Below are 72,089 nucleotides of genomic sequence, written 5' to 3'. Positions count from 1 at the left end.
ATCCTTCTCTTTTGTCTTGTATGCTGCTCTCAATGAGGTCCTGTTGCTGGGAGAACATAGGTCTGTCTTCACTGTTGCGGGACCAGCACTGTAGCATCATACTGTACACCTGCACGACAAGTAAAAACACATCCTCCATTCACACTTCAGCCAGCAGAACTGGTTCTAATCTGGACTCCATAGCCCAGACACATAATTATGAAAATATCAGGAATACCAGAAAGGTCATTAAGAAACTCTTCTGGCCATAGGTTAATTTTCTCAGAGCCCCAACAATAAAAAGAATCCAGATCTTCCAGTTCGCTCTGTGTGAAATCCCATTAATTAACTGCATTTATGGATAATGACAGAAAATGACAGAAAAGCATTTTTCAAATTGCATTACACGCCCATTCATTTCAGTCTTAGAAATTGATACAATTTTGCTCAGTACAACTTTGCATTCACTTATGTAAGATCTAATGGAGACTCAGATGGTGAAGCTACAGATGTTGTGTTGGGTCTTACCTTTGGTGGGAGCAGTGGGAACAATGGCGCCCTCCAGAACAATGCAGAACACCAACAAAACTCCACACATCTGACTTATGGGGAAATAGCTACTATAGACTCTCCTGCGTACCTGGACAGGAAGAAGAGACAGATATAAACTTAAAACCCAAAAAGGAAAAATCAATTAATTTCATCCCACTTCAAAATGACATATTGAGATTGAATGACATTACTATCATTCAACCATTCTTACAGCTAAATCTTCAAGTGGTAGTTCATCTAATGCATGCTAAGCACTGTGACAAACTGTATCACATGGTTCAAGCATTTAGCTGACACTTTTATCCAATGTAGCATAGGATTTTGACTGAGTACAAGATGAGCAATTGAGGGTCAAGGGTCTTGCTCAGGGGCCCAACAGTGGCAACTTGGCAGTGCTGGGGCTTGAACCCACAAACTTCCAATTACAAGTCAAGTAATTGAACCACTGAGCAATGTACTGTCTGTGGAGGGTGTTTGTACATGGTGTATATATTCGTGCAGGGTGTTTGTGCAGGATGTTTGTATAGGCTGTTTGTGCAAGGTGTTTGTTTGTACAGGGTGCTTGTGCAGGGTATTTGTTTGTATAGGGTGTTGTTGGCTGAGTCTCTTTGCCAGCAAGGCTACACCGATCCCAGGATCACTGAGCTTGATGAAGGGGGAGGTGTCTGAGTTGGGGTCTCCCTCGTGGGCCAGAAGCAGGTTCTTTGTGCAGATTTGTTGGATACTTAAAATGATTTCATTTATTTATTCATTATTGATTGATTGATTTTTGCTGGTTTAATTTTAGCCACTGGGAGGCTTCAAAGGGGCAGATAAGGTGGCGCAAAACCTTAATTTAAAAAAAGCTTTTTTGAGCATTTAAACACAAATCAACAGTTCAATAGTCTGTTACATGCATTGCAAAACTACCCAAATGGACCAGTGCTAATGTGAACCAGCATTTATATGGACCAGCATGAATAGAAGGCTAGCATTCAAATGGACCAGTGTGAATGGGGGCCAGCATTCAAATGGACAAGTTTGAACCAGCATTTATATGGACCAGCATGAACGGCGGGCTAGCATTCAAATGGACCAGTGTGAATGGGGGCCACCATTCAGTAGAATGGTCTGTTTGCACCTGGATTTGATTCGGACTGGGTCTGAGCTACACTTTTCTAGAGCCTCCTCAGGCGCCAGAAGAGAAGCACAGCCAAGTGCTCAGTTTTGCTGCTCTCCACTGGAGGACATGGTTGCATGTTTCATGGCTTCTGGATTTTTCTCACCAGAAACAAACAGAACACCTTTTTACCCAGAACTTTAGACATGAAAGGGAGTTTTGAAATATGCCAGAAATTGCTGATCACTGTGGCATCTGAGTCACCAAGCCAGAGGAACATGCCCACCCAAAACAAACACACACACACACACACACACACACACACACACACACACACACACACACACACACCTACCTGCCCTGTGTCTTGTTTGTTCCATGTTTCTCCCTTTATTTTAGCCCACAGGAACACGAGTCCAGTCCAAACAGCTCATCGGTGACTTTGCGTTTCGAGTTCTTACTGCCATTGTGTTTACCTTTTTATTTTATTTACCTTTTTATCTATTTTGACAGGTCAGCACTGTGACCTTTCCTTCATGGAGAATAAAGACTCTCCGTAATCTTACTCTCACTTGTATCTCCCTCCCTCACCGCTGCTGTGCCAGCTGCTTGTTTTACATATCTAGGAACCATTCATTAATGATGAACTAATAAAGAAGACTATGGATCAGCACTTCAAATGCCTCTGTAGTGCGCTCAGCTGGGAGGAGACGTTCAGGGTCACAGTCCTTGTTCAATAACCACAGGGAAAGGTTTTTGCTCCTCCTATCTGTGTTGTTATATGTGTTGTAATCACGCAGCCTACTTTTGAAGATTTCTTTGTGACTCAGTATTTACAAACTGGGGTGTCAGCTTCCATTACAATCTAGGGTGTCAGCTTCCATTACAAACTTGGTGTCTTCTTCAATTATAAACTGGGTGTGTTCTTCCATTACAAACTGGAGTGTCTTCTTTCATCAATGTGGAGTCCTCACAAGGTTGTGGTGTTCCCAGCAGCTGATAAGCTCTGTCACTGGCATGGATCTCATCACAACAGAGGCTCTGACTCTGGACTGATGACATCAGCTTAGTCCTTGGCTGCTTGTGCCAATGCATTGTTACCAAGGCATCTCATAAAAGCACACATGCATTGTGGAATCACACACCTTGTGCTCCTGATCTTCAGTGGTGTTTTAAGTTATTAGTTAATTTCTACTCTTCATATCAACAGATGTTGCATGATGAACCACTGCTCTTAGTGCTTGTATCAGTAAATACGTGCGTGGATCTGGCAGGAGAACTTTTTAAAACAAGCTGGCCATGCTCCATTGTAACTTTGCCACTGGAAAGACACTGAACTGATCTCTAAACATCATATGTGTGGTAAACTCTGTTCAAGCCGTATAATCAGGTGGTTTGGGCTTGTCCAGCGAAGGTTTTCACTGAGTGATGTAACACACTGCGGAGTTCTGTCCCCAGTGGCTGCTTTAATGTACGAAGTACGAAACAGAAAAACAAAAATAAGTCCAGTTCTTCACGCATAATTCTGAGGGACATTTTTGACTTTTAAATTGCCATTTTTGCACACTAAAGCAGATAAAGTGTTGTTTACCATACAGTGTGGAAAGGAGATATTCGAGTAATGAAAGATTTTAATCCAAAGCAGCAAAAATTCATTAAACTGTCAAGATCGCCCCTCCCACTGGCATAGCTGTTTCCTTGGCAACGCTATTTGTTCCTCGTGCTTCCTTGTTCCGTTTCTGTGTTCTTTCCCCGCCTTTCTTGATAGCCGTGTGTCCACTTTAGTCTTGCTGGTGTGTCTGTTTAAACCCAGTTTAGAGTGTGTAGTTTTACGTTATTGTGGTTAATGTGCGACCTTCCTAGCATGTAACGTTATTTCGCCAGTTCTGTGTTTCCTGGCGTTGTCGCTTCTCTGGTGAAGTTCGCGGTTGTTTTGCGTTGTCTGGGTTCATGGATCGTGTTTGCTCTCGTTTGGACTTCTCGAGTCTCTAGTTTGTTTGGTTCGTTTTATTCAAACGTTTGTCTAGTAAATAACCCTTTGGTAAATCAAACACACTCCGTTAATCATATCTGCAAGCGTCTGGTTCTAACCCGGTACGTGACATAAACAATAAATACATACAATAATGGATAAACTTCGATTACAAAACGGGTTTCTTGTCAAAGGTTATAAAAAAAAGCATGACACGAATTTTAACATACAAAATTATCTCTTCAGATCAATAAAAACTAAATGTGCCCTCCCAACAAAAACGTGTCTATGCAGGTTATTTTTTCTTTCCTAAGGAAGCTAAGGCTTGTTTTACCTTCAGTGTTTGCGTACATCTGAACAGACAATTTTCCATTGTTTTGCCACTAAATTCCATTCATCTTTATTGCAACTTGTAAGTATTCAAAATACATTTAAAATGTGCAAAGCACTACGACAAAAAGCAAAGACTAGTTTTGCAATCTAACAAGGCTCTTGGGAAAAAGAAAAAAAAACCAAAAACCTGTTTTAGGCACACAGTGATATTTCTATAATTTAATTTTGCAACTGTAAAGTCTAGATTATGATATCAAATCTGGAAATCCAGATTACACAATTGCAGATGAGTTCTGACTGATGCCCCAGTGCAAAGCCTTCCTTGTGTACACATATGCCTTTCCCAGGCATGCTATGCTAATGTGGATCCACCTCTGAAACAGGACTGTTATATAATATGATAATAATCTCCCTGGGTTATGGTGAGTCTGGGTTATGGTTAGAGTTAGTTTAGGTTGACCTGAAGGTAACTAGAAAGTGAGCACAACTTCCACTCACCATCCTTATTCCAAGAATATCATATTATGGGTTATCATTTGTCATGCAGCTGCCCCCAATTCATGATTGCAACTCCCCAGCACATCCTCACCAGCTCCTCATCACCAGATTATTAATGTCACCTCTGATTTATCTTTGCTACACTGTATATTCTCTCCTGTTCCATTTCACCTCTGTGAAGTATTACCGCAGTTCTATAGTGTGTACCGAGTGCTTCCCCTGTGTACTGAGGTAATAAAAAGAGTATTAACAGGGAAAAGAGGCCCAACAGTGCATTAGACATATTAATAACATAAGACATAGGGGGTATGGCGGTTCTGTATCCTTTTAGAGTGATTTGTGTACAGGGCAGAGGCCTCTGTAGAGGATCCTGGGTAGGCTTTGGTGGCCCTCAGGGTGAGATATATGACCTCTCCACCAGGCTCAGGTGCGTGTAGAAAAACAATCTTCTTTAGGACAAGTTTAAGAGAAGTCTTCTCTTGAAATGTGGTGATAATGGGTTCCAACTGGTGTGGTACTCCTTCTATTGTCTTCTGGATTAGTACCCTGGATTGGTTCTTTTCCGTGATTCTGGTTGTCCCCCTTGTATTTGATCTCCTTTCTGCTCTGGCTTTCACCCTTGGCTGTTTCACTGTTACGACTGTTACGACTGTTCGCCGCTGTAAATTAAAACTATTTTATCTGCAAGCATTTGACCTGTTCAAACATGTCATATTATTATTATTATTATTATTATTATTATTATTATTATTATTATTATTATACCAATCCCAGCATGTTTCCCCATCTTAAAGAGCAGTGCTCCTGCTGGAGTAGAACATTACCATGGGGGAAAAAGTCTTTACCAAACACAAAATTCATAACTTGGCTTTTCCTCATATGCATTATAAAGTCCTCACTGTGTTTTTCATTCTTTGTCAAGGGTGTGTCAAAAGTCCACTCACCTCCACCCAAAGCAGGGTGGAGTCGAAAGAAACCAAAAGGAACATTAATAGCCAAGACACCGGTTAAAATGAAAAGCGGTATTAAAGGAAATAAATAAAGACATGACACAGGTGGCATGGCGTGTGAGAGGAGAACCTGAGGCGCCTGTGTGGAGTGTGGCACAAAATGAAAACAAAAGTGATAATGAAAAACAAAATAAACAAATGCCACCACCAGCAGACAGAGGCTGCTTTTGGTAGAAAGATAATATGTACAGAACAGAGGTATAAAACTGAATCATGAATATGTACATTTGAGCCTGGTGTGGAGATGCATTATCCTAAGCTGTAGTCTGTACGGTCTCAACAGTCTGCAAAGCATGAAGCGTTATGTGGTCAGAACTGAATATAGTAGAAGGAAGTTAAAAATTACAAGTCATATCAAATTCTCAGGGACTGATGAAGACACCCACCTGCTGATAACCTGCCACGGAAAGAGAGGGAGGAGACAGGGGAAAGAGGCTCCTCATACTTAAGACAAATTTGTTAAGTGAGATTAAAATAAAATGTAAGAACAATATAATTTTGGTTTAATTACAAGTTTGATTAATAATAATGATGGTAATATTAATAGTGTAACTGTTCATTCGAATTCCAACTTTTAAAATGACAACTAAAATACGAATATCCATTGTACAACCATTGATTATATTGGTAATTTGGACGGATCGTTCTCCAGTCCAGCGGCCTTTCATTCCGGTTTCGCCGTTTTCCTTAAAGGTTTAATTCCTTAAATGCGGGTTAATTCACAGAAAAAACAACTGTCTGAAAAGAAAACTGGAACCTACACGTAAAGTTAGTAAATAAAGCAGCACACATTTACGGGAGCGTCTTTGTCGTCGTAAAGCAGTGCGGTGAAAAGTATCGTTAATTTCCTTTTTTGATTCAAGAGGTCGTAGCTTCCAGTTACGTATGCTGGCATAGCAACACTTAACAATTTCCTGTTAGCACGAAACGAGGTAGTACGTTAATATTTTTTTACTAACCCGTTAAGATCAGTATATTTTGTAGTATTATAGTATTCGTGTGTAGTACGGACTGGGGCACAGCCATGGACAACACGCAAGGAGAGCATGACCGACGTTGCTATAGGAACTGCGACGTCATTGGAGGGCCAACCGTCACATACAGAAACACAGTACATGCATTTGTTTATAATGTACTAAACTAAAGTCCAAATGACTAAGTTTAAAAACGGTTTTACATCACAGGTCCAGCTGTGCTTATGGTTGAGGCCATGCCTGCTTGAAGTCATGCTAACAGTACAGAAATGGTTAATATAGAAAGGAATGTTGTATTAATTGTGAGGAGGATAAAGTGTAACGGAAAGGATTGATGACAGTATGAATAATAAATATTAGGGGCAACCAGTAAAACTAGTAATAGTAACATCATATATAATCAAGGATTACAACTGAACTTTTGAATTTGCCAAAGAATTTCCGGTTACTTTGGTTTCTAGTCTGACTGGATTCTCTACTGAAAAAAAGAAGATAATATCTGTTCTCAAAAGCGCATTCTGGTTTACACCCGAAGCACTGCTAATGGGCCATTTCTTTCTAAAAAAAAAAAAAAAAAAGCATTTGCAAAGAGATTGCAACCATTTTCATTTTTTAAAATCCACTATTACACATATTACACACTTTACACATATTGCACACATTACGCACAGTTTGATATGAGATAGATGCATCTGCATCTTTAGTGCACTTGAGAAGTGACGGATCTGAGAAGTGGGTTGGTCAGAATCAGTCCTAAAATGGCTCTGTTTGTAACTGTGAGGCAGGACACATTTGTCAAGATAGAAAATAAGGTTTCTGAAAGAGTGTCACTCTTATTAAACTTATACATGCTTCCTCTTGGCCAAATCATATAAGATTTTGGGCTGTCTTACCACAGCTATGCAGACGACATTCAGATGTCCTTAGACCTCTTCCCAAACAACTACGGTTGTAAGTGCCTTGAGCAAATCACTAAATGAATCTGCCAAAACTTTCTACAGTTGAATAAAAATAAAACAGAGATTATTATATTTGGTAGCAACCATGAGAGCCACAGACTAGCAGCCTTTTTGGACTTGAAAACAAAATCTAAAGAGTTAGCTCATAACTTTGGCATGCTATCAGACTCAGATCGCAATTTTACAGTCATACCAAATCAATTACTACATCAGCATTTTATCACCTTAAGAACATCAACAAGATCAGAGACTTCGAGTAAACCAGACCTAGAGAAACTCATCTGTGCTTTTATCTTTAGCAGGTTGATTACTGTAATGGCCACGAAACAACCAAACAGCTGCTAGAGTTCTCATTAGGAGCAAAGAAAAGGTCACATCCCCCCATTCTGAAGTCTTTACACTGGCTACTGGTTTACTACAGAGTTGACTTGAAGGTATTATTACTGGTGTTAATGGTGTAGGCTTTGGGCTCAGGTCAAACACACTTCCCCCAGACCCTGCAGTAGTGCCCTTTTAACTTTTAAGCACTACAGTGCATTTTTCTTTCTTTTAATTCTTATTCTTTATTTATTCTTAACTTAATCTTCATATATTTATTTGAAATTACAAATAAAATACATTTCAAAAAACAAAGTTGAGAAGATATGTATTCATGGTCATAGAATAAATGAAAATATGCAATAAAAATCCACTACTTCACCCTCTGAACTACATTGACACTGTTGTCAGAGTAAAACTAGGATCAGTTTAATGAGAAAGAGGAGACCATAGATCTACTGCTATGCAGCACTTATTTTTAAATATCATTTTCCTTTTTTGCATATAGAATATGCTATTTACTGAGAATATATCTGTCCAACAGAACAAGCTACATATCCAATAATATCAGTATCGTATAGGGTAACAGCAGATTCAAATAATTAATATTCTGAATTAAATAATTAAAATCAAGAATTAAAATCATTAATTCAGTACCAATTCAAATTATTCTTGACTAGTGTTTATTGTTTACATGATGATACAGTTTAAGCTCCGTTGGAGTGAGCAGAGAAACCATTTTTTTTTAAACACTGGCACATATAAGATAACATAACATAACATGCCCATACTGAGTACAGGGCATGTTTGCCTGAGGTGAATCTGGACAGAAAGTGTTGACTCAAAGCTCTCAGCAGGCAATGACAGTCAGCATCCAGGATGGTAAAGATAAACAGATAAAGAACTTTATTGAAACCAATAAGGTATACAATAAATGAGTAACCTCAAGAACATCTAAAACCTTATTCACCTGGTCATCTTTTATCCTTATTCTTATCTCCTGAAAAAGTTCCAACCTCCAATCATGGCCCTCTCTCTTATCTTTAACTGCCCCCCTTCAACTTTTTTAGCTTTAATGTATGTTTAGACATTTCAAACATGTTTTCACATGGTTTACAGAAACAGCACCTGATGCCCTGTGTACCGAGCTGTGCTTGCCTTCCAGACCTTATCTTCAGCCTATTCCTTGAATACCTCCTGGACTCAGCCTTACCGTTTTGACCCTGGATTGGAACGACCTCAGGAAAAGCCCCAAACACAATTTCTCTGCATCTAAACCATACCATCTAAAATGTGCTGTTATAAATATGTAATTAAGCTTTGCTATCGGTTATGTTTATTCTGTATTCAGAAGATTGGAAAGGGACACCAGCTCCCTATTCCCCATGTATGTTCTTTGCTAAAACCGTTCCAACAGAATGATAGTGTCACGGGAAGCTGTCCCCCCACCACACAAGTCACGTAGTACGGCCTGCCGCGTGCAGGGGGGGTTCACTCTTGTTTGTGGGCACACCCCCGTGAGGGTACGCACCTGTACGCGGTTAAGCATTAATGTTCGTTAGGCTATTTAAACCCCTGTCCGCGCGCCCCTCACTGTTGTTCATTGTTTGTTAGTTAGAAAATATGTTAGTGCCCGTATTTGTCTAGCCTGTGTTTGTTATATATTTATCATCAGTGTTAAGTGGGTCTATGTTCATTGCTGATGTTATGTGAGTACCACCATTATCTGTTACATGTTGTATCATTAAATGTTTCACAATGTCGAGGGAGTCTGTGCGTCCTGTTCAGCGCCCTGCAGCGTTACAAACGTTACAAAAAGGTTCATAAAATGGAGCGTGTGTGTGTGTGTGTGTGTGTGTGTGTGTGTGTGTGTGTGTGTACAAACATGAGTACAAGGAGTAACTGTAATTACAAAAAAATAAACAATTAACAAAAATATACAATATTTACTCTTTACTCTTAAATTCATCCCACCCTTTATGTTGCAGTAATACTTTAAGTCTTTCAACATTTCAAATCATCCTGATGGATTTCATGCCACATGAGAAAAGTCTCATAAGGGTGGAATCTGTGGACCAGGAGAATGTCACGATAGTGGCAGGGGTCAAGTGAGTCTATCTTCTGAGAGGGAACACTCAGGAGATAAGTCCTCACACCCATATGTGACTCAGGTTTGAGACCAGCCTTTTCCAGACACATGCCTATGTAAACATCATCAATGGGTATCATGGTGATGGACTGGGACATATTGTGGATAGCCCTGGCAGTGAATCGCGAGAGCAAAAATCCACATCCACCACAATAGGGAGGATAGCGGTCTGACTCATGCACTTGGACTGGGACGTAATATTTACTGCCTCTGGTTCGAATGGGACCCAAATAAAAGGCCAAGCTTCCAACAAAGAGGTGTTTGTTTCCATCCCCGTTGCTCTGCCCTTTCAGATACTCCACCATGTTATCTGTGTTAGCGAAAATGTCATCATCTCCGTTGAGGAGGAAGTGTGCATTGGGACACCATCTCTCCAGCCACTCCATGAACAGGACCTGTTTCAGGGTGAGGTTGTAGAAGGAATCCTTGAAGTCCCACTGCAGAATGTCTTGGTGTTCACGGTTCTCCAGCCACAGGAGTTTGTTCAGCCTCATCTTATGGTAGCCATCTCCACTGGTCCCAGACAAGAACACCGTGCGAATCTGTTTGCCATACTGCATCCTCTCTGCTGCCCACGTTTTACGCAGGACCTCCCGTCGCTCGTAGTTCGCCGGAGAGCTTTTGATGACCAGCAGAAGAAACACGTGTGCAGAATTCTGTGGACCACCACACTTATTGGGAACGTTCAGCAGCATTGGGAAATAACGGCAATGGCGGTAAAACAGGAAGTCTTGGATGTGAAGTGGCAGGCCGGAAAATCCTGTGACTTTGGAAGCAGAAAAATTTCTTTCACATTTGATAGGAGGTTCTGTTGTCTGAAGGGGCTCTGCTGACATAAATTCAGTTTCCTGATACAGTTCTCCAGTGTTTTCCTCATTGCTGTCCTGCAGATTTGGTCCCAGTATTATAACCAAACACAAAGCGCCCATGACAAACAGAACAGCTACTCCCACCTGTTGTCTCTTCTTCTTGTTCCCTGTTAAAAAGCAAACAATTTTCATCAGTGAGGCATCAAAACATGGTGCAAGAGCAGTAGAATTGGTATTAGGTGATCTGCACATGAGCACAGTAGAAACAATATGTAGGTGAGGCCAGGCAAGTTTATCGCTACGGCTGAGAGAACAGAGCACTAGTCTCCTGTATGCAAATTTAGAGGATTGTAATGGAAAACTACATTGTATTTGTGTTACAAGAACATAGAACAGACAGTTCCTTTTTCTCCAAACTCTGTGCACATTGCTAGAACATCAAAATAACTATACTTAGTATAATCTGCTAATTTGGTTTCTGAGAAAAACACTCTGTTGTGGGACATTAGGGACAAAAACAGCCCTTTTTGGTGTTGTTTCACTCATTTGAGAGGGCTGAGAGTAGTATAAAGAAGCACAGAGGAAAAGAGGTTCCTGCCTCTCCCATACAGACACCTGAGATGCCCTCAGGCTGAGACAAATAATAAATAAGATTTACTTTTGCTTTACCCATTGGTGTCAGACTCATCTCCAGTATAGGATAGGAGATTTGCACCACAGGATGCATACACTTTATCTGTACAATCTGCACTTGGAAGATCTGACAGCGAGCTGGCTGTACAGTCACTTACATACCTGCCTGTAGTTCAGAGACAGTCTACCATGAAAATACCACAACAGGGTGGCTACATGAAACAGAGGATTCTCTGTAGGTGTAATTTGAGACCACAAACTGGGAGGTGTGTGAATCAGCTGGGGGCCTTAAACACATAACATCATGCATCATGGATCATGGGTACAATGTTTTCCCAACAATAAACCCCACCTGAAGAAACCACTACAATCTCCACCCCATTACAACCACACATCCTTCATCAGCTCCTCCACTCTCCTCTCCACCCCTGTTATGACCAGCTTAAGTCGGCCCATAGCAGAAAGTATGGAAAATGGTAGCAAAGCCAACAATAAACAACAATGAATAGGTATATTGTTAAAGTGTAGGAATAACAAACACATCAGAAAGACTTTAGGAAGGTCACTGCTGAAATGGAAATTTTAACAAGCAAGCAAAAACCACTGTACAAGAGAAACCACTACCTACTACCACTACCTACTACCACTACCACTACCTACTACCACTACCTACTACCACTAACAATTACATACTACCTACTACCACTACATACTACCACTATGTACAACCAATACCTACTAACACTACCCACTACCAATACCTACTACCACTACCTACTACCACTACCTACAACCACTACCTACAACCACTACCTACAACCACTACCTACAACCACTACCTACTACCACTACCTACTACCTACTACCACTAACAATTACATACTACCTACTACCACTACATACTACCACTATCCTCTACCACTATGTACAACCAATACCTACTAACACTACCCACTACCAATACCTACTACCACTACTCACTACCAATGCCCACTACCATTACCCACTACCACTACCCACTACCACTACCTACTACCACTACCCACTACCCACTACCACTACCCACTACCACTACCCACTACCACTACCTACTACCACTACCCACTACCACTACCAACTACCACTACCCACTACCACTACCCACTACCACTACCCACTACCAACTACCACTACCCACTACCACTACCCACTACCACTACCAACTACCATTACCCACTACCACTACCCACTACCACTACCCACTACCACTACCCACTACCACTACCCACTACCACTACCAACTACCACTACCCACTACCACTACCCACTACCACTACCAACTACCATTACCCACTACCACTACCTACTACCACTACCCACTACCACTACCTACTACCACTACCCACTACCACTACCCACTACCACTACCCACTACCACTACCCACTACCACTACCCACTACCACTACCCACTACCACTACCAACTACCATTACCCACTACCACTACCCACTACCACTACCTACTACCACTACCCACTACCCACTACCACTACCTACTACCACTACTCACTACCACTACCCACTACCTACTACCACTACCTACTACCACTACTCACTACCACTACCCACTACCTACTACCACTACCCACTACCACTACCCACTACCACTACCCACTACCACTACTCACTACCACTACCTACTACCACTACCCACTACCACTACCAACTACCATTACCCACTACCACTACCCACTACCACTACCCACTACCACTACCCACTACCACTACCCACTACCACTACCAACTACCACTACCCACTACCACTACCCACTACCACTACCAACTACCACTACCCACTACCCACTACCTACTACCATTACCCACTACCACTACCCACTACCACTACCCACTACCACTACCCACTACCACTACCCACTACCACTACCAACTACCACTACCCACTACCACTACCCACTACCACTACCCACTACCACTACCTACTACCACTACCCACTACCACTACCCACTACCACTACCCACTACCACTACCTACTACCACTACCCACTACCCACTACCACTACCCACTACCACTACCCACTACCACTACCTACTACCACTACCCACTACCACTACCAACTACCACTACCCACTACCACTACCCACTACCACTACCCACTACCAACTACCACTACCCACTACCACTACCCACTACCACTACCAACTACCATTACCCACTACCACTACCCACTACCACTACCCACTACCACTACCCACTACCACTACCCACTACCACTACCAACTACCACTACCCACTACCACTACCCACTACCACTACCAACTACCATTACCCACTACCACTACCTACTACCACTACCCACTACCACTACCTACTACCACTACCCACTACCACTACCCACTACCACTACCAACTACCACTACCCACTACCACTACCCACTACCACTACCCACTACCACTACCTACTACCACTACCCACTACCACTACCCACTACCACTACCCACTACCACTACCTACTACCACTACCCACTACCCACTACCACTACCCACTACCACTACCCACTACCACTACCTACTACCACTACCCACTACCACTACCAACTACCACTACCCACTACCACTACCCACTACCACTACCCACTACCAACTACCACTACCCACTACCACTACCCACTACCACTACCAACTACCATTACCCACTACCACTACCCACTACCACTACCCACTACCACTACCCACTACCACTACCCACTACCACTACCAACTACCACTACCCACTACCACTACCCACTACCACTACCAACTACCATTACCCACTACCACTACCTACTACCACTACCCACTACCACTACCTACTACCACTACCCACTACCACTACCCACTACCACTACCCACTACCACTACCCACTACCACTACCCACTACCACTACCCACTACCACTACCAACTACCATTACCCACTACCACTACCCACTACCACTACCTACTACCACTACCCACTACCCACTACCACTACCTACTACCACTACTCACTACCACTACCCACTACCTACTACCACTACCTACTACCACTACTCACTACCACTACCCACTACCTACTACCACTACCCACTACCACTACCCACTACCACTACCCACTACCACTACTCACTACCACTACCCACTACCACTACCCACTACCACTACCTACTACCACTACCCACTACCACTACCACTACCTACTACCACTACCCACTACCATTACCCACTACCACTACTCACTACCACTACCTACTACCACTACCCACTACCACTACCCACTACCACTACCTACTACCACTACCCACTACCACTACCCACTACCTACTACCACTACCCACTACCACTACCCACTACCCACTACCACTACCCACTACCACTACCCACTACCTACTACCACTACCCACTACCACTACCCACTACCCACTACCCACTACCCACTACCTACTACCACTACCCACTACCACTACCCACTACCACTACCCACTACCTACTACCACTACCCACTACCACTACCCACTACCCACTACCCACTACCCACTACCTACTACCCACTACCTACTACCACTACCCACTACCACTACCTACTACCACTACCCACTACCACTACCCACTACCTACTACCACTACCCACTACCACTACCCACTACCTACTACCACTACCCACTACCACTACCCACTACCCACTACCACTACCCACTACCTACTACCACTACCTACTACCACTACCCACTACCACTACCCACTACCACTACCTACTACCACTACCCACTACCACTACCCACTACCTACTACCACTACCCACTACCACTACCCACTACCCACTACCACTACCCACTACCACTACCCACTACCTACTACCACTACCCACTACCACTACCCACTACCCACTACCCACTACCTACTACCCACTACCCACTACCACTACCCACTACCACTACCCACTACCACTACTCACTACCACTACCCACTACCACTACCTACTACCACTACCACTACCCACTACCACTACTCACTACCACTACCCACTACCACTACCCACTACCCACTTCCACTACCTACTACCAATACCTACTACCACTACCCACTTCCACTACCTACTGGCACTATCTACCCTAGTGAAGAAAAAACAACAAGCAGGAGTGAAACAGAAGTACTTAGTCTCATCTCTCTAACTACTGACAAAACATCAACATTAAACAAAACTAAACACAAACAGGGACCAGCCCTACCCCTGTTGTGATGAGTACAACAAACATCCAAAAAAGACTATATACGGAATAATACCAAGCTATATGCACTATACACAAAGTGACAGGCACAGGTACAAAAAGGGCAGGCGAAACTCAGAGTCAGTATTACAGAAAGAGCAGTCAGAACTCTAACTAACAAGTAGCAATATGGTATTCAAGCAAACATTAGGTGAGCTAAAAACACACACAGGTGTGCTCTGAGTCAAAACACCCACAGATGAGCTCTAAGAGCGTTTTCAAAGGCCCTTTGATAATCATCAGATTCCGGAGTCGGCGGTGCAACACAAATAATGTCATCTAATAGAGCAGAGGTGAGGTGCTGCAACAGAATACAACACACACACACTCACATACTCTCAACCACACAAACTGTGAAGCGTAACACCCCACTATAACCTCTCTCTCTCTCTCTCTCTCTCTCTCTCTCTGTCTCTCTCTGTCTCTCTCTACAGTCACAACCACCAAACTGTTAGCCAATGCTATGTGTTTCTGCTGTGTTTTTCCCCACAAACGCTTAGCTTTCATTACAGAGTGCTTGGAGGCATTTGCATGTCACAGCTAAATCAGATAAAATATATTATTAGAAAGCAACTGGAGAACGCCTCCCTCTTCCCCACTGATTCTGCCACCCCCAGAAATCCTGTGGAACAGGAGAAACAGAAGCTCAAACACACCTTCAACCAGATGTCTATCAAACTCACTTCACTGACTTTACATTCACCGTTCACATATTAAGTAGTTCAATTAATCTTCACTGTCTAAACACTCTTGCTTTATGTAAAAGCATGTACAGAGTGACACAGCAAAGATACAAATTATATGTTTCATAATGACATATATTTCATATATGTTTTATTACAAACAGTATTTGTTTTCATTTTAATAATACCTTCCTACATTCCAGTTTGGTTCCACAGATGAAAAGAAGTTCCCGACCTCCTGAAGGCAGATCAGAGCTAGAAGAACCAGGTAAGTTTGGTCTCGTGACCTGAATTTGAGGTATGAACGTATCTAACACCTTTTCAGAACAAACCGGAACCTGGTAATTGCTCTCTGATCCTCAAAACCCTTACGTCTAAAGCCTTAATCTGCCACCGAACACATGCGTTTTGATATGAGTGACGGAAGAGACTGTGATCCAGCGGACACTGCGTTTTTTTCTGATGGTTAACTGTTAATTTTCCATATCCTATAAAAAGTACTAAAGTTGGTAATACTGAAAATATCATAAAGTGACAGATATTTCTGAACATATAATAAGAATTATTATTAGTCTATTAAGCAGATCCTTGATAACGATGATTACGGAATGTGCATAATAAATCAAAACAAGAAACACGTTACTTACAAGAAGAAATCTGTCTGCGGATGTTCATGTTCGGTTGACGTCTCCTTGTACAATGTATTAAATGCGGTGGAAAAATATTGATTACTGTGGTGGAAATTCAATAAAAACGGGGAGTCAGATGTGGATAATAAGTAAAAAGGTTTTAATAGAAAAGAAAGATTCCACAGAGCTGATCAGAGCTTAGCTGTACGGGAGACGTGTGACGATATTTTCTTGAACCATCTTTATACTGTCAGAAAATGGCTGTGAAACATAAGGATGCTTTTCATAACAGGAGTGTCTCGTTCTTTTTCTCTCTTCTGACGGAAGTGACTGACTGAAAGCTCGGTCCTACATGTAGCAGAGCAGAGAGGAAACCACAGTTTCATGCTCCGTATATAGAGAAACTGTGGCCAACGTGCACGCACACACACACACACACACACACACACACACACACACACACACACACACACACACACAGACGCGTGCGCGCACACACACACTCACACAGGCGCACACGCACACACACAGGCGCACACGCACACACACATGCACACACACACGCACACACACTTCCTGTAAGGCTTATAAGACTTTTTTTGATTATACTACAGCCCGACGACGAAAACCGGCAGCACGCTCACCATCCCCGCGGGACACGTAACCGCCGAGAGCGTCTGCATGCTCGCGGCCAAAACCTGCAGTAACGACAGCTCCGCTTCTCGCTGCGTGACGTCACTTGTACGATACAAACATCGCTTCCTTAAATGCGGCAAACAAAAGTCTCCAGACAGACTTTTCAGTGACACCAGGGTGTCTTGTTTTTTTCGTGGTGTAATAGTCTTGTTTTCCATATTTTTGATCTCAAACTGACGAGAACATCATATTATACATTCACCAGTCAGAACATGATCACAAATACTTTATGCAAGCAGTACATGTTACAATCTCAAGAATTGTTGTTTGTGTAATATTGTGTTGTTGTTTGTGTGGTATTGTGTTGTTGTTTGTGTAATATTGTGTTGTTGTTTGTGTGGTATTGTGTTGTTGTTTGTGTAATATTGTGGTGGTGGTGTTGTTGTTTGCAGGTGTCCTTCCTGTATTCCACAGCCTCTTTGCTCTTGCATCAGAGGACCTTTCATACTGGTACCCACCAACCCATGTGTTCAAGAGTGAGGAGAGTGTTACTGTCCACTACAGAGTCCGGTTGGTACACACACACACACACACACACACACACACACACACACACACACACACACACACACACACACACACACACACACACACACACACACACACACACACACACACACAATACACAGACACAGCTAGATGCATGTGTCTTAAGACTTTTGCGTAGTACTATATGTGCAAATATACAGCAAGTTCAAAATAACAGTATAAATAGGAAAATTAATATTGAAAACATTAATTTAACATTAATTTCTAATTGAATGTGTTTGTGTGTGTGTGCGCGCGCGCGTAGGTTTTTCTTCTCTGGCTGGTTTGGTCAGGGTTCTAAGGCGACTTACCGCTACAGTCTTACCCCAGGGAGAATCTGTGCTGTGCTGGACTACTGTGTCATTGACTATCTCTTTGCTCAGGTACATGACACACACACACACACACACACACACACACACACACACACACACACACACACACACACACACACACACACGTGCTCTTCACAAATGGCACTGCCACTGCTGAACTCTGCTCACAACCCTTTAAACCTGCAAGTCCTGGATTTTCATAGGACCATCCTGAAAACAAAACCTTCTCAAAGAAAAGGCCTTGTGAACCCCACATACAGAGCACACACGAGCCTCACTGACACTCCTACACTGCCCACCCTGAACAGGTAACACAAAAACGTATGTCTCCACCTGGTCTGTTCTGATTTGCTGTGTCTTGATGCTGCAGTCCCGGAGCGATTTCATCTGCTGCCGTGGCGGTGTGTGTCCACCCCGCAGTGCAGTACAGGAGTGTTTGGGGATGGCTGTCTTGGATCTCTGGCAGCAGGCCAAGGAGATGAACCGCAGTCCACGAGAAGTGTGCAAAACTATCAGGTGCTGGAGGTGTTGGCATACTGCCTACACAAACAAAACCATGTTAATGACACCATTAAACTCTTTAGAAATGACTTGCTGTTGAACTGTGCATATATATGATCAGAGTTGAGAGTTAGGTATATAATACACACACACACACACACACACACACACACACACACATATATACATATATATGGGGGGGGGGTGTCATGCATATAGTTCATTTATGTGAAAAGTAATAAAAGGTGTCACCCTGGGGACAGTTTTTAGCAGTTATACTTCTTCTCTTGACTAATAAGAAACCCAATTAACTCACTCTTGCTACAAAGAAGTCCTGCCAAGCCTGCCTGAGTTTGGGTTGGAATAAACGCCCATCTGTCTTCCAGCTATAAGTCGTGCCTTCCAGAGACGCACCGCGAGGACATCGAGCGGATGAGCCGTTTGGTGCGCTACCAGATCCGCCGGATGCTGAAGCGCTTCCTGCAGAAGCTGAGCCGCTGTCCGGCCGGGGAACGCAGCCTCAAACTCAAGTACCTGATGGACCTGAGCGCCATGGAACCCAACTATGGCTCCGAGCAGTTTGCCGTGCGCCAATCCGGATGGCATCAGTGTGCCGACGCGCAGTCCGTCACTGTGGTGAGAGTCACTGGAGAAGGGGGTATCCAGACACGCGCGGACGACAGCCAGGTAACAGCCGCTACGGCACTATTAGTTTAACCCGTGCAGTTCTCTAGAGCGGCGTTAAGATGGCTCATAACCTAACCCAAACGGCACTATTACACTGCCTGTGAGTGATATCCTAATCTCCAGATAACCTTCCGATAATCTGTAGGTAATCTCTAACTAATTTCCAGCTAACATTCAACTCTTGGCTGTGCAGGAGTGGCAGACATTCTGCGACTTCCCCCAGATAACGGACGTCAACATGAAGCGTGTGTCAGGAACACCTCGCAGAGGGCCGGGTGGTCACGCTCACCCGCCAGGACGACAGATGCCTGGTCAGTGGGAACGACTGGGAACGACTGGGAAAGACCGTCACAGTCCACGTCTTCGTATCAAAATGTAGTTCATATCTTCAGAGTCATGGCTCCTTTCAACGGTTTCTCCTCACACTGTCACATTTGGTTCGTTTATTAGTTCAGGACGTTGTGACAGGACGTCTATTGTTAAATGCTCTTTACAAATAAATGTGAGATTGAATTTAGGTGCCCCCTGAATGTTAAATTAGAGATGCGTTACCAACGCAACACAAACAAACACCTTCAGCCAGAGCACAATCATGTTTGGCTGTGGAATTGAGTCTGTGTTTAGTCACCTGGGGTCACAGGAAAAGAACCAAGAATGTCTTTTCCTCATTGTGTCTGTTCTGATTGGCACACCAACAGGAGGTGGAGTTTAGGACCCAGGAGGAGGCGCTGTCCTTTGTGTCCCTAATTGATGGCTATTTCAGACTCACCACAGACTCCAGTCACTATTTCTGCTCTGAAGTCGCTCCGCCTGGTCTTCTGCAGGATGTGGAAAACCTCTGCCATGGGCCTATCACGTAAGTGACAGGGTTTACCTCACAGACACACGACCAGTCAACATTAAACCTCACAGACACACGACCAAACAACATTAAACTTCACAGATACACGACCAAACAACATTAAACCTCAGTAGTGGAACTTTCCAGCTAATCACAGCGCGGCTTTCAAATGTGCTGTCCGCAGGTCAGAGTTCGCAGTGCACAAGCTGAAGAAGGCAGGAGCCCAGAATGGCATGTGCCTGGTCCGACACAGTCCCCGGGAGTTTGACAAGTACTTCCTCATGGTGTGCCTACAGGTGCCTGACTCTCACACTTCTACATCCATTCAGCATCTGCACAGCTCCACATCTCATTTATTAGCAACTTACACCTGTTTACTGCTTGTGAGGACACTTGGGGTCAGGTTTATTCTAACTAAGTTTAGCAAATAGAGTTTTATGCAAAATGAGAAAAGAGACCCCGTCCCGCTAAGGAATTCCACGTTTTGTGTAATGAAATTCAGTCCAGCCCATAAACAGAATTATGTAAAATATTATTGCCAACTGCATAAAGCATTTTGTGTCCAAAGAAGATTATAAAAGTAGAGAAAGCAACAGCATGCAATAACATCGCTCTCTAATTCTGACTGTGTGTGTACGTGTGTGTGCACTCAGACACCTCTCGGGGTCGACTACAGGGACTGCCTGATAGAGAAGAGTGAGAAGTTTCACCTGGCAGGAGTCCACAGCTCCTTCTACAGTCTGAGAGAGCTGGTCCAGTATTACCAGCACAACACACTGCTGCTCTCTGACACCCCTGTTATTCTAGGAAGGTGCTGTCCACCCCAGGCTAAAGGTACCTGCCCCACACCTCCGTCCTGGCTGTGTCTGTAACACTGTGATCTCTGTAACACTGTGCCCGTTGCTGCAGAACTCTCCAACCTGGTCATTGTCCGTAACAGCAGTGTGGCAGAGGCTCCGAGCTCTTCTCCCCAGCAGAGACCCAGACCCAGTCACATCCAGTTCCACATGATCAGACACGAGGACCTCGTTTGGGTGAGAGCACCGACGAACCCCCCTCCGCCCCTCACACACACACACACACACTCTCTCACTCACACACTCACACACTCACTCACACACACACACTCACTCACACACACACACTCACTCACACTCACTCACTCACTCACACTCACACACGGCTCAGTGTGTTCCGAAAACCTTTCAACTTTCTCAAGCTGGCATCAGAGAGAGTGGAAAAGTCATAACACCTCCTGGTCTGATCTCTCTTCCCCTGCGGCAGGGTGAGAGTTTAGGGCAGGGCTCCTTCACACACGTCTATCGAGGGGCCAAGAAAGACCAGCGTGATACAGAAACACACACCACAGAAGTGCTTCTGAAGGTCCTGGATGCAGAGCACAAGAACAGCTGGGAGGTTTGTCAACTTGCAGTACCCAACCAGACAGACAGGGGGGGACACACATACACCAATGGACATTAAAGTGTTTAACGACTGTGAAACAGACAAAACAGAGCTGGTCACATCCCACGGAGTCATGGATTATAACCTCATTATAAACTGCATTTTAACCTCATTCAAATATGATTTTTCCTATTACACAATATTGTTCGTGTGCTATATGTATACATACAAGAAGAGAGGACAAACAAACATGCAACACTGTGATTACTGAGACAAAATAGGTCTCACACAGAGCAAAATAAAGATAAAACATTTTTCCGGGATTAAAGCGCACAGGAATTACATTTTTTTAGGTGTATAACATCACATTTTCAAAAGTAAACAACCATTTCAGTTTTAGCCCAAAGGATTCGTAAGTAATCAGTTATAACACAAGAAACTAATCCAAATTAGCTATCTGCTGACAGTACGGTGAGTCCTGTAGCAGGAGTCAGACAGTACGGTGAGTCCGGTAGGAGTAGCAGGAGTCAGACAGTACGGTGAGTCCTGTAGGAGTAGCAGGAGTCAGACAGTACGGTGAGTCCTGTAGGAGTAGCAGGAGTCAGACAGTACGGTGAATCCTGTAGGAGTAGTAGGAGTCAGACAGTACGGTGAATCCTGTAGGAGTAGTAGGAGTCAGACAGTACGGTGAATCTTGTAGGAGTAGTAGGAGTCAGACAGTACGGTGAATCCTGTAGGAGTAGTAGGAGTTAGACAGTACGGTGAATCCTGTAGGAGTAGTAGGAGTTAGACAGTACGGTGAATCCTGTAGGAGTAGCAGGAGTCAGACAGTACGGTGAGTCCTGTAGGAGTAGCAGGAGTCAGACAGTACGGTGAGTCCTGTAGGAGTAGTAGGAGTCAGACAGTACGGTGAGTCCTGTAGGAGTAGTAGGAGTCAGACAGTACGGTGAGTCCTGTAGGAGTAGTAGGAGTCAGACAGTACGGTGAGTCCTGTAGGAGTAGCAGGAGTCAGACAGTACGGTGAGTCCTGTAGGAGTAGTACGAGTCAGACAGTACGGTGAGTCCTGTAGGAGTAGCAGGAGTCAGACAGTACGGTGAGTCCTGTAGTAGGAGTACACCCACCCTTGTGCATTTATACTGATACTTGTTTTCCAGTCTTTCTTCGAAGCAGCGAGTTTGATGAGCCAGATTTCCCATAAGCACTTGCTGCTGGTCTACGGGGTCAGTGTCCACAAATCCAAAAGTATGTTTTTGTCAGCTCTCCTCTCCTCTCTCCCCTCCCCTCTCCCCTCCCCTCTCCTTTCCTTTCCTCTCCTCCTCCCTTCTCTCCTCTCCTCCTCCCTTCTCTCCTCCTCCTCTCCTCTCCTCTCCTCCCCTCATTCACAGCTTCTCTGTATGCACTACAGGTTACAATTGCCCTCACTGTTTCTTCCTTTAAGTGGAGCTCAATTAATTTACGTTCATAAAATACCTGCAGAACACAATCACACTAATGACTTGTTAGTTATGGCAAACCCTTCAACAGTGTTGTTGCCACAGCAGCTGCACTCCACATTTGACCTTTTCCCCTACGTTAGCACACCTCATATAATTCATGAATTCATGACCTCCATGACGAGGAGCTCTGGAGAATAGTGCTGATGATGCTTGCTGACCCCTGTGACCCCCGTGACCCCCGCAGACGTCATGGTCCAGGAGTTCGTGAAGCATGGTGCTCTGGACCTGTACCTGAAGAGGTCGGCCGTGTCGCTTAGCTGGAAGCTGGATGTGGCCAAGCAGCTTGCCTGCACACTCAACTTCCTGGTGAGAAAAATCCAGAGCCGTGAAAACATGCAAACTTGTCCTCCAGTGGAGAGATGCAGAACAGCGGTGTTCAGATCACAGACCTCAAGGTCCAAATCCTCCAGGTTTCCACCCTCCCTTTATCCAGGAGACAGGTGTGATGACAAAATGGACAACCAGTTACATTAATCATTGAATCAATTACAAGCGATTACAAAATCCAGGACCAGATTTGGATTCGAGTTCCAGTGAATACCACTGCTCTAGAAAGTGCCCAGCTCTGATCCTCGAGACAGAACGCCCTGCAGGCTTAACCTCCGACCCTGAGCTAACCCACCCGACACAGTTCATCAGAACTTCAGTGGCATTCACACTGGTTCATTTGAATGCTGGCCCCTGTTCAGACTGGTCCATTTGAATCATGGCCTTCCGTTTACACTGGTCCATTTGGGTAGTTTTTCAATGCACTTTACAGACTGTTGAACTATTGATTTGTGTTTCAATGCTCAAAAAGCTTTTTAAATAAAGGTTTTAGTCCTACGCCACCTTATCTGCCCTTTTGAAGCCTCCCAGTGGCTAAAATGAAACCAGCTAAAATCAATCAATCAATAATGAATAAATAAATGTAAAAAATTTAAGAATCCAAATGACTGAATAAGAGTGCTGATCCAGGATCAGTTGGGATAATATTTAATAGCAATGTAACAAATCAAAACTACACAATTACTATTAGATATTTAACACCATACTGATATTAAAGATTTAAATCATAAAGGCTGCTTTGACATGATTGTTCACTGTTTTGTATATGTACAAAATTCCACGTCAGGTCACCGCTGGCAACACACACATTCCAAATTATGTTAATTTATTGTTAGTAGCTTTCAGAGTGGATGCAAAACCCAAAGAAGGAAGATGAAAAAAGACCAAAAAAGCGCGTGCAGATGCAGACAGGGCCGCCAGCTCCACACGGCTGCTGTCCCACAGTTTCCAGGGTAACCACAGGGAGGCTAAACTGAAACACTCTGCTGCGTTCAGGAGGAGAAGAACATTGTGCATGGCAACATCTGCGCAAAGAACCTGCTTCTGGCCCGCGAGGGAGACCCCAACTCAGACACCTCCCCCTTCATCAAGCTGAGTGATCCCGGGATCGGTGTAGCCTTGCTGGGCAAAGAGGGTAAGACTCATCACTGCTCCAACACCACTCTGTACAAATAAACACCCTGTACACACACCCTGTACGAACAAACAACCTGCACAAATACCTTGCACAAACACCCTGTACACACAAACACCCTGTATAAACAAGCACCCTGTACAAACACTGTGCACAAACACCCTGTAGAAACAAACACCCTGTACAAACACCATGCACAAACAAACACCCTGCACAAACACAAACCACACTCTGCATTTGGCTGACGTTTCAGAGCAGGGCTTTGCAGTTTTAGAACTGGGTGAAAACTGGCATAAATTACATTGTGGTTTGTGTGTGTGTGTGTATATATTCACAGTGGTTCTAGACAGAATCCCGTGGGTAGCCCCAGAAGTGCTGGAGACCCTGGAGCTGGGGCAGCAGTGTGATAAATGGAGCTTTGGCGCGACTCTCTGGGAGATCTTTAACGGAGGGGAGGTTCCTCTACACAGACTCGACCCCATACAGGTGACCACAGCAGAGCTGTCATTACCACAGTAGAGCTGCCATTACCACAGTAGAGCTGTCATTACCATAGCAGAGCTGCCACCATCACAACAGAGCTGTCATTACGACAGTAGAGCTGTCACTACCACAGCAGAGGTGTCACTATCACAACAGAGCTATCATTACCACAGTAGAGCTGCCATTATCACAGTAGAGCTGTCATTACCATAGCAGAGCTGCCACCATCACAACAGAGCTGTCATTACGACAGTAGAGCTGTCACTACCACAGCAGAGGTGTCACTATCACAACAGAGCTATCATTACCACAGTAGAGCTGCCATTATCACAGTAGAGCTGTCATTATCACAGTAGAGCTGCCATTATCACCATCCATTTCTTTGCCTCAGTATACCAGTTCTACTGCTGTGTTTAATCCAGTTCTACTGCTGTGTATAATCTAGTTATTCTGCCAGGTATAATCCAGTTCTACTGCTGTGTATAATCTAGTTATTCTGCCAGGTATAATCCAGTTCTACTGCTGTGCATAATCCAATTCTTTTTCTGCATGTAATCTGGTTCTTCTGGTGTGTATAATCCGTTGGTGTGCCTTTGGTCTGTTGCTGTTTGAGCAGAAGCAGCAGTTCTACGAGTGTCACTCTCAGCTGCCATGTTTGGAGTGGACTGAACTGGCTGATCTGATATCCCAGTGCATGCAGTATCAGCCCGAGCTGCGACCTTCGTCCCGTGCAATCATACGCCACCTAAACAGCCTCATCACCTCAGGTAATGATACCACTAATCACGCCCTCAAACCTGCACGTCACTCCTCGGGTAATGACACCAGTGATCAAACCTACAGGCTGAAGCGAATACAGTATACAGAAGCAAACGCAAACCCCCACTCTACTCCACTAATGCTCTCAGTGAATCAACCACTGGTCACACGGATGTCCGTCACACGTGATCACTGTAGTTTTGTGTGCTGTAGTTTTTAATACTGTAGTTTTGTGTGTAGTTTGTGTACTATATGTTTGTTATGTATGTATGTTATATTTGTTCACTGCAGTTTCGTGATCATTTGTTATGATTTATCTGACCTTGATCTTTTCTACTCCAACATTGTGTATGAATCAAACGCGATTAGACGGGTTTTACCTGCCTGCAGTATTTATTGCTGTCTTTAATAAAACAGAAATCATAATATTTCAGTGGTTGTTAAGATGTTGCTGGATCTGAGTTGTTTGAGCGCACGGTGAGATTTCCAGGAACAGAGCTCTAGTTTTAACTCAAAGTCACAAAGCATCTGTAACTTCGCAGATTATGAGATTCTGCATGCATCCGGCACACTGCCTGAGAGAGCCGGCCTGTGGGGAGGACTCAGCATGCCCAAACAGCAGCAACAGCACGACGTGTTTGAGGAGCGCCACCTGCGGTTTATTTCTCCTCTGGGGAAGGTGGGCACACATGCACTCACATATATTAACCACTAGATGGGGATGACGTTGTACTTTTTAGAGTCACACGTACTGACGCTTTGTGACCACTAGAGGGCAACATTGTACCCAGTATTGGGCTTCAGCTCAGTTTAAGGTCTGGCATGAGAAAGCAGAGCAACAGAACATTCCTGTGTGACTGAGAGTGCAATAGCCGGACCTCTGCTGGTGTAGCCTTGTAATCACAGCGGTCCAGACATTGATGTTGCCGTGTGTGTGTGTGTGTGTGTGTGTGTGTGTGTGTGTGTGTGTGTGTGTATTCAGGGTAACTTTGGCAGCGTGGAACTGTGTCGCTACGACCCACTGGGGGACAACACAGGGGAGTTAGTGGCAGTCAAACAGCTTCAGCCTAACAAACAGGCCAACATGGTCGACTTCCAGAAGGAGATCCAGACCATTAGCTCACTGCACTGTGACTACATCGTCAAATACAGAGGCATCTGCTACAGCGCGGGTGAGACAGACTGTCCTACGCCTGCAGTGAAATACTCCCCTTCACTCACACGCTGGTGTTGTGTAGTTTTGAGCTGTATATGAGAGCGTACAGCCTCTCCACAGCTCCGTAATATAAGGCACTGAGGCTTTTTGCACCCTGGGCTGAGGTCTCCCTCAGTAGTGCTTAGCTAAAGTACAGAATACTTACGCCAGAGAGAGCGCCACTGTGTTAATACAGACGCTCCAGTAAGACCTCAGTAATGCGCCTCACCTCGGCTATGCTACAGAAACACAGTGAGACCTCACTGTGCGACTGCTTTGTACCTGCAGCATCTCTTAAGATGTAGAAAACCTTGTGTATATTGGAGCAGAAGGATACTAATGTCCTGTTAGATTACAGCCACACACTTTATATTAAACCTTAGACCTTGTGCTGCACTAGTTACTGTGAAATACAGAAGTACATCTGGGTTTAAAAAGAAGTGTAGGGAGTGTGGAGGAGGGGCTCTCATGTGCATGACTCCGCCCCCCACCCCACCCACAGGTCGTCTGAGTATGAGACTGGTGATGGAGTACCTGCCATACGGCACTCTGATTGGCTACATGGAGAAGAACAAACGCAACATAAACAACAGGAGACTACTGTTGTTTGCCTCACAGATCTGTAAGGTAGAGACACACACACACACAAACACACACAAACACACATTCTCACTCACTCATTTACCCTCATTCTGTTGTTCTGTGTCTGTCATGTCTTTTCTCTGCGTAGGGAATGGAGTATCTCCAGAGTCTGCGTTATGTACACAGGGATCTGGCAGCTCGAAACATTCTGGTAGCAAGTGACACACTGGTGAAGATTGCAGATTTTGGCCTGACAAAGATCATCCCGTTTGATAAGGAGTATTACAGAGTGACCAAGTCTGGAGAAAGCCCCATCTTCTGGTGCTTAACATTTGCCACATGCTGAACATTTGACTTACATAAGGCATTTTGTATTTTGGGAATTGTTACTATTTTGCAGCCTTTTTTTAAATGAGAAAAGAATGAAAATGATCTTGGTGTAAATGGCTTCTGTAACTACAGCTGCAGTTATCAGAACCTGCCAGGAAGACAAATGTTTTGGCTTTGATTTGTTTGTTTTGAGAGCTGTAAACACTTTAGAGGGGAGTTCAAACATTTTAGGTTTTAAGTTTATATTCGTCTCTTCCCCCTGTGCAGGTATGCTCCAGAGTCGATATCGGAGTATATATTTTCCCATAAGTCAGATGTGTGGAGTTTTGGCGTTGTTCTGCACGAGTTGTTTTCATTTTGTGAATTGAGCCGGAACCCAAAAAGGGTGTGTGAAAAATGCGCACGCACACACGCGCGCGCACACACACACACACACACACACACACACACACACACACACACACACACACACACACACACACACACACGCGCGCCTCATATCTAAAACATTACAGGATTTATAGGAGAAGGAATAATTGCTTACCATCTGCCAGTGGACCGACTGGTCATGAAATCCTCAGTGTCGAGTAAAAAACACCTGATAAACAAATATGTGTGAGGTTTCCTTTGACAGTAACAGATGTGTTCAGGGACATATAACCACACAAGGAGGGTCAAGACGTTCACTGGATTTGTGTGTGTGTGTGCAGCTTTCCCTGCAGCAGCTGGGGGCCGACTTGCGAGGCCCCATGATGGCCGTTCAACTCGTCAACGTTCTGAAGGACAACTGGAGGTTACCCTCTCCACCACTGTGCCCGCCGAAGGTAAGACCCAACACAACGTCTGTGGCACCACCATCTGAGTCTCCATTACAGCTTACATAAGTGAACGCAAAGTTGTACTGAGCAAAACTGTATCAATTTCGAAGACTGAAATGAATGGGTGTGTAATGCAATTTGAAAAATGCTTTTCTGTCATTTTCTGTCACTATACATAAATGCAGTTAATTAATGGGTTTTCACACAGAGCAAACTGGAAGATCTGGATTCTTTTCATTGTTGGGGCTCTGAGAAAATTAACCTGTGGCCAGAAGAGTTTCTTAATCACCTTTCTTGTATTCCTGATATCTTCATAATTATGTGTCTGGGCCAGGGAGTCCGGATTAGAACCAGTTCTGCTGGCTGAAATGTGAATGAAGGATGTGTTCTTACTTGTCGTGCAGGTGTACAGTATGATGCTACAGTGCTGGTCCCTCAACAGTGAAGACAGACCTACATTCTGCCAGCTCCAGGACCTGATTGAGAGCAGCATACAAGACGAAAGAGAAGGATCTAAAGGATGAAGCTATGTCTTAAAAAGCAACGTGGACATACACGTGACAATCCGACATTTACTTTTTTTACGGAGTTTAGCAGACGCTCTTATCCAGAGCGACTTACATAAGTGCTTCGTCATTTACGCATAGAACACATCCTAGCCAGTGCAGCAGGTCAGTGGTGTTCAGTGGAGTTTTTAGGGCTTTTAGCTCATTTCCACTCTTCACATCAACAAGCTTCCCCAATAACACTCTGTTCTTAGCAGTTTCTTAATAGAGTTGCAAAGCAAACACCCCTCAGTTATGAAGTGAAACTGAATCTCATATGATAGGAGAATAGTATATGAATATTAGAATATTAAACTATTTTGTTTATATTTTCATTTTTTATATTATTTTGTGTACCCAGCTATTCTCATTGTATATGCATAACGTTTTTAACCTCTTTATGAGGGTAAACAGCAACAAATTTGCTTCATGCAAAATAAACAGCTTTGTTTTACATTTTTCTGCTTGTTTTTAATAATTTTATCAGTAATTTGATATTTACTGTTTAAAGGGAATATATCGTGTTGACCCGAGCAAGACACCATGTAAACTAAAGTTCTGTTCATGGTAACACAGACAAGATGTCATCCCTGTGTTGGTCCATTAGGTGTTTGGAAAATGAAAGAGAGAACTTCAATGGAAATTAATTAATTAAAAAAACTACAAAATACCAATTAACTTTGATTCATAAAAAACACTTTCAGTACAGTTTTTATAAAAGATAAAACGAACTTACAAAATGATTAAATTCATTCAAATAATACAAACCGATATAAATGGTGGTGGATTTCTGGAAATCAAACACACGTCATCAACCCAAACATCACACACCTTGTAGTTCTTCTCCACCCTCGTGGTTCCCTGCACCCCCTTTTCTGTTCCTCAGGCGCTCCCCTCTTACACGGCCGCCAGTTCACGCTTGCTGTCACGTTTGCCAGCTGGAAGCTGGTTACTCTTATTTATATCACTCTGGTGAGACACAGATTAGAGTTCAGCAATTATTAAACTCATATATAAGGGTTAATGGTTCATACAGATACATTTATTGGATGGTGTATGGCACACAGCCCCCCCCCCCCCATCATCGTCATGGCAACCCAGACAGTCCTCAATAAATCCCTCAGGAGCTGACGCTCTAGCCTCGCTGCATTCTGCACGCTGCCTTGGCCAGCACAAACGCAACAGCCAAGTCTGCCAAGCCCATGGGCTACAGTTTTTACTGGTCTGAATTGCCAGTGGGAGGGATAAATGAAGAGTGACAACTAAAGTGACCAGTGTGATTATATTGTTCAAGAACATGGTCAAAGATTGGGTAAACGGAAGTCCAAAACCAGACGCCTGGACACACAGCCTGTCCGGTTAACAACATCTGGGTTAACACTACAACCCACAGATCTGAATTGGGCCCAGTATGCTGTTCAAAAGGACTGCTCAATGGTGGAAGGTAATGCGCATGACAAGAAGACTGGAGTAAACTAACACACACAAATTAACAATTCGAACAACAAACATTCAACCTTAAATTTAACTGAAATAATGTTGCGGAAACGTGCACAGCATACTGGGAGTCCTGGCCTCTACAGTCCAGTGGATGAGTGTGTTTAGGGTTAGGGTTAGAGTGTGTTTAGGGTTAGGTGTAAATAACTGTGTTTATGTCTGAATCTGTTTCGTAATTGAAAATAAGAGTGTGTTTATGTCAAACAGTCTGTGTGAGTGAAAATAATGGTGTGTGTATGTCAAACAGTCTGTGTGAGTGAAAATAATGGTGTGTTTATGTCAAACAGTCTGTGTGAGTGAAAATAATGGTGTGTTTATGTCTGAAACAGTCTGTGTGAGTGAAAATAATGGTGTGTTTATGTCAAACAGTCTGTGTGAGTGAAAATAATGGTGTGTTTATGTCAAACAGTCTGTGTGAGTGAAAATAATGGTGTGTGTATGTCAAACAGTCTGTGTGAGTGAAAATAATGGTGTGTGTATGTCAAACAGTCTGTGTGAGTGAAAATAATGGTGTGTTTATGTCAAACAGTCTGTGTGAGTGAAAATAATGGTGTGTTTATGTCAAACAGTCTGTGTGAGTGAAAGTAATGGTGTGTGTATGTCAAACAGTCTGTGTGAGTGAAAATAATGGTGTGTTTATGTCAAACAGTCTGTGTGAGTGAAAATAATGGTGTGTTTATGTCTGAAACAGTCTGTGTGAGTGAAAATAATGGTGTGTTTATGTCAAACAGTCTGTGTGAGTGAAAATAATGGTGTGTTTATGTCAAACAGTCTGTGTGAGTGAAAATAATGGTGTGTTTATGTCAAACAGTCTGTGTGTGTGAAAATAATGGTGTGTGTATGTCAAACAGGCTGTGTGAGTGAAAATAATGGTGTGTTTATGTCTGAAACAGTCTGTGTGAGTGAAAATAATGGTGTGTTTATGTCAAACAGTCTGTGTGAGTGAAAATAATGGTGTGTTTATGTCAAACAGTCTGTGTGAGTGAAAATAATGGTGTGTTTATGTCAAACAGTCTGTGTGAGTGAAAATAATGGTGTGTTTATGTCAAACAGTCTGTGTGAGTGAAAATAATGGTGTGTTTATGTCAAACAGTCTGTGTGAGTGAAAATAATGGTGTGTTTATGTCAAACAGTCTGTGTGAGTGAAAATAATGGTGTGTTTATGTCAAACAGTCTGTGTGAGTGAAAATAATGGTGTGTTTATGTCAAACAGTCTGTGTGAGTGAAAATAATGGTGTGTTTATGTCAAACAGTCTGTGTGAGTGAAAATAATGGTGTGTTTATGTCAAACAGTCTGTGTGAGTGAAAATAATGGTGTGTTTATGTCTGAAACAGTCTGTGTGAGTGAAAATAATGGTGTGTTTATGTCAAACAGTCTGTGTGAGTGAAAATAATGGTGTGTTTATGTCTGAAACAGTCTGTGTGAGTGAAAATAATGGTGTGTTTATGTCAAACAGTCTGTGTGAGTGAAAATAATGGTGTGTTTATGTCAAACAGTCTGTGTGAGTGAAAATAATGGTGTGTTTATGTCTGAAACAGTCTGTGAGAGTGAAAATAATGGTGTGTTTATGTCAAACAGTCTGTGAGAGTGAAAATAATGGTGTGTTTATGTCTGAAACAGTCTGTGTGAGTGAAAATAATGGTGTGTTTATGTCAAACAGTCTGTGTGAGTGAAAATAATGGTGTGTTTATGTCAAACAGTCTGTGTGAGTGAAAATAATGGTGTGTTTATGTCAAACAGTCTGTGTGAGTGAAAATAATGGTGTGTTTATGTCAAACAGTCTGTGTGAGTGAAAATAATGGTGTGTTTATGTCAAACAGTCTGTGTGAGTGAAAATAATGGTGTGTTTATGTCAAACAGTCTGTGTGAGTGAAAATAATGGTGTGTTTATGTCAAACAGTCTGTGTGAGTGAAAATAATGGTGTGTTTATGTCAAACAGTCTGTGTGAGTGAAAATAATGGTGTGTTTATGTCAAACAGTCTGTGTGAGTGAAAATAATTGTGTGTTTATGTCTAAACAGTCTGTGTGAGTGAAAATAATGGTGTGTTTATGTCAAACAGTCTGTGTGAGTGAAAATAATGGTGTGTTTATGTCAAACAGTCTGTGTGAGTGAAAATAATGGTGTGTTTATGTCAAACAGTCTGTGTGAGTGAAAATAATGGTGTGTTTATGTCAAACAGTCTGTGTGAGTGAAAATAATGGTGTGTTTATGTCAAACAGTCTGTGTGAGTGAAAATAATGGTGTGTTTATGTCAAACAGTCTGTGTGAGTGAAAATAATGGTGTGTTTATGTCAAACAGTCTGTGTGAGTGAAAATAATGGTGTGTTTATGTCAAACAGTCTGTGTGAGTGAAAATAATGGTGTGTTTATGTCAAACAGTCTGTGTGAGTGAAAATAATGGTGTGTTTATGTCAAACAGTCTGTGTGAGTGAAAATAATGGTGTGTTTATGTCAAACAGTCTGTGTGAGTGAAAATAATGGTGTGTTTATGTCAAACAGTCTGTGTGAGTGAAAATAATGGTGTGTTTATGTCAAACAGTCTGTGTGAGTGATAATATTGGTGTGTTTATGTCTGAAACAGTCTGTGTGAGTGAAAATAATGGTGTGTTTATGTCAAACAGTCTGTGTGAGTGAAAATAATGGTGTGTTTATGTCAAACAGTCTGTGTGAGTGAAAATAATGGTGTGTTTATGTCAAACAGTCTGTGTGAGTGAAAATAATGGTGTGTTTATGTCAAACAGTCTGTGTGAGTGAAAATAATGGTGTGTTTATGTCAAACAGTCTGTGTGAGTGAAAATAATGGTGTGTTTATGTCAAACAGTCTGTGTGAGTGAAAATAATGGTGTGTTTATGTCAAACAGTCTGTGTGAGTGAAAATAATGGTGTGTTTATGTCTGAAACAGTCTGTGTGAGTGAAAATAATGGTGTGTTTATGTCAAACAGTCTGTGTGAGTGAAAATAATGGTGTGTGTATGTCAAACAGTCTGTGTGAGTGAAAATAATGGTGTGTTTATGTCAAACAGTCTGTGTGAGTGAAAATAATGGTGTGTTTATGTCAAACAGTCTGTGTGAGTGAAAATAATGGTGTGTTTATGTCAAACAGTCTGTGTGAGTGAAAATAATGGTGTGTTTATGTCAAACAGTCTGTGTGAGTGAAAATAATGGTGTGTGTATGTCTAAACAGTCTGTGTGAGTGAAAATAATGGTGTGTTTATGTCAAACAGTCTGTGTGAGTGAAAATAATGGTGTGTTTATGTCAAACAGTCTGTGTGAGTGAAAATAATGGTGTGTTTATGTCAAACAGTCTGTGTGAGTGAAAATAATGGTGTGTTTATGTCAAACAGTCTGTGTGAGTGAAAATAATGGTGTGTTTATGTCAAACAGTCTGTGTGAGTGAAAATAATGGTGTGTTTATGTCAAACAGTCTGTGTGAGTGAAAATAATGGTGTGTTTATGTCAAACAGTCTGTGTGAGTGAAAATAATGGTGTGTGTGTATGTCTGAAACAGTCTGTGTGAGTGAAAATAATGGTGTGTTTATGTCAAACAGTCTGTGTGAGTGAAAATAATGGTGTGTTTATGTCAAACAGTCTGTGTGAGTGAAAATAATGGTGTGTTTATGTCAAACAGTCTGTGTGAGTGAAAATAATGGTGTGTTTATGTCAAACAGTCTGTGTGAGTGAAAATAATGGTGTGTTTATGTCAAACAGTCTGTGTGAGTGAAAATAATGGTGTGTTTATGTCAAACAGTCTGTGTGAGTGAAAATAATGGTGTGTGTATGTCTGAAACAGTCTGTGTGAGTGAAAATAATGGTGTGTTTATGTCAAACAGTCTGTGTGAGTGAAAATAATGGTGTGTGTATGTCAAACAGTCTGTGTGAGTGAAAATAATGGTGTGTTTATGTCAAACAGTCTGTGTGAGTGAAAATAATGGTGTGTTTATGTCAAACAGTCTGTGTGAGTGAAAATAATGGTGTGTTTATGTCAAACAGTCTGTGTGAGTGAAAATAATGGTGTGTTTATGTCAAACAGTCTGTGTGAGTGAAAATAATGGTGTGTTTATGTCAAACAGTCTGTGTGAGTGAAAATAATGGTGTGTTTATGTCAAACAGTCTGTGTGAGTGAAAATAATGGTGTGTTTATGTCAAACAGTCTGTGTGAGTGAAAATAATGGTGTGTTTATGTCAAACAGTCTGTGTGAGTGAAAATAATGGTGTGTTTATGTCAAACAGTCTGTGTGAGTGAAAATAATGGTGTGTTTATGTCAAACAGTCTGTGTGAGTGAAAATAATGGTGTGTTTATGTCAAACAGTCTGTGTGAGTGAAAATAATGGTGTGTTTATGTCAAACAGTCTGTGTGAGTGAAAATAATGGTGTGTTTATGTCTGAAACAGTCTGTGTGAGTGAAAATAATGGTGTGTTTATGTCAAACAGTCTGTGAGAGTGAAAATAATGGTGTGTTTATGTCTGAAACAGTCTGTGTGAGTGAAAATAATGGTGTGTTTATGTCAAACAGTCTGTGTGAGTGAAAATAATGGTGTGTTTATGTCAAACAGTCTGTGTGAGTGAAAATAATGGTGTGTTTATGTCAAACAGTCTGTGTGAGTGAAAATAATGGTGTGTTTATGTCAAACAGTCTGTGTGAGTGAAAATAATGGTGTGTTTATGTCAAACAGTCTGTGTGAGTGAAAATAATGGTGTGTTTATGTCAAACAGTCTGTGTGAGTGAAAATAATGGTGTGTTTATGTCAAACAGTCTGTGTGAGTGAAAATAATGGTGTGTTTATGTCTGAAACAGTCTGTGTGAGTGAAAATAATGGTGTGTTTATGTCAAACAGTCTGTGAGAGTGAAAATAATGGTGTGTTTATGTCTGAAACAGTCTGTGTGAGTGAAAATAATGGTGTGTTTATGTCAAACAGTCTGTGTGAGTGAAAATAATGGTGTGTTTATGTCAAACAGTCTGTGTGAGTGAAAATAATGGTGTGTTTATGTCAAACAGTCTGTGTGAGTGAAAATAATGGTGTGTTTATGTCAAACAGTCTGTGTGAGTGAAAATAATGGTGTGTTTATGTCAAACAGTCTGTGTGAGTGAAAATAATGGTGTGTTTATGTCAAACAGTCTGTGTGAGTGAAAATAATGGTGTGTTTATGTCAAACAGTCTGTGTGAGTGAAAATAATGGTGTGTGTATGTCAAACAGTCTGTGTGAGTGAAAATAATGGTGTGTTTATGTCAAACAGTCTGTGTGAGTGAAAATAATGGTGTGTTTATGTCAAACAGTCTGTGTGAGTGAAAATAATGGTGTGTGTGTATGTCTGAAACAGTCTGTGTGAGTGAAAATAATGGTGTGTTTATGTCAAACAGTCTGTGTGAGTGAAAATAATGGTGTGTTTATGTCAAACAGTCTGTGTGAGTGAAAATAATGGTGTGTTTATGTCAAACAGTCTGTGTGAGTGAAAATAATGGTGTGTGTATGTCAAACAGTCTGTGTGAGTGAAAATAATGGTGTGTTTATGTCAAACAGTCTGTGTGAGTGAAAATAATGGTGTGTTTATGTCAAACAGTCTGTGTGAGTGAAAATAATGGTGTGTGTATGTCTGAAACAGTCTGTGTGAGTGAAAATAATGGTGTGTTTATGTCAAACAGTCTGTGTGAGTGAAAATAATGGTGTGTGTATGTCTGAAACAGTCTGTGTGAGTGAAAATAATGGTGTGTTTATGTCAAACAGTCTGTGTGAGTGAAAATAATGGTGTGTTTATGTCAAACAGTCTGAGTGTTTGGGAAAGTACTGGACAGGCGCCACTTTCTTCATGTAACTCCACACTTCAGATCATTGGCTATAACAAAACTGTAGGGCAGAGATGAACATGAACAGGCTCAGGGTGAGCAGAGACGTGGAGGTGTCGGTACAATCAGCCGTGTGGCGGTGTCGCTACAGACAGGGACGTGGAGCTGTCGCTACAGACAGGGACGTGTGGAGGTGGCGCTACAGACAGAGACGTGTGGAGGTGTCGCTACAGACAGGGACGTGTGGAGGTGTCGCTACAGACAGGGACGTGTGGAGGTGTCGCTACAGACAGGGACGTGGAGGTGGCGCTACAGACAGGGACGTGTGGAGGTGGCGCTACAGACAGGGACGTGGAGGTGTCGCTACAGACAGGGACGTGTGGAGGTGTCGCTACAGACAGGGACGTGGAGCTGTCGCTACAGACAGGGACGTGGAGCTGTCGCTACAGACAGGGACGTGTGGAGGTGGCGCTACAGACAGGGACGTGGAGGTGTCGCTACAGACAGGGACGTGTGGAGGTGGCGCTACAGACAGGGACGTGTGGAGGTGCCGCTACAGACAGGGACGTGGAGCTGTCGCTACAGACAGGGACGTGGAGCTGTCGCTACAGACAGGGACGTGGAGCTGTCGCTACAGACAGGGACGTGTGGAGGTGGCGCTACAGACAGAGACGTGTGGAGGTGGCGCTACAGACAGGGACGTGGAGGTGTCGCTACAGACAGGGACGTGTGGAGGTGTCGCTACAGACAGGGACGTGTGGAGGTGGCGCTACAGACAGGGACGTGTGGAGGTGGCGCTACAGACAGGGACGTGTGGAGGTGTCGCTACAGACAGGGACGTGTGGAGGTGGCGCTACAGACAGGGACGTGTGGAGGTGCCGCTACAGACAGGGACGTGTGGAGGTGCCGCTACAGACAGGGACGTGTGGAGGTGTCGGTACAGACAGAGACGTGGAGGTGTCGGTACAATCAGCCGTGTGGCGGTGTCGCTACAGACAGGGACGTGGAGGTGTCGCTACAGACAGGGACGTGTGGAGGTGCCGCTACAGACAGGGACGTGTGGAGGTGCCGCTACAGACAGGGACGTGTGGAGGTGCCGCTACAGACAGGGACGTGTGGAGGTGCCGCTACAGACAGGGACGTGTGGAGGTGTCGGTACAGACAGAGACGTGGAGGTGTCGGTACAATCAGCCGTGTGGCGGTGTCGCTACAGACAGGGACGTGGAGGTGTCGCTACAGACAGGGACGTGTGGAGGTGGCGCTACAGACAGGGACGTGTGGAGGTGCCGCTACAGACAGGGACGTGTGGAGGTGCCGCTACAGACAGGGACGTGTGGAGGTGTCGGTACAGACAGGGACGTGTGGAGGTGTCGGTACAATCAGCCGTGTGGCGGTGTCGCTACAGACAGGGACGTGGAGGTGTCGCTACAGACAGGGACGTGTGGAGGTGCCGCTACAGACAGGGACGTGTGGAGGTGCCGCTACAGACAGGGACGTGTGGAGGTGCCGCTACAGACAGGGACGTGTGGAGGTGGCGCTACAGACAGGGACGTGTGGAGGTGCCGCTACAGACAGGGACGTGGAGGTGTCGCTACAGACAGGGACGTGTGGAGGTGTCGCTACAGACAGGGACGTGTGGAGGTGCCGCTACAGACAGGGACGTGTGGAGGTGTCGCTACAGACAGGGACGTGTGGAGGTGTCGCTACAGACAGGGACGTGTGGAGGTGTCGCTACAGACAGGGACGTGTGGAGGTGTCACTACAGACAGAGACGTGTGGAGGTGTCGCAACAGACAGGGACGTGGAGGTGTCGCTACAGACAGAGATGTGGACATCTGTTACAGTAATAAAAACATTTATACTCAGAAAAGTTGTCACTGTCTTTCGCCATTTCCTATTTCTCTCCACACCCCCCCCAGGTTGCCTTCATAAAGGTGCCTTCATACAAATCGGAAAGGAGGACTGGCTGTCACCTACACTTATGACACCTCTGAAGAGGTTATATTCATCCAGTGGACATGAGACGACACATCATTCGGTAATCACTTCATTTTGTTGTGGTTTGTGGTTTTTATCATTTGATTCATTAAATGCAAGCAGGCAGTTACGTTTTTTGTTTTATGCTGTAAACAATAATTGTCACTTTATATTTGTCAGTATGAATCTGATCAAGGAAGTGCAGTTAGGGTTTGTCAAACTGCAGATGTTCATGTAAATTCACCAAACGTCAGCCTTCCTCTTACTACATGTATTTCTACATGCTTAAGTTAATTGTTTATACCTGTTACAAAGTCTTCTCACTTCCTCTCACTTAATAATAATTTTATTAAATAATTGAAAAGCCTGCTACTTGCCTGTGTAAATTCAAAAACAGGCATGTTCAGAGTGGTGTGCAGTTAAATGAAATATTCTTGTGTCTTGTCAATGGAATTACATTGAGTCACTTGAGTTGTAAATGTATAATTGGATTTGATCATACTGTCCCATGTCCATGAGACCTATAAGAGATGTGGAGATTTCACGGTCGTTACCGTGTCCGAGGTTCTACACACTCCCTTGCTCGTCTGTTTTGCTAGAGGGGTAAATTCCTGCAGAATTTGTTTTATTGTGCAGTGGTATACAGCATAGTAACTATGTTCACTGACTTAAAGGATGATGAAGTCTACTGAAGATTCACTTAAATCTTGTCTGGTGTTGAATCATCACTTTTAACTGTGACTTTAAAGATCTTTTGCACTTTATTCAGCTTGCCAGAGAAGGAATCAAAAGTTGGAGCTAGCTATTCTACTCTGCGTGGGCACTTTGATGTTGAGTTTGCTTATAATACTACAAACTTTTGTAAAGAAACATATTTAAAACACAAGAGAACTGAATCGTAAATCTGAACATCCGACTCCAGAACCTCTCGAGTTCAGCTCCCACATTCAAACAATTTTTCTGCTTCCAAGGTCACAGGATTTTCCAACCTGCCACTTCACATCCAAGACTTCCTGTTTTACCGCCATTGCCGTTATTTCCCAATGCTGCTGAACGTTCCCAATAAGCGTGGTGGTCCACAGAATTCTGCACACGTGTTTCTTCTGCTGCTCATCAAAAGCTCTCCGGCCAACTACGAGCGACGGGAGGTCCTGCGTAAAACGTGGGCAGCAGAGAGGATGCAGAATGGCAAACAGATTCGCACGGTGTTCTTGTCTGGGACCAGTGGAGACGGCTACGAGAAGATGAGGCTGAACAAAGTCCTGTGACTGGAGAACCGTGAACACCAAGACATTCTACTGTGGGACTTCACGGATTCCTTCTACAACCTCACCCTGAAGCAGGTCCTGTTCATGGAGTGGCTGGAGAGATGGTGTCCCAATGCACACTTCCTGCTCAACAGAGATGATGACATTTTCACCAACACAGATAACATGGTGGAGTATCTGAAAGGGCAGGGCGACAGGGATGGAAACAAACACCTCTTTGTTGGAAGCTTGGCCTTTTATTTGGGTCCCATTTGAAAGAGAGTCCAAGTGCATGAGTCAGACCGCTATCCTCCTTATTGTGGTGGATGTGGATTTTTGCTCTCACGGTTCACTGCCAGGACTATCCACAATATGTCCCAGTCCATCACCCTGATGCCCATCGATGATGTTTACATAGACATGTGTCTGGAAAAGGCTGGTCTCAAACCTGAGTCACACATTGGTGTGAGGACTACTGCTCTGTATATTCCCTCTCAGAAGGTGGACTCATTCGACCCCTGCTACTACCGAGAGATACTCCTGGTCCACCGGTTCCTCCCTTACCAGATTTTCTCATGTGGCATGAAATTCACCGGGATGATTTAGAATGTGCAAAGACATGACTATAAAGTAACTCCACCTTAGAGAAAGAGAACTCTGCCAGGCAACAGACCAAAGATTTAGGTCCATCTAATACAGCTCAAATGAATCTGTATTCTGACACAGCTGTGTGGGGTTCTCATCTCTTCTTAACCCCTGTATTAGCAGAAAGATTCTGCACCATTTTACACATTACTATGGTTTTATTCACCTTGATTTCAGTGAAATAGTTTTGTGAAATGTACCAGAAGCAAAATGGCCTGCCCCCAACCCCTAAGAGGTTATCTATCTTGTGTGAAAATAACACCAATAAAAACACCAATACAATTATTAATAAAATAAATAAGTAGAACTAATGCTAAAAATATTATACAAAATATTATACAAAATATTTTTGACATTCTTTAAATTCTACCAGATAAGGATTTTAAGTTTCTTACTCAGGTAACTCATTTCACAGTCCAGACAAGAACGTATTCAGTGGACAGGTGGTGAATGATCTGTGTACATATTAATAACAATGTTCCCTGAGGTCCAGGCCATGCTAGTAACATGGGCAAAGGTGTGTGCGTAGGGTCCCCCAGAGGGCCTGAGATTGATCACAGTCGTGAGGGTGACCACAGTCCTGAGGCACCAGAGGGTGACCACAGTCCTGAGGCACCAGAGGGTGACCACAGTCCTGAGGCACCAGAGGGTGACCACAGTCCTGAGGCACCAGAGGGTGACCACAGTCCTGAGGCACCAGAGGGTGACCACAGTCCTGAGGCACCAGAGGGTGACCACAGTCCTGAGGCACCAAAGGGTGACCACAGTCCTGAGGCACCAGAGGGTGACCACAGACTTGAGACCAGAGGGTGACCACAGTCCTGAGGAACCAGAGGGTGACCACAGTCCTGAGGCTCTCTGAGACATCACAGTCCACCCACATCATCGTCACAAACCCGAATGAACACATGACATAACTGGACGACAACATCAACACCTCATTACCAGAAAACTCTACGACAGAGGGCCCCAGGCTCTGCACACTGATACACAGGAAGCTAACCAATATCTTGAGTAAATAAGACTTTAGCCTGGATTTAAAAATTAGGAGTTTGTCTGAATCCTGAATTAAAGCTGGAAAGCTGTTCCAGAAGTGAGAGGATTTTAGGGGAAGGCTTTTCGCATGGCTGTATTCTAGGAAGTAAGAGAGATCCTACATTCTGGGAACACAGTAGCCGAGGTGGCTTATCGCATACAATGAGTTCACTCAGATACTGTTATAACAAACCATTTAGTGCTTTATACATCAACAAGAGTTTTTTTTATAGTACATTCAAATTTTAACTGGGAGCCATGCAGAGCTTAAAGGACGGGATTGTTCTGTAACATTCTAGTACTTGCAAGAACTCTGGCTGCTGCATTATGTACAAGTTGGACTTTGATTACGTTTTCAAGGATCCAATTAGAAGACCATCACAGCAGTCTAGTCTTGTTGAGATAAAAGCGTGGACCAATTTATCTGCATCTGCTGAGGAAAATGAATGTCTCAGTTCTCTGTCCACTGGGCGTTGTTGTTGTGTGATGCCTCCTTCTCCCATATGCTTTTCCAGTATTGTTCAGTCTCCAGCTTTGGTGCATCTGTTCTCAAGCTGTTATCCTGTCACTGAGAGTACACTTTGGATGGCTCATGGGAGAACATCCTGTTTATTCCCCTGGGTTCTACTTCTCATGTGTATCTCTACATGTGGGCAGCCAGAGCTTTTAATCTTTGCTTGGCCTTCTCCAAGGCCTCAGTTATGGACAGCTTGTTGTACTTGTCAGGTACCTTCAGCACACCTTTCTCCATTTCTGATAGCTGGCTGACTTCTCCGTGTGGCCTTTATATTGGCCTCCAACCTCCTTCACATAGGATACTGCTCCATGACAGGACATGCCTGATCAAGAATCATATGAACAGAGATCTGCACATGGGCAACATTAAGCTGTGTCCAAGACAGGAAGGGACACCGACCAACTGATCCACCTGACCGGGCTCTACAGGACAGAATGACTACAGGCCTGTCACTCTGATGTCTATGGTCACAAAGTCCTTTACACAACTGGTGTTGGCCCACCTGAACAACTTTGTAGGACACGTTTTGGACCCCCTGCCGTTTGCTTAAAAAGACAAACAAGTGGATGACAGTCAACATGGGGCTACACTACACCCTACAAGACTACCCAAGGACATGAGCAAGGATCCTGTATGTGGACTTCAGCTGGGCATTCAACACCATTATTCCAAATATCCTCTCCCCCAATGTCTCCAAGCTCACTGTGGCTCCTGCTATCTGTCAGTGGATCACAAGCTTCCTGACAGGTAGGGAAAAGCAGAATATTAAATGTTATCTATTGTCATTTATATTATTATTCTCTTATACTTATTCTATGATTGTCCGCAATAAGAAACATCTCAATAATTTTATTAAGGTGGCTAACAAAATAACTGCCATTTATATTTATATTTTTGGCCTTTAGCAGGCGCTCTTATCTCGAGTGACTTACAGAAGTGCTTTGTCATTTACTCATAGAACACACCCTAGCCAGTACCATAGGTTAGCGGTTAGAGGTTTTTATGTTTGTAGATTTAGTATGCCTGGCTGCAAATCAAATGTCCTCGTTGGTTATAATAAACAGAACAGAACTGAACTGGAAAGTCCATCTGTGTTCCCCTCCTTCCTTCCAGGCCATGTATTCCTCAAAAACCAGGTACCGTGCTGGGAAAATCATTCCAGATCCCTCACACCCTGGACATGACCTCACTCAACTCCTCCCTTCCAGCAGGTGTTACAGAACCCTTGACACTACAACATCTAGACACGGGCAGTTTCTCAGTCAAATCGTAAATAGTTGACTGACATCTGTTATGCAATAGCTACTCTTGTACCCTCAGATAGATACAACTGTATAAATCACAACTTCACTCCCATACGTAGGCATTGTGTGGCACTACCACACACACCAGTGGGGAGTTTCCTGGCCATGGACCCAACATTTCAATGTTTTGTTCACTGAGCCACTTGGTTATCACTTTTGCCTTGTGACATAGTGCTCCGTCATGCTGGATAAAGCACTGTTCATCACGAAATCGCTCCTGGATCGTTGGGAGAAGTTGCTCTTGGAGAATGTTTGGATACCATTCCTTATTCATGTCAGTGTTCTTAAGCAAAAGTTTTGTTGATTTTCACATTTTCTATTCCTGACCATACTTCTGATGCTTCATACTTCCACATACTTCTCAATTCATTCTTCACACCTAAAATACATAACCGGCTTTCTCTAATGGACAAACCTGAGTCTGTATATTAATATGCATAGCTAACGTGCTGGTGAAATATAGGAATAGAGCTGCTGGTAAAAATTAATCTACAGGGTCTAGGATAACTACCTATTATCTCGGCATGTCCTGGGTTCTGACACACGCACACCAAAGACAGCAGTGCAGTTTCAATTTGGGTAAATATTATTCAAGAGCTTAGTACAACATTTAAAATGTGTATAGATCAAACAGCTCGGGTTCTATTATTGTTGTGCACAACTATATACGAGAGTCCCGAATATAGGGTTAGTTTCCCGTGCGGAAATAAATCTTACTGTGATGCCACTGGTTAGCAGAACGACACTGCCATGGCGTAATGGTCTCAGAATGACACGATAATGGTGTCCAGTAATGCTCAGTTCGTGACGGATTTCCACGCGCCCCCTCTTGGTTACTCCTTCTCACTCGATACAGGCTAATATGAGGAAACAATATGCTCAGACACAACATGCAGGTTTTGTGGGGTAAATACACTGAATGTGGTGTCCACACTGGATGCGAGTTAATATGATCAAACTGAGTACGCACGTGCGGTGCACTTACCACATACACAGGCAAATTCACTAAACGTGCGCAAGCAAGCACCATTAGTTTACTTAAAACTAGCTGCACTAAAAAAAGTTATGCAGGACATTACAATCTAAGCTTACAGCACATGCACAATGCAACAACAGTGAAAATCATTCATAAAACACATTTACGAAAGTCTATAGCAACACTGAACCTAATGTAGACTGAATAGCTGGCTAGTTCCCCCCCCTAGTTAGCATACATCACAACGTGGTTTGGTACATAACTCAGAGCTCAAAAGTAAAGTGAAGTATAATGTCTCTGAAATCAATGAAATCTCTTACCTAATATGAAGAAACAATATAATCAGACACAATATGCAGGTTTTGTGAGGTAAATACACAGAATGTGGTATCTACACTCACGGCGATAAACTCCATACGCAGCTGACCTAGAGGGCGCGCCGCAGTGCCGTTCTCAGACCTGCACAGTGCAAGGTAAACAGACTATTTGTCTTGGCAAATCGTCCGAATATACTATATTTATTTATTTGTTTGTTTGTTCGTACAAATAAAACAAATAAAATGTGGGTAGGCTACGCTTTGCCTCCTTGTTGTTCCGCCGCTCGTTTAACTTTCCCAGCCTTCCATTTGTGTCACCTGTGTCTTGTTTTAAGTATGTACACACACCCCGTGTTTGTTCAGTTTCGTCGCTGGTCATTGTTGCATGCCTCGATCGTGTTTTCACTCCCTGTGGCGATTGTATTCCTAGCCTTTTTTGTGTTTGGCTGTCATAGCTGTTTAGTTCATACCGCTGCTTGTGTAAATCTTATTTGTAGACAGGTTTCCGGCTGAGTTTGCTGTATGCAGTTGGCTGCTGCTTCCCCTTGGCACGTGATTGGAAGAAAAGCTGTGTGCTAATTGTAAAGTGACCTTGGGTTCCTTGAAAGGTGATATATAAATATAACTTAATTCATTATTCTAAAGAATATGCTATGTGGGAATAGTAATCTCTGAGAATGGGTATCAGAGGAACTCCAGTGAAGCTCAAGCTGTCCATTTTCTCACAAATGAGAAGCCAAAGACTGTCAGACCAAAATATTGGTTGGCTTGCTGAGTTAATACTGAGCCTAGGTTGAGTTAATACAGAGGCTAGGTTGAGTTAGGAAAAACAAGAACATTTCAGCTTTCACCATCCAGTTCTGTAAAGTGGAAGCACTGGAGATATGAAGCGCCGCTCTCCCAAACCTACCAGCCATGGCCCTCCCAGACTTTGAGAAGCTGTGTATGCTAAAATTATACGTGTCTGAGGAAGGTCTTGGGGCAGGGAGCAGCACTGTAGGTCATAGGCTATGGGTCATGGACATAAGGCCTGCTGATAGAAACTACAGATTGCATTCTGGGAAACTGGTGTTTAAATGGGTGGTTACCAGGACTGCCTGTTCATGGCCCTCATTTCAGTCTACAATGAAAGTAACCAATTAACCTGCACAATGAAGTCACAAAGCTCAATGCTGTGGGACAAACCCTAGGTTGCAGAAATATCTGATTACAGGTTTGCTTTAAAGTACAGGCCTGAGTCTACAAATAGAGATGCTGACTTCCTCTTCCTCATAATGAATAAACATCAGACTGCAGCCAAATGTGTTTATTAAAATGATACACATTCTTCAGGTAAAATTCAGGTGTTTCCCCTTCAAAGTCTCACTGATGCCAAATTAACCACCCAGCCATGAAGTCTGCCTTTACAAATATCCATGAAAGAATGTGTCATTATAAAGAGCTCACTGATGCCACCATTGCAAGTCACTTAGTGAAATTTCTTCCCTCCTAGATATTCAATGATCAGATGAGAGTGGGACTATTGAAAAATGGAAGTGTTTAGGAACCACAGCAACTCAGCCATGAAGTGACAGAGCACGTAACATTACAGAACAGGCTCACCCAGTGCTGAGGCGTATAGTCAGAGCTTTCCATGGCTACACAGATGCATGTGAGCCTTACACCAAGCACAATGCTGAGCGTCAGATGGAGTGTCATAAAGCACGTCGCCACTGGACTCAGGAGCAGTGAAACCTGTTCTGTGGGGTGATGAATCACGCTTCTCTGTCTGGCAGTCTGATTGATGAGTCTGGGTTTGGAGAATGCCAGGGGAATCCAGGGTTTCCTCCCACAGTCCAAAAACATGGAGATTAGCTCAACTGGCTATTCTAATAAATTGTCCTGATGTGTGAATGATTGTAGATGGTGCTCTATCTTGGGTGTAAACATTTCTGTTTAAATGTTTTGTATCTTTAAATCTGCTGTTCAAACTGTGTATGCTGTTTAAGAACTGTTGTGTTGCAGAGAGGGAGAGGGGGTGCAGAAACTCTACACACAGTGTGCATTTACCCCAATACTGGGTGCATGTATCCCCAGTACTGTGTGCAGGTATCCCAGCATGTCGATGCTGAAGTGTTTACATACATAAGTTGTATTGCTTAGATGAGATCACAGCTTATGAACTGCAAGGAATGTGTAGTGTAAATGATCGTAAACAACACATTATGTACAATTTACATAGTGATCTACAGCATCAGGCAGCCTAATAAATTTGTCTCTGTAAATAATGAAGACACATTTTTATCTACTTATGTGTTCATTTGTTCACCAAAACAACTGTATATTAAGAGAAGCAATTTTCAAATCAATACCACTTTTAAATAAAATAGTACTAAACGCATTAAGTTTTTAACATCATGCAGCTTTTGATAGAAGCACACAGCAGGTGTACTTCTCTCTTATATGTCTCTCTCTCTCTCTGTTTGTTTTTTGTTCCTGTGAAGAGAGCAGACCATTAATCTTCTTGATGTGGTTCAGCCTCCCTCCCCTCGCTTTCTCTCTCTGGTCTTCGGTTCTCTATACAGTATGTGACAGCCTGCAGGTGACCCTCAGAGATGTGACCCAGATATTGTCTCCACACCACAACATTTAAAGCAAGTGTAACTACTTGTATGAGATTGTGTAATTGTCCATGCAGACATTAGGGGGCGACATGTGACGATCCATGATGTCTGTCTGAAGGAGCGACTGTGTCCGCCTAAACTAACATCGCATAACGCTTTCTTCACATCACTGTCAGCTTGTCAGACGTCACCACGCACTAAATGGAGACTAACACTAATTGGTAATGAGTAATTTAATCTTAGCATCAACCAGACTGTAAATGATGTAATATAAAGGGTGTGTAAGTGTTATTTTAGGTGAATGCTTAACTTGCTCAGACAAGTGAAACTAGCTCTGAAGACTTTGAGGCTGCATCTGCTATATCTACATGTGTCTACATTCCTCAGATTGTGAGGAAATCCTTTATACAATGATTCTGCTGACATCTACAATTGTAGATTAATTTCAGGGTTTAAAAATAAAGCAGGATAAGGTGTGTGCTCGAAGCAGTGAAAGATTTAATCTTTTGAAGTTTACTTTAAAACAAAAAACCAAATACATTCCATTCTGATAAAGCACCATCAGTTCAAGCTGACTGGAAATGTGCCCTTACCTATCATACAGGTGTACAGTCATGGCCAAATTTTTGAGACTGACACAGATTTTGGTTTTCTCAAAGTTTACTGCCTCAGTTTTTTTTTTAGATCCTTTTGTCAGATGTTTATACTATAGTGAAGTATAATTATTGCTCAGAATTTTGCCTAAGAACACTGCCATGAATAAGGAATGGTATCAAAACATCCTTCAAGAGCAACTTTTCCCAACGATCTAGGAGCAATTCGGTGATAAACAATGTTTTATCCAGCATGAGAGAGCACCATGTCACAAGGCAAAAGTGATAACCGAGTGGCTCAATGAACAAAACATTTAAAATGTGGGACCATGGCCAGGAAACTCCCCAGATCTCAATCCCATTGAGAACCTGTGGTCCTCAAAAAGAGGGTGGACAAACAAAAACACAGAAACTGTGACCAACTCCAAGCACTGATTAGGCAAGAATGGGTTGCCATCAGTCAACATGTTGCCCAGAAGCTGATATCCAGCATGCCAAGGCGAATTGCAGAAGTCTTAAAATTGAAGGGTCAACATTTTAAATATTAAGTCTTTGGTTAAACTGGATGTATTTGTCAATGAAAAGTTAAAAAACTTTTGAAATGCTAATAATTGTACTTCCCTTTACCATATAAACATCTGACAAAAGGATCTAAAAAAAACCCCGAGGCAGTAAACTTTGTGAAATCCAAAATTTGTGTCAATCTCAAAACATTTGGCCATGACTATAGTCACAGCATGTAACTGAGATTAGCAGAATGTTGTTTATGAGTTGAGGGGATACGAATCAGGATATGAATCAGATTTACTGACCATATATACTGACACACACAGGAATTTGTTCCCGGCACTTGGTGACTTAATCAGTACAGACAATACACAACATGCATATAATTTGTAAATTGTTTGTAAAACAAAAACATGCAGTATACATAAAGTGCAAGTGTGTGTGGTAGTGCCACACAATGCCTACGTATGGGAGTGAAGTTGTCATTTATACAGTTGTATCTATCTGAGGGTACAAGAGTAGCTATTGCATAACAGATGTCAGTCAACTATTTACGATTTGACTGAGAAACTGCCCGTGTATAGATGTTGTAGTGTCAAGGGTTCTGTAGCGCCTGCTGGAAGGGAGGAGTTGAGTGAGGTCATGTCCAGGGTGTGAGGGATCTGGAATGATTTTCCCAGCACGTTACCTGGTTTTTGAGGAATACATGGCCTGGAAGGAAGGAGGGGAACACAGATGGACTTTCCAGTTCAGTTCTGTTCTGTTTATTATAACCAACGAGGACATTTGATTTGCAGCCAGGCATACTAAATCTACAAACATAAAAACCTCTAACCGCTAACCTATGGTACTGGCTAGGGTGTGTTCTATGAGTAAATGACAAAGCACTTCTGTAAGTCACTCGAGATAAGAGCGCCTGCTAAAGGCCAAAAATATAAATATAAATGGCAGTTATTTTGTTAGCCACCTTAATAAAATTATTGAGATGTTTCTTATTGCGGACAATCATAGAATAAGTATAAGAGAATAATAATATAAATGACAATAGATAACATTTAATATTCTGCTTTTCCCTACCTGTCAGGAAGCTTGTGATCCACTGACAGATAGCAGGAGCCACAGTGAGCTTGGAGACATTGGGGGAGAGGATATTTGGAATAATGGTGTTGAATGCCCAGCTGAAGTCCACATACAGGATCCTTGCTCATGTCCTTGGGTAGTCTTGTAGGGTGCAGTGTAGCCCCATGTTGACTGTCATCCACTTGTTTGTCTTTTTAAGCAAACGGCAGGGGGTCCAAAACGTGTCCTACAAAGTTGTTCAGGTGGGCCAACACCAGTTGTGTAAAGGACTTTGTGACCATAGACATCAGAGTGACAGGCCTGTAGTCATTCTGTCCTGTAGAGCCCGGTCAGGTGTACCTCAGGATGTTGAAATGCTATCATACAGGTGTTCCTCAGGATGTTGAACCACTATCATACAGGTGTACCACAGGATGTTTAAAGGCTATCGTACAGGTGTACCTCAGGATGTTGAACCGCTATCGTACAGGTGTACCTCAGGATGTTGAAAGGCTAGGTATAGCTCGCAAGGGTAAGAGCTATAGGATCAAGGCATGTCAAGTTTCTTTATATGGCACTTTTTATGCACAAGGGACATTTCATGTGTGTGTGTGTGTTTGTGTGTGTGTATGGGTGGGTTGTTGATGTGAAGAGTGGAAATGAGCTAAAAGCCCTAAAAACACCACTGAAGACCACTGACCTACTGTACTGGCTAGGATGTGTTCTATGAGTAAATGACAAAGCACTTTTGTAAGTCGCTCTGGATAAAAGTAAATGTCAGACTGTCATGTGTATGTCCACGTTGCTTTTTAAGACATAGCTTCATCCTTTAGATCCTTCTCTTTTGTCTTGTATGCTGCTCTCAATGAGGTCCTGTTGCTGGGAGAACATAGGTCTGTCTTCACTGTTGCGGGACCAGCACTGTAGCATCATACTGTACACCTGCACGACAAGTAAAAACACATCCTCCATTCACACTTCAGCCAGTAGAACTGGTTCTAATCTGGACTCCATAGCCCAGACACATAATTATGAAAATATCAGGAATACCAGAAAGGTAATTAAGAAACTCTTCTGGCCATAGGTTAATTTTCTCAGAGCCCCAACAATAAAAAGAATCCAGATCTTCCAGTTCGCTCTGTGTGAAATCCCATTAATTAACTGCATTTATGTATAATGACAGAAAATGACAGAAAAGCATTTTTCAAATTGCATTACACACCCATTCATTTCAGTCTTAGAAATTGATACAATTTTGCTCAGTACAACTTTGCATTCACTTATGTAAGATCTAATGGAGACTCAGATGGTGATGCTACAGATGTTGTGTTGGGTCTTACCTTTGGTGGGAGCAGTGGGAACAATGGCGCCCTCCAGAACAATGCAGAACACCACCAAAACTCCACACATCTGACTTATGGGGAAATAGCTACTATAGACTCTCCTGCGTACCTGGACAGGAAGAAGAGACAGATATAAACTTAAAACCCAAAAAGGAAAAATCAATTAATTTCATCCCACTTCAAAATGACATATTGAGATTGAATGACATTACTATCATTCAACCATTCTTACAGCTAAATCTTCAAGTGGTAGTTCATCTAATGCATGCTAAGCACTGTGACAAACTGGGGACAACCTGTATCACATGGTTCAAGCATTTAGCTGACGCTTTTATCCAATGTAGCATAGGATTTTGACTGAGTACAAGATGAGCAATTGAGGGTCAAGGGTCTTGCTCAGGGGCCCAACAGTGGCAACTTGGCAGTGCTGGGGCTTGAACCCACAAACTTCCAATTACAAGTCAAGTAATTGAACCACTGAGCAATGTACTGTCTGTGGAGGGTGTTTGTGCATGGTGTATATATTCGTGCAGGGTGTTTGTGCAGGATGTTTGTATAGGCTGTTTGTGCAAGGTGTTTGTTTGTACAGGGTGCTTGTGCAGGGTATTTGTTTGTATAGGGTGTTGTTGGCTGAGTCTCTTTGCCAGCAAGGCTACACCGATCCCAGGATCACTGAGCTTGATGAAGGGGGAGGTGTCTGAGTTGGGGTCTCCCTCGTGGGCCAGAAGCAGGTTCTTTGTGCAGATTTGTTGGATACTTAAAATGATTTCATTTATTTATTCATTATTGATTGATTGATTTTTGCTGGTTTAATTTTAGCCACTGGGAGGCTTCAAAGGGGCAGATAAGGTGGCGCAAAACCTTAATTTAAAAAAAGCTTTTTTGAGCATTTAAACACAAATCAACAGTTCAATAGTCTGTTACATGCATTGCAAAACTACCCAAATGGACCAGTGCTAATGGGGGCCAGCATTCAAATGGACAAGTGTGAACCAGCATTTATATGGACCAGCATGAATAGAGGGCTAGCATTCAAATGGACCAGTGTGAATGGGGGCCAGCATTCAAATGGACAAGTTTGAACCAGCATTTATATGGACCAGCATGAACGGCGGGCTAGCATTCAAATGGACCAGTGTGAATGGGGGCCACCATTCAGTAGAATGGTCTGTTTGCACCTGGATTTGATTCGGACTGGGTCTGAGCTACACTTTTCTAGAGCCTCCTCAGGCGCCAGAAGAGAAGCACAGCCAAGTGCTCAGTTTTGCTGCTCTCCACTGGAGGACATGGTTGCATGTTTCATGGCTTCTGGATTTTTCTCACCAGAAACAAACAGAACACCTTTTTACCCAGAACTTTAGACATGAAAGGGAGTTTTGAAATATGCCAGAAATTGCTGATCACTGTGGCATCTGAGTCACCAAGCCAGAGGAACATACCCACCCAAAACAAACACACACACACACACACACACACACACACACACACACACACACACACACACACACACACACACACACACACACACACACACACACACACACCTACCTGCCCTGTGTTTTGTTTGTTCCATGTTTCTCCCTTTATTTTAGCCCACAGGAACACGAGTCCAGTCCAAACAGCTCATCGGTGACTTTGCGTTTCGAGTTCTTACTGCCATTGTGTTTACCTTTTTATTTTATTTACCTTTTTATCTATTTTGACAGGTCAGCACTGTGACCTTTCCTTCATGGAGAATAAAGACTCTCCGTAATCTTACTCTCACTTGTATCTCCCTCCCTCACCGCTGCTGTGCCAGCTGCTTGTTTTACATATCTAGGAACCATTCATTAATGATGAACTAATAAAGAAGACTATGGATCAGCACTTCGAATGCCTCTGTAGTGCGCTCAGCTGGGAGGAGACGTTCAGGGTCACAGTCCTTGTTCAATAACCACAGGGAAAGGTTTTTGCTCCTCCTATCTGTGTTGTTATATGTGTTGTAATCACGCAGCCTACTTTTGAAGATTTCTTTGTGGCTCAGTATTTACAAACTGGTGTGTCAGCTTCCATTACAATCTAGGGTGTCAGCTTCCATTACAAACTGGGTGTCTTCTTCAATTATAAACTGGGTGTGTTCTTCCATTACAAACTGGAGTGTCTTCTTTCATCACTGTGGAGTCCTCACAAGGTTGTGGTGTTCCCAGCAGCTGATAAGCTCTGTCACTGGCATGGATCTCATCACGACAGAGGCTCTGACTCTGGACTGATGACATCAGCTTAGTCCTTGGCTGCTTGTGCCAATGCATTGTTACCAAGGCATCTCATAAAAGCACACATGCATTGTGGAATCACACACCTTGTGCTCCTGATCTTCAGTGGTGTTTTAAGTTATTAGTTAATTTCTACTCTTCATATCAACAGATGTTGCATGATGAACCACTGCTCTTAGTGCTTGTATCAGTAAATACGTGCGTGGATCTGGCTGGAGAACTTTTTAAAACAAGCTGGCCATGCTCCATTGTAACTTTGCCACTGGAAAGACACTGAACTGATCTCTAAACATCATATGTGTGGTAAACTCTGTTCAAGCCGTATAATCAGGTGGTTTGGGCTTGTCCAGCGAAGGTTTTCACTGAGTGATGTAACACACTGCGGAGTTCTGTCCCCAGTGGCTGCTTTAATGTACGAAGTACGAAACAGAAAAACAAAAATAAGTCCAGTTCTTCACGCATAATTCTGAGGGTCATTTTTGACTTTTAAATTGCCATTTTTGCACACTAAAGCAGATAAAGTGTTGTTTACCATACAGTGTGGAAAGGAGATATTCGAGTAATGAAAGATTTTAATCCAAAGCAGCAAAAATTCATTAAACTGTCAAGATCGCCCCTCCCACTGGCATAGCTGTTTCCTTGGCAACGCTATTTGTTCCTCGTGCTTCCTTGTTCCGTTTCTGTGTTCTTTCCCCGCCTTTCTTGATAGCCGTGTGTCCACTTTAGTCTTGCTGGTGTGTCTGTTTAAACCCAGTTTAGAGTGTGTAGTTTTACGTTATTGTGGTTAATGTGCGACCTTCCTAGCATGTAACGTTATTTCGCCAGTTCTGTGTTTCCTGGCGTTGTCGCTTCTCTGGTGAAGTTCGCGGTTGTTTTGCGTTGTCTGGGTTCATGGATCGTGTTTGCTCTCGTTTGGACTTCTCGAGTCTCTAGTTTGTTTGGTTCGTTTTATTCAAACGTTTGTCAGAGTTTGGCTCTAGTAAATAACCCTTTGGTAAATCAAACACACTCCGTTAATCATATCTGCAAGCGTCTGGTTCTAACCCGGTACGTGACATAAACAATAAATACATACAATAATGGATAAACTTCGATTACAAAACGGGTTTGTTGTCAAAGGTTATAAAAAAAAAGCATGACACGAATTTTAACATACAAAATTATCTCTTCAGAACAATAAAAACTAAATGTGCCCTCCCAACAAAAACGTGTCTATGCAGGTTATTTTTTCTTTCCTAAGGAAGCTAAGGCTTGTTTTACCTTCAGTGTTTGCGTACATCTGAACAGACAATTTTCCATTGTTTTGCCACTAAATTCCATTCATCTTTATTGCAACTTGTAAGTATTCAAAATACATTTAAAATGTGCAAAGCACTACGACAAAAAGCAAAGACTAGTTTTGCAATCTAACAAGGCTCTTGGGAAAAAGAAAAAAAAACAAAAACCTGTTTTAGGCACACAGTGATATTTCTATAATTTAATTTTGCAACTGTAAAGTCTAGATTATGATATCAAATCTGGAAATCCAGATTACACAATTGCAGATGAGTTCTGACTGATGCCCCAGTGCAAAGCCTTCCTTGTGTACACATATGCCTTTCCCAGGCATGCTATGCTAATGTGGATCCACCTCTGAAACAGGACTGTTATATAATATAATAATCTCCCTGGGTTATGGTGAGTCTGGGTTATGGTTAGAGTTAGTTTAGGTTGACCTGAAGGTAACTAGAAAGTGAGCACAACTTCCACTCACCATCCTTATTCCAAGAATATCATATTATGGGTTATCATTTGTCATGCAGCTGCCCCCAATTCATGATTGCAACTCCCCAGCACATCCTCACCAGCTCCTCATCACCAGATTATTAATGTCACCTCTGATTTATCTTTGCTACACTGTATATTCTCTCCTGTTCCATTTCACCTCTGTGAAGTATTACCGCAGTTCTATAGTGTGTACCGAGTGCTTCCCCTGTGTACTGAGGTAATAAAAAGAGTATTAACAGGGAAAAGAGGCCCAACAGTGCATTAGACATATTAATAACATAAGACATAGGGGGTATGGCGGTTCTGTATCCTTTTAGAGTGATTTGTGTACAGGGCAGAGGCCTCTGTAGAGGATCCTGGGTAGGCTTTGGTGGCCCTCAGGGTGAGATATATGACCTCTCCACCAGGCTCAGGTGCGTGTAGAAAAACAATCTTCTTTAGGACAAGTTTAAGAGAAGTCTTCTCTTGAAATGTGGTGATAATGGGTTCCAACTGGTGTGGTACTCCTTCTATTGTCTTCTGGATTAGTACCCTGGATTGGTTCTTTTCCGTGATTCTGGTTGTCCCCCTTGTATTTGATCTCCTTTCTGCTCTGGCTTTCACCCTTGGCTGTTTCACTGTTACGACTGTTACGACTGTTCGCCGCTGTAAATTAAAACTATTTTATCTGCAAGCATTTGACCTGTTCAAACATGTCATATTATTATTATTATTATTATTATTATTATTATTATTATTATTATTATTATACCAATCCCAGCATGTTTCCCCATCTTAAAGAGCAGTGCTCCTGCTGGAGTAGAACATTACCATGGGGGAAAAAGTCTTTACCAAACACAAAATTCATAACTTGGCTTTTCCTCATATGCATTATAAAGTCCTCACTGTGTTTTTCATTCTTTGTCAAGGGTGTGTCAAAAGTCCACTCACCTCCACCCAAAGCAGGGTGGAGTCGAAAGAAACCAAAAGGAACATTAATAGCCAAGACACCGGTTAAAATGAAAAGCGGTATTAAAGGAAATAAATAAAGACATAATGACACAGGTGGCATGGCGTGTGAGAGGAGAACCTGAGGCGCCTGTGTGGAGTGTGGCACAAAATTAAAACAAAAGTGATAATGAAAAACAAAATAAACAAATGCCACCACCAGCAGACAGAGGCTGCTTTTGGTAGAAAGATAATATGTACAGAACAGAGGTATAAAACTGAATCATGAATATGTACATTTGAGCCTGGTGTGGAGATGCATTACCCTAAGCTGTAGTCTGTACGGTCTCAACAGTCTGCAAAGCATGAAGCGTTATGTGGTCAGAACTGAATATAGTAGAAGGAAGTTAAAAATTACAAGTCATATCAAATTCTCAGGGACTGATGAAGACACCCACCTGCTGATAACCTGCCACGGAAAGAGAGGGAGGAGACAGGGGAAAGAGGCTCCTCATACTTAAGACAAATTTGTTAAGTGAGATTAAAATAAAATGTAAGAACAATATAATTTTGGTTTAATTACAAGTTTGATTAATAATAATGATGGTAATATTAATAGTGTAACTGTTCATTCGAATTCCAACTTTTAAAATGACAACTAAAATACGAATATCCATTGTACAACCATTGATTATATTGGTAATTTGGACGGATCGTTCTCCAGTCCAGCGGCCTTTCATTCCGGTTTCGCCGTTTTCCTTAAAGGTTTAATTCCTTAAATGCGGGTTAATTCACAGAAAAACAACTGTCTGAAAAGAAAACTGGAACCTACACGTAAAGTTAGTAAATAAAACAGCACACATTTACGGGAGCGTCTTTGTCGTCGTAAAGCAGTGCGGTGAAAAGTATCGTTAATTTCCTTTTTTGATTAAAGAGGTCGTAGCTTCCAGTTACGTATGCTGGCATAGCAACACTTAACAATTTCCTGTTAGCACGAAACGAGGTAGTACGTTAATATTTTTTTACTAACCCGTTAAGATCAGTATATTTTGTAGTATTATAGTATTCGTGTGTAGTACGGACTGGGTCACAGCCATGGACAACACGCAAGGAGAGCATGACCGACGTTGCTATAGGAACTGCGACGTCATTGGAGGGCCAACCGTCACATACAGAAACACAGTACATGCATTTGTTTATAATGTACTAAACTAAAGTCCAAATGACTAAGTTTAAAAACGGTTTTACATCACAGGTCCAGCTGTGCTTATGGTTGAGGCCATGCCTGCTTGAAGTCATGCTAACAGTACAGAAATGGTTAATATAGAAAGGAATGTTGTATTAATTGTGAGGAGGATAAAGTGTAACGGAAAGGATTGATGACAGTATGAATAATACATATTAGGGGCAACCAGTAAAACTAGTAATAGTAACATCATATATAATCAAGGATTACAACTGAACTTTTGAATTTGCCAAAGAATTTCCGGTTACTTTGGTTTCTAGTCTGACTGGATTCTCTACTGAAAAAAAGAAGATAATATCTGTTCTCAAAAGCGCATTCTGGTTTACACCCGAAGCACTGCTAATGGGCCATTTCTTTCTAAAAAAAAAAAAAAAAAAAAAAAAAGCATTTGCAAAGAGATTGCAACCATTTTCATTTTTTAAAATCCACTATTACACATATTACACACTTTACACATATTGCACACATTACGCACAGTTTGATATGAGATAGATGCATCTGCATCTTTAGTGCACTTGAGAAGTGACGGATCTGAGAAGTGGGTTGGTCAGAATCAGTCCTAAAATGGCTCTGTTTGTAACTGTGAGGCAGGACACATTTGTCAAGATAGAAAATAAGGTTTCTGAAAGAGTGTCACTCTTATTAAACTTATACATGCTTCCTCTTGGCCAAATCATATAAGATTTTGGGCTGTCTTACCACAGCTATGCAGACGACATTCAGATGTCCTTAGACATTAGGTTGTTGAATAAAAATAAAACAGAGATTATTATATTTGGTAGCAACCATGAGAGCCACAGACTAGCAGCCTTTTTGGACTTGAAAACAAAATCTAAAGAGTTAGCTCATAACTTTGGCATGCTATCAGACTCAGATCGCAATTTTACAGTCATACCAAATCAATTACTACATCAGCATTTTATCACCTTAAGAACATCAACAAGATCAGAGACTTCGAGTAAACCAGACCTAGAGAAACTCATCTGTGCTTTTATCTTTAGCAGGTTGATTACTGTAATGGCCACGAAACAACCAAACAGCTGCTAGAGTTCTCACTAGGAGCAAAGAAAAGGTCACATCCCCCCATTCTGAAGTCTTTACACTGGCTACTGGTTTACTACAGAGTTGACTTGAAGGTATTATTACTGGTCTTAATGGTGTAGGCTTTGGGCTCAGGTCAAACACACTTCCCCCAGACCCTGCAGTAGTGCCCTTTTAACTTTTAAGCACTACAGTGCATTTTTCTTTCTTTTAATTCTTATTCTTTATTTATTCTTAACTTAATCTTCATATATTTATTTGAAATTACAAATAAAATACATTTTAAAAAACATATAAAGTTGAGAAGATATGTATTCATGGTCATAGAATAAATGAAAATATGCAATAAAAATCCACTACTTCACCCTCTGAACTACATTGACACTGTTGTCAGAGTAAAACTAGGATCAGTTTAATGAGAAAAAGGAGACCATAGATCTACTGCTATGCAGCACTTATTTTTAAATATCATTTTCCTTTTTTGCATATAGAATATGCTATTTACTGAGAATATATCTGTCCAACAGAACAAGCTACATATCCAATAATATCAGTATCGTATAGGGTAACAGCAGATTCAAATAAATAATATTCTGAATTAAATAATTAAAATCAAGAATTAAAATAATTAATTCAGTAGCAATTCAAATTATTCTTGACTAGTGTTTATTGTTTACATGATGATACAGTTTAAGCTCCGTTGGAGTGAGCAGAGAAACCATTTTTTTTAAACACTGGCACATATAAGATAACATAACATAACATGCCCATACTGAGTACAGGGCATGTTTGCCTGAGGTGAATCTGGACAGAAAGTGTTGACTCAAAGCTCTCAGCAGGCAATGACAGTCAGCATCCAGGATTGTAAAGATAAACAGATAAAGAACTTTATTGAAACCAATAAGGTATACAATAAATGAGTAACCTCAAGAACATCTAAAACCTTATTCACCTGGTCATCTTTTATCCTTATTCTTATCTCCTGAAAAAGTTCCAACCTCCAATCATGGCCCTCTCTCTTATCTTTAACTGCCCCCCTTCAACTTTTTTAGCTTTAATGTATGTTTAGACATTTCAAACATGTTTTCACATGGTTTACAGAAACAGCACCTGATGCCCTGTGTACCGAGCTGTGCTTGCCTTCCAGATCTTCAGCCTATTCCTTGAATACCTCCTGGACTCAGCCTTACCGTTTTGACCCTGGATTGGAACGACCTCAGGAAAAGCCCCAAACACAATTTCTCTGCATCTAAACCATACCATCTAAAATGTGTTGTTATAAATATGTAATTAAGCTTTGCTATCGGTTATGTGTATTCTGTATTCAAAAGATTGGAAAGGGACACCAGCTCCCTATTCCCCATGTATGTTCTTTGCTAAAACCGTTCCAACAGAATAATAGTGTCACGGGAAGCTGTCCCCCCACCACACAAGTCACGTGGTACGGCCTGCCGCGTGCAGGGGGGGTTCACTCTTGTTTGTGGGCACACCCCCGTGAGGGTACGCACCTGTACGGGGTTAAGCATTAATGTTCGTTAGGCTATTTAAACCCCTGTCCGCGCGCCCCTCACTGTTGTTCATTGTTTGTTAGTTAGAAAATATGTTAGTGCCCGTATTTGTCTAGCCTGCGTTTGTTATATATTTATCATCAGTGTTAAGTGGGTCTATGTTCATTGCTGATGTTATGTGAGTGCCACCATTATCTGTTACATGTTGTATCATTAAATGTTTCACAATGTCGAGGGAGTCTGTGCGTCCTGTTCAGCGCCCTGCAGCGTTACAAACGTTACAAAAAGGTTCATAAAATGGAGCGTGTGTGTGTGTGTGTGTGTGTGTGTGTGTGTGTACAAACATGAGTACAAGGAGTAACTGTAATTACAAAAAAATAAACAATTAACAAAAATATACAATATTTACTCTTTACTCTTAAATTCATCCCACCCTTTATGTTGCAGTAATACTTTAAGTCTTTCAACATTTCAAATCATCCTGATGGATTTCATGCCACATGAGAAAAGTCTCATAAGGGTGGAATCTGTGGACCAGGAGAATGTCACGATAGTGGCATGGGTCAAGTGAGTCTATCTTCTGAGAGGGAACACTCAGGAGATAAGTCCTCACACCCATATGTGACTCAGGTTTGAGACCAGCCTTTTCCAGACACATGCCTATGTAAACATCATCAATGGGTATCATGGTGATGGACTGGGACATATTGTGGATAGCCCTGGCAGTGAATCGCGAGAGCAAAAATCCACATCCACCACAATAGGGAGGATAGCGGTCTGACTCATGCACTTGGACTGGGACGTAATATTTACTGCCTCTGGTTCGAATGGGACCCAAATAAAAGGCCAAGCTTCCAACAAAGAGGTGTTTGTTTCCATCCCCGTTGCTCTGCCCTTTCAGATACTCCACCATGTTATCTGTGTTAGCGAAAATGTCATCATCTCCGTTGAGGAGGAAGTGTGCATTGGGACACCATCTCTCCAGCCACTCCATGAACAGGACCTGTTTCAGGGTGAGGTTGTAGAAGGAATCCTTGAAGTCCCACTGCAGAATGTCTTGGTGTTCACGGTTCTCCAGCCACAGGAGTTTGTTCAGCCTCATCTTATGGTAGCCATCTCCACTGGTCCCAGACAAGAACACCGTGCGAATCTGTTTGCCATACTGCATCCTCTCTGCTGCCCACGTTTTACGCAGGACCTCCCGTCGCTCGTAGTTCGCCGGAGAGCTTTTGATGACCAGCAGAAGAAACACGTGTGCAGAATTCTGGGGACCACCACACTTATTGGGAACGTTCAGCAGCATTGGGAAATAACGGCAATGGCGGTAAAACAGGAAGTCTTGGATGTGAAGTGGCAGGCCGGAAAATCCTGTGACTTTGGAAGCAGAAAAATTTCTTTCACATTTGATAGGAGGTTCTGTTGTCTGAAGGGGCTCTGCTGACATAAATTCAGTTTCCTGATACAGTTCTCCAGTGTTTTCCTCATTGCTGTCCTGCAGATTTGGTCCCAGTATTATAACCAAACACAAAGCGCCCATGACAAACAGAACAGCTACTCCCACCTGTTGTCTCTTCTTCTTGTTCCCTGTTAAAAAGCAAACAATTTTCATCAGTGAGGCATCAAAACATGGTGCAAGAGCAGTAGAATTGGTATTAGGTGATCTGCACATGAGCACAGTAGAAACAATATGTAGGTGAGGCCAGGCAAGTTTATCGCTATGGCAGAGAGAACAGAGCACTAGCCTCCTGTATGCAAATTTAGAGGATTGTAATGGAAAACTACATTGTATTTGTGTTACAAGAACATAGAACAGACAGTTCCTTTTTCTCCAAACTCTGTGCACATTGCTAGAACATCAAAATAACTATACTTAGTATAATCTGCTAATTTGGTTTCTGAGAAAAACGCTCTGTTGTGGGACATTAGGGACAAAAACAGCCCTTTTTGGTGTTGTTTCACTCATTTGAGAGGGCTGAGAGTAGTATAAAGAAGCACAGAGGAAAAGAGGTTCCTGCCTCTCCCATACAGACACCTGAGATGCCCTCAGGCTGAGACAAATAATAAATAAGATTTACTTTTGCTTTACCCATTGGTGTCAGACTCATCTCCAGTATAGGATAGGAGATTTGCACCACAGGATGCATACACTTTATCTGTACAATCTGCACTTGGAAGATCTGACAGCGAGCTGGCTGTACAGTCACTTACATACCTGCCTGTAGTTCAGAGACAGTCTTCCATGAAAATACCACAACAGGGTGGCTACATGAAACAGAGGATTCTCTGTAGGTGTAATTTGAGACCACAAACTGGGAGGTGTGTGAATCAGCTGGGGGCCTTAAACACATAACATCATGCATCATGGATCATGGGTACAATGTTTTCCCAACAATAAACCCCACCTGAAGAAACCACTCCAATCTCCACCCCATTACAACCACACATCCTTCATCAGCTCCTCCACTCTCCTCTCCACCCCTGTTATGACCAGCTTAAGTTGGCCCATAGCAGAAAGTATGGAGCAATGGATAGATAAAGTGGGGAAAATTGTAGCTGTAGAAAAATGGTAGCAAAGCCAACAATAAACGTCAACAGGCACAGGGATGGATTTATGAATAGGTATATTGTTAAAGTGTAGGAATAACAAACACATCAGAAAGACTTTAGGAAGGTCACTGCTGAAATGGAAATTTTAACAAGCAAGCAAAAACCACTGTACAAGAGAAACCACTACCTACAACCACTACCTACTACCACTACCTACTACCTACTACCACTAACAATTACATACTACCTACTACCACTACATACTACCACTATCCTCTACCACTATGTACAACCAATACCTACTAACACTACCCACTACCACTACCTACTACCACTACTCACTACCACTACCCACTACCACTACCCACTACCACTACCTACTACCACTACTCACTACCACTACCTACTACCACTACCTACTACCACTACCCACTACCACTACCCACTACCACTACCTACTACCACTACCCACTACCACTACCTACTACCACTACCCACTACCACTACCCACTACCACTACCTACTACCACTACCTACTACCACTACCTACTACCACTACCCACTACCACTACCTACTACCACTACCCACTACCACTACCTACTACCACTATCCACTACCACTACCCACTACCACTACCTACTACCACTACCCACTACCCACTACCACTACCTACTACCACTACCCACTACCACTACCCACTACCACTACCTACTACCACTACCCACTACCACTACCTACTACCACTACCCACTACCACTACCCACTACCACTACCCACTACCTACTACCACTACCCACTACCACTACCCACTACCACTACCTACTACCACTACCCACTACCACTACCTACTACCACTACCCACTACCACTACCCACTACCACTACCCACTACCACTACCCACTACCACTACCCACTACCACTACCTACTACCACTACCCACTACCACTACCCACTACCACTACCTACTACCACTACCCACTACCACTACCCACTACCACTACCCACTACCACTACCTACTACCACTACCCACTACCACTACCCACTACCACTACCCACTACCACTACCTACTACCACTACCCACTACCACTACCTACTACCACTACCCACTACCACTACCTACTACCACTACCCACTACCACTACCCACTACCACTACCCACTACCACTACCTACTACCACTACCCACTACCACTACCCACTACCACTACCTACTACCACTACCCACTACCACTACCCACTACCACTACCTACTACCACTACCCACTACCACTACCTACTACCACTACCCACTACCACTACCTACTACCACTACCTACTACCACTACCCACTACCACTACCTACTACCACTACCCACTACCACTACCCACTACCACTACCCACTACCACTACCCACTACCACTACCTACTACCACTACCCACTACCCACTACCCACTACCACTACCTACTACCACTACCCACTACCACTACCCACTACCACTACCCACTACCACTACCCACTACCACTACCTACTACCACTACCCACTACCACTACCCACTACCACTACCTACTACCACTACCCACTACCACTACCTACTACCACTACCCACTACCACTACCCACTACCACTACCCACTACCACTACCTACTACCACTACCCACTACCACTACCCACTACCACTACCTACTACCACTACCCACTACCACTACCTACTACCACTACCCACTACCACTACCTACTACCACTACCTACTACCACTACCCACTACCACTACCCACTACCACTACCTACTACCACTACCTACTACCACTACCCACTACCACTACCTACTACCACTACCCACTACCACTACCCACTACCACTACCTACTACCACTACCTACTACCACTACATACTACCACTATCCTCTACCACTATGTACAACCAATACCTACTACCACTACCCACTACCACTACCCACTACCAATACCTACTACCACTACCTACTACCACTACTCACTACCACTACCTACTACCACTACCTACTACCACTACCTACTACCACTACCCACTACCACTACCTACTACCACTACATACTACCACTACCCACTACCACTACTCACTACCACTACCCACTACCACTACCCACTACCACTACTCACTACCACTACCCACTACCACTACCCACTACCACTACCCACTACCACTACCCACTACCACTACCCACTACCACTACTCACTACCACTACCCACTACCACTACCCACTACCACTACTCACTACCACTACCCACTACCACTACCTACTACCACTACCACTACCCACTACCACTACCCACTACCACTACCACTACCCACTTCCACTACCCACTACCAATACCTACTACCACTACCCACTACCACTACCCACTACCACTACCCACTACCACTACTCACTACCACTACCCACTACCACTACCTACTACCACTACCACTACCCACTACCACTACTCACTACCACTACCCACTACCACTACTCACTACCACTACCCACTACCACTACCACTACCCACTTCCACTACCTACTACCAATACCTACTACCACTACCCACTTCCACTACCTACTGGCACTATCTACCCTAGTGAAGAAAAAACAACAAGCAGGAGTGAAACAGAAGTACTTAGTCTCATCTCTCTAACTACTGACAAAACATCAACATTAAACAAAACTAAACACAAACAGGGACCAGCCCTACCCCTGTTGTGATGAGTACAACAAACATCCAAAAAAGACTATATACAGAATAATACCAAGCTATATGCACTATACACAAAGTGACAGGCACAGGTACAAAAAGGGCAGGCGAAACTCAGAGTCAGTATTACAGAAAGAGCAGTCAGAACTCTAAGTAACAAGTAGCAATATGGTATTCAAGCAAACATTAGGTGAGCTAAAAACACACACAGGTGTGCTCTGAGTCAAAACACCCACAGATGAGCTCTAAGAGCGTTTTCAAAGGCCCTTTGATAATCATCAGATTCCGGAGTCGGCGGTGCAACACAAATAATGTCATCTAATAGAGCAGAGGTGAGGTGCTGCAACAGAATACAACACACACACACTCACATACTCTCAACCACACAAACTGTGAAGCGTAACACCCCACTATAACCACACGTCCTCCACTCCACTATAACTACTCACTCCCTCACTGCTCACTCCATTACAACTACTCACCCTCCCTCACTTTGTCACTCCTCACTCCATTATAACTACTCACCCTGTCTCACTCCCACACCTTCCCCACTCTGCTCCCATACCTCAAGTGAGAAAAGGGACAGAATGCAGGTGAACACCTCCATGATCCCCTGAGTCAGAGACCACAGACAGGCCCCAGCTCAAGATTTCCTGGGTCAGAGACCACAGACAGACCCCAGCTCAAGATCTCCTGGGTCAGAGACCACAGACAGACCCCAGCTCATGATCTCCAGGGTCAGAGACCCCAGACAGACCCCAGCTCATGATCTCCTGGGTCAGAGACCACAGACAGACCCCAGCTCAAGATCTCCTGGGTCAGAGACCACAGACAGACCCCAGCTCAAGATCTCCTGGGTCAGAGACCACAGACAGACCCCAGCACATGATCTCTAGGGTCAGAGACCCCAGACAGACCCCAGCTCATGATCTCCAGGGTCAGAGACCCCAGACAGACCCCAGCTCATGATCTCCTGGGTCAGAGACCCCAGACAAACCCCAGCTCAAGATCTCCTGGGTCAGAGACCACAGACAGACCCCAGCACATGATCTCTAGGGTCAGAGACCCCAGACAGACCCCAGCTCATGATCTCTAGGGTCAGAGACCCCAGACAGACCCCAGCTCATGATCTCCTGGGTCAGAGACCCCAGACAAACCCCAGCACAAGATCTCCTGGGTCAGAGACCACAGACAGACCCCAGCTCAAGATCTCCTGGGTCAGAGACCACAGACAGACCCCAGCTCATGATCTCCAGGGTCAGAGACCCCAGACAGACCCCAGCTCATGATCTCCTGGGTCAGAGACCCCAGACAGACCCCAGCTCATGATCTCCTGGGTCAGAGACCCCAGACAGACCCCAGCTCATGATGTCCTGGGTCAGAGACACCAGCTCATGTGGCTGGAAGCTGCCTGTCTAAGTGGTTTCTGTGCAGTATTGGAGGACCACAGAGACCTGTGCTCTTACTGTGCTCTCCCAACTTCCTTTACCCTGTACCCAGTCTACGTCTGATCTGTGTCACCTGCAGAAACTCTCTGATGACTCTGAGGTGATCAGGTGTTTCGGGTGTATCAGGTGTATGAGGGAGCCAGTAAACAACTGTGATGACAGGTGTGGGAAGAACCATCTACTCCTCTGTGTGACCCAAGACCAAGGAGATGGTGTTTGAGAGCAAGATGAAAAGGCCACAACCAGACCAATAAGTATCATGGGACAAGATGTTGACCTGGTTGACACCTACACATTTCTTGTTGGTCACCTTGGCTGCAGGCTGTGTACAGGAATGACATGAGCAGACTGTATTTTCTACTAGCCTCACCACGACTTATGGTTGACAAGTTTTTAATCATTTTTATTAAACGGCTCTGGTCAGGTGCAGTCATCCATGGGTTGCATAATGTCCAGGGTCAAGTTTGCCCCTTAGATTTAAAAATGTGCAGCTCAGTACACACATAAACAGTTCACATGAAGTGAATGATTTTGGACTTTGGCTCTCATCTGTGTTTGAGCATGTGTATAGAAAGGGTGTTCTGGGAACTTTGAATTTCATACAAGTACTTTTTCACATAAAGTCAATTGGTGCATTTGGAAATCGATACAACTTAGACATATAATTTGTTTTTCTATGGAGATTATCTACACATTACTTGTACAACAGTTCTGTACCACTCAGGGGCATTTCTTGTCCACTTTGAATCATTGTTGTGATTGACATTCTGCTGAGAACTAGTACATCATCTTAAGGCCTTTGCTATCCCTTTTGGTTTCAAACTCACAAGGAAGAACATCATGAGTGCATGTGACCAAATACATATTATGAAAACAAAAATTGACACAAGCAATTTATGGCAGGGGATCATTGGTGGCTACGTGTCGCTGTAGGCATTCTTAGATTGCTGGGCAGATTGCAGGACAGATGGCAGCATGTGTTCGGTATCTACAGGACGGACGGCAGAGTGTGTTCATTCAGAAGCTTCTTCAGTTCTGCTGCAGTAAGGAACTTACTGCCCACTGCAGTAGCCTTGTAACTGACTGACTGCTGGAGAGTTTCTAAGGCACATGGCACATTAATTAGCACACTGCACATTTTACATTATTGCATCATGTCTATTGTTGTACATGTTTACATCATTTGCACTATGTTTTTGTATTATATTTGTGTCTTGTCATTTATGCTACTTCAACACAGAAATGTCCCCTTGGAGATAAAAACAGTACTCTCTCTCTCTCTCTCTCTCTCTCTCTCTCTCTCTCTCTCTCTCTCTCTCTGTCTCTCTCTCTCTCTCTCTCTCTCTCTGTCTCTCTCTCTCTCTCTCTCTCTCTCTCTCTCTCTGTCTCTCTCTACAGTCACAACCACCAAACTGTTAGCCAATGCTATGTGTTTCTGCTGTGTTTTTCCCCACAAACGCTTAGCTTTCATTACAGAGTGCTTGGAGGCATTTGCATGTCACAGCTAAATCAGATAAAATATATTATTAGAAAGCAACTGGAGAACGCCTCCCTCTTCCCCACTGATTCTGCCACCCCCAGAAATCCTGTGGAACAGGAGAAACAGAAGCTCAAACACACCTTCAACCAGATGTCTATCAAACCCACTTCACTGACTTTACATTCACCGTTCACATATTAAGTAGTTCAATTAATCTTCACTGTCTAAACACTCTTGCTTTATGTAAAAGCATGTACAGAGTGACACAGCAAAGATACAAATTATATGTTTCATAATGACATATGTTTCATATATGTTTTATTACAAATAGTATTTGTTTTCATTTTAATAATACCTTCCTACATTCCAGTTTGGTTCCACAGATGAAAAGAAGTTCCCGACCTCCTGAAGGCAGATCAGAGCTAGAAGAACCAGGTAAGTTTGGTCTCGTGACCTGAATTTGAGGTATGAACGTATCTAACACCTTTTCAGAACAAACCGGAACCTGGTAATTGCTCTCTGATCCTCAAAACCCTTACGTCTAAAGCCTTAATCTGCCACCGAACACATGCGTTTTGATATGAGTGACGGAAGAGACTGTGATCCAGCGGACACTGCGTTTTTTTCTGATGGTTAACTGTTAATTTTCCATATCCTATAAAAAGTACTAAAGTTGGTAATACTGAAAATATCATAAAGTGACAGATATTTCTGAACATATAATAAGAATTATTATTAGGCTATTAAGCAGATCCTTGATAACGATGATTACGGAATGTGCATAATAAATCAAAACAAGAAACACGTTACTTACAAGAAGAAATCTGTCTGCAGATGTTCATGTTCGGTTGACGTCTCCTTGTACAATGTATTAAATGCGGTGGAAAAATATTGATTACTGTGGTGGAAATTCAATAAAAACGGGGAGTCAGATGTGGATAATAAGTAAAAAGGTTTTAATGAAAAAGAAAGATTCCACAGAGTGTGGGGCTCACTGCCGAGAGAAGCTCCGAGTCATACAGAGCGTTGCTTAATATACAATTCTGGCTGTATGCTCTGACCAATCAGCTTTAAGCGTTGCTTACCTCTTCAGGTCAGTTGGTAACGGTCTGCTTGGGGGTCGTTTCTTATTTTGCTGTTTATCTGATCTATAGTCACACTCCCTTAACGTTCTTTGCTTACATAAGCATTTTTCCCTGGAGAACATAATACTACTGACTGTATGTGAATCACCGAAGCATGTAGCATTTCCTTTACAATTACTAAAGGATACGATTGAAGAAAAGACAGAGATATCGACCGTTGCTACGAAACTTCGAAAAGATCATCAAATCATATTTGCTCATGCCAAACTGAGCCCGTTCCGTGCCATCTATGCTGTTAGCATTTCTATTTCAAGTGCTTGAGAGAGAGCGAGCGAGAGAGCATAAGTATAGAAAACCCGATTATAAACAAGGAGGAATTATAAAGAGAGATGACGTACAGAGAAACATTCTAACGTGTTGTATTCTAGTTGATTGTATCAACACTTAACAAGTAAAGTGATGGGACCTGATTGAGGATAAATTATTTCATAACAAAATAATTTAAATGAGAGTAGAACACAATACGATGTTTCTTTGTATGAACGTGTTAGTGATAGCTCAGTGGTTAAGTAATCAGAAGGTTGCTGGATCAAACCCCACCACCAAGTTGTCACTGTTGGGCCCCTGAGCAAGACCCTTAACCCTCAATTACTTTAATTGTTCTCTTACATAATTGTAAGTCCCTTTGGTTAAAAGCATTAAATATATACCATAAATGTAACATTTACAAGCTGCATTGAGTACAACTGAACTTTTTTATAGCCCTTGTAATGTGTACTCATTTTCCTACTACGTTAATATGTCACCTAACAACATCTGCAGATCAGCATTTATATGAAGTTGGTGTGTAATACACTGACAATGATTCACAGACAAGTCCATGTGTGTAATGGTGAGCGGTAAATATACATGTGCAGAAAAGAGCGAGACTGATTAGGGGCAAATCCAGATCCAGAGTCTTTACGACGTTCCAGGGTCATTGAGCCAACATGGAGAGTACGAGGACACATGATAACAAACAAGTCAACAGAAGCACACACGGGAAAACAGTAGATATGGATATGGTTAATATAGAGTCAGGATTTGTTCAGAAGTGATTCAATTTACTGACATACTGAAACTACTGCTACTAAATACTGCATAAGTCATTAGAATCTATATGTGTGACAAAAAGGGGGAAAAAAAACCCTGCCATCATAAATGAAGACAGAAAACCTGTTTAGCAACAGTTGAAACAAAATCATTGTCTGGCAACAGAACAAAGATAAAGTATCTCCACAGAGACAGGACAGTATTCACAGTACATCTTCTCAGCAACAGGACTGCATTTACAGTAAATACACTCAACCAACAATGGAAAATTACAGTAGTACATAACAGAGGAAGAGCCGTGCAGGCATGGTTTACTGCAGCGACAGAGGAGAGGTAACATTAAAAATTTCATTCTCACAGTAAAATGCTTCACAGATCATCAGCTGGACTGGACTGGGGGCAGGGACATCCCAGCAGAAGCCAGAGAAAGTGAAGTTGTTAACATCACAATACTAAGCATTCTTTCTACCAGAAGAACATACCATTAGATAATATTTTTTGACATGAGTCACTAGATGGTTGCAATGTTGACGCCTAAGCAGGGAGCAGGATGCCATGGTAATTCTCTGTAACAGAAACAAAACTGAAACATCACGAAGAACAAGAATGTAATGTAAACTACATTAGATTAAAAGACGTTGTACACAGAGAAACAGGCATTACTTGTAATATAGCATAGCATGGGAAACGCACAGGTTAAAATACCTACAAACGCTACTGATAACAAAGGAACTTAAATACACACCTTAACAAGAGCTGTGACGAGCGACAGTTTCAATGGATAAATAACTAATAAGATAGGGGGAAAGGTAATGAGGGAACACACACACACAGAGACAAGATGATACAAACACAAAGGCCAAGTGTCGAGAGGTTATGTGGGCTTGGGGGTGGAGTCAAGGAGAAGGGGGCCGTTACAGTAATACCCTGGACATGAATCGGCCGATGCAGTTAAACTGAGCTTCTAAGACACATTTTCATTCACTTCGTCCAGTTACAGGTAAGTCTCACAACTGTTGTCAATATCACTTTGAGGGCCTCTAATCACTCTTCTGGATATGTCAGTATAATTCATTGTAGCAGTCACTTCAAATGATTTCCATACTGCCACGTTATTTGCAAAACCTGAACTTGTTTCAGTGTATTCCAACACACAACGATACAACAGCACAGTATACAGGGTGGAAACAGGCCTTTGCGGTAGTTCCATTCCCAGCCTTTAGGGCCATAATGGAGCTTCATATGCAGATTGTAAGGGATGGGGTACCAGGAAGGGCCTGGCAGGAATAAAACTGGTTTTGTTGTGACCTTGTTATCTGTTGTTATCTGTTGCACTGTCACCTTTATAACCTCTTATAACCTCTATAAAAAAATCATCAATTGTGATATGCTAAGCTATCCTAAGGGTTTGTCAAAGCTAATTGTGTTTAGCAATGATACTGCTATCCTTGTTAGCATTCTAAACAAGCATGTTTGGTTTGGGTGTCTATACAGAAGGGTTTATATGTTTGAAGTTCATATGAAATTGCCCCTCTTTGACTGATGAGTCTTCATACTACAGGCCAGTCCTTTGTTTGTAGAGCACACTACCTATGGACTACACCTTAGGAGGACCATTAATGCAGTACCAGCCTACATTGTAGATACTGCATCATTTGGTGAGATATATATGAACCCACAAGCTGTGGTGGATTATATGGCCTTTGTTGACAGAGTAGCTACATGTATACATGGGTTGGATGAATGTGTTACTTTTTACTGGTAGTATATGTTGTTATTAAACCAGTGTAACAGTCTTTGTATATTAAATTATATTACCCCCATTTATGATAAAGTCTTCATTTTTTGTTTATTTTGTTATTTGTTTAGAAGTATTACACTTGTAGTCATATGTAATACTATATGTCATATGTACACTAGAGATGCACAGAGTCCTGGTAGGTTTTATATTGTAAATTACAACAACATTATTTAAGTGGCCTATTATTAGAATGACAAAGGTAAAAGCCCTTCATTGCAAATGCAATGTTTTTTACATTTTGAAAGTT

General features: G+C 42.8%; 4 protein-coding genes across 6 annotated transcripts; 2 read left to right on the top strand and 2 right to left on the bottom strand.

Moving 5' to 3' along the window:
• Positions 1-9,651: 9,651 nt before the first annotated feature.
• Positions 9,652-17,085, bottom strand: LOC113587962 (N-acetyllactosaminide beta-1,3-N-acetylglucosaminyltransferase 3-like). 3 transcript variants are annotated; one of them, XR_003411807.2, is made up of 3 exons: positions 16,900-17,085; positions 16,441-16,507; positions 15,991-16,191 (listed from the first exon to the last, which is right to left on the bottom strand). XR_003411807.2 is itself a non-coding variant. In XM_027026932.2 (2 exons), the coding sequence occupies exons 1-2, from the start codon at positions 16,925-16,927 to the stop codon at positions 9,699-9,701; spliced, it is 1,149 nt and encodes a 382-aa protein (XP_026882733.2). In that variant the 5' UTR covers positions 16,928-17,085; the 3' UTR covers positions 9,652-9,698. The 3 variants fall into 3 exon arrangements, 1 of the variants encoding a protein (XP_026882733.2); XR_003411808.2 differs by having other exon boundaries at positions 16,449-16,507; XM_027026932.2 differs by lacking the exons at positions 15,991-16,191; positions 16,441-16,507 and adding an exon at positions 9,652-10,819.
• Positions 17,086-17,562: 477 nt separating this feature from the next.
• Positions 17,563-29,588, top strand: LOC118240697 (tyrosine-protein kinase JAK2-like). The gene is given in 24 exon segments (XM_035522216.1): positions 17,563-17,584; positions 17,970-18,087; positions 18,371-18,488; positions 18,811-18,956; positions 19,328-19,628; positions 19,822-19,877; positions 19,879-19,939; positions 20,327-20,484; positions 20,654-20,765; positions 21,123-21,303; positions 21,379-21,503; positions 21,754-21,885; positions 23,029-23,116; positions 23,555-23,676; positions 24,694-24,832; positions 25,170-25,318; positions 25,932-26,082; positions 26,617-26,753; positions 27,057-27,246; positions 27,772-27,896; positions 28,000-28,172; positions 28,449-28,566; positions 28,892-29,005; positions 29,404-29,588. Coding segments are annotated over 24 exon segments (3,156 nt in total). The 3' UTR covers positions 29,524-29,588.
• Positions 29,589-36,903: 7,315 nt separating this feature from the next.
• Positions 36,904-40,676, top strand: LOC113587957 (N-acetyllactosaminide beta-1,3-N-acetylglucosaminyltransferase 3-like). Its single transcript, XM_035522215.1, is given in 3 exon segments — positions 36,904-36,948; positions 39,778-40,621; positions 40,624-40,676. Coding segments are annotated over 3 exon segments (942 nt in total).
• Positions 40,677-58,984: 18,308 nt separating this feature from the next.
• LOC118240685 (N-acetyllactosaminide beta-1,3-N-acetylglucosaminyltransferase 3-like) lies at positions 58,985-68,837 on the bottom strand. The gene is made up of 2 exons (XM_035522065.1): positions 68,679-68,837; positions 58,985-61,277 (listed from the first exon to the last, which is right to left on the bottom strand). The coding sequence occupies exons 1-2, from the start codon at positions 68,704-68,706 to the stop codon at positions 60,157-60,159; spliced, it is 1,149 nt and encodes a 382-aa protein (XP_035377958.1). The 5' UTR covers positions 68,707-68,837; the 3' UTR covers positions 58,985-60,156.
• Between the last annotated feature and the right edge of the window lie 3,252 nt (positions 68,838-72,089).

This window comes from Electrophorus electricus, chromosome 23 (assembly GCF_013358815.1).
Source record: "Electrophorus electricus isolate fEleEle1 chromosome 23, fEleEle1.pri, whole genome shotgun sequence".
Classification (NCBI taxonomy): Eukaryota; Metazoa; Chordata; class Actinopteri; order Gymnotiformes; family Gymnotidae; genus Electrophorus; species Electrophorus electricus.
The sequence above is the reverse complement of the archived record's forward strand: the minus strand, read 5'-3'. Positions and strand labels throughout refer to the sequence as shown.

Bases quoted from the DNA above. Each gene is read 5' to 3' on its own strand.
- LOC118240685 (XM_035522065.1), bottom strand. From the start codon at position 68,706: ATGAACATCTGCAGACAGATTTCTTCTT. The intron at 61,278-68,678 runs GTAAGTAACGTG...GCTTTTTAACAG, and splicing joins CTGCAGACAGATTTCTTCTT to GGAACAAGAAGAAGAGACAA.
- LOC113587962 (XM_027026932.2), bottom strand. From the start codon at position 16,927: ATGAACATCCGCAGACAGATTTCTTCTT. The intron at 10,820-16,899 runs GTAAGTAACGTG...GCTTTTTAACAG, and splicing joins CCGCAGACAGATTTCTTCTT to GGAACAAGAAGAAGAGACAA.